Source organism: Falco punctatus (genome assembly GCF_963210335.1).
Source record: "Falco punctatus genome assembly, chromosome: 7".
NCBI lineage: Eukaryota > Metazoa > Chordata > Aves > Falconiformes > Falconidae > Falco > Falco punctatus.
The window spans coordinates 41,972,836-42,044,432 of record NC_137587.1 but is presented as its reverse complement, the minus strand read 5'-3'; the positions used below and the strand labels follow the sequence as shown (position 1 = coordinate 42,044,432).

The window sequence follows — 71,597 nt, the reverse complement described above, 5'->3', positions numbered from 1 at the left end:
GGGCACCTGAATCATGGCCTGAGGCAAGAGACCCCGATCACCATGGCTTATTGTCAGAACTCCTCCAGGCTCCTTCATCCCTAAGCAACTCAGGACCACACATCACAGGAGACAAGAACGTGCTGTGCTATGATGCCCTGAAAAAACACAGTAGCGAGATATCGTCCTTGCCACAAAAATGGAGTTTTACCTGCACCTGAGATGCTGAGCTACAATAGGTACCTATCTTCCCTGACTGCGTGTCAGGCATGCTAACTCCTAACACCATCAAAAATTCAAGACCCAAATCTTCACACCATCCAGAAAGACATGGGAAGCTGATCAACAAGACATTGGATTGTCATTGGCAGTTTATTCACTTATTCCTTTAAAGAAGTCTCTACCAGTCTTGCCTGTACTCTCATATTAACAAGGATCTTAAGAGCCAAGAGAACAAGATTATCCTCCTCTGGATTGCTATACAGACCTGCATCCCCTTCCTAGCATCTTCTTTAAGAGGAATAATTTACTCAGGATTCACCTACTGTGCTTGGGGTCTTACTACTGCACTAATAACTATTAGTGAGACATTACAACACTGTGATACCCATGTACATGAAGTGATACAAATACATAGGTATAGATTGTTTAATTAAGAGCTTGTTCAAATAACCAACAGACTTTTAGCAGAGAAAAATTCCCTCTAGGTGCAATACATCCAGCATGCTCATCCACGCAACGAACAGTGTTGCTGATGTGAAATGCGGTTAAGCCCTGATGCCACAGACCTGCAGCAGAGAACTTGGGCATCCCCATAATGCTGTCGGTTTCTCTACACATCCTAAGCCAGGAAAACCAAAACCCAGATACAATGACATGAACTTTCAAATGAAAGCAGATATATTTCCAGTTATTTAAAAGCTACTCTGAACAGTCACATCTAAATCCCCTGTTTTAAATACAGTCTCTTGTGAGATCATGAGGATTCCACAGAATCATTTAGGTTGGAAATGACCTTTGAAATTGTTGAATCCAACTGTTAACTAGCACTGCCAAGCCCACCACTAAACCATGTCCCCAAGCACCACATCTACACGTCTTTTAAATACCTCCAGGGATGGTGTGTCCACCACCTCCCTGGGCAGCCTGTGCCAGTGCTTGACCACCCTTTTGGTGAAGAAATTCTTCCTGATACCCAACCTAAACCTCCCCTGGCACAGCCCGAGGCCATTGCCTCTTGTCCCATCACTCCTTATCTGGGAGAAGACACTGACCCCACCTGCCTACAGCCCCTGCCAGGCAGCTGCAGAGCCATAGGGTCCCCCCCCAGCCTCCTCTTCTCCAGGCTCAACCCCCCCAGCTCCCCCAGCCGCCCCCCATCAGCCTGGTGCCCCAGCCCCTTCCCCAGCCCCTGCCCGGCTCCGCACACGCTCCAGCCCCTCCATGTCTCTCCCGCAGTGAGGGGCCCAACGCTGAACCCGCCATTCCAGGTGCAGCCCCACCGGTGCCCGGCGCAGGGGGACGGGCATTGCCCCGGCCCTGCCGGCCACGCCGCTTCAGACACAAGCCACGATGCTGCTGGCCCCCTCGGCCACCCGGGCACGCTGGGGGCTCATGCCCAGCCGGCCACTGACCAGCCCCCCCAGGCCCTTTCCCCCCAGGCAGCTCCCAGCCCCCTGCCCCAGCTGCCGGGGGCTGCTGTGACCCAGGGGCAGGGCCCGGCACGGGGCCGGGGTGACCCTCGCACCACCGGCCCGGGCCCCTCGCACGGCCTGCCCAGCCCCCCCTGCAGAGCCCCCTGCCCCCCCGCAGGTCAGCGCTGCCCCCAGCCCGGTGCCCCCCGCACACTGACCGCGGGAGCCTCGACCCCTCGCCCAGACCGGGACAAAGCCCCGGAACAGGCCTGGCCCCAGCGCTGAGCCCTGGGGACACCCCCTGTGCCCGGCCGCCAGCGGGAGGTGACCCCATTCCCCACCACGCTCTGGGCTCGGCCCTCAGCCGGCTTTTCACCCAGCGAGCAGCACCCCCGGCCCGGCCACCCCCTGCCCCTTTCTCCAGCAGAACGCTGCGGGGAACGGCGTCAAAGGCTGTACTGAGGTCCGGGGGGGACAACACCCACCGCCCTTCCACCATCCACTGGGGTCACCTTGTCACAGAAGGAGATCGGGTCCATCAAGCCAGACCTGCCTCTCATAACCCCGCGCTGGCTGGGCCTGATCCCCGGCTGTCCTGCACGTGCCGTGTGATGGCACCCAGGGTGATCTGCTCCATAACCTTCCCCGGCACCGAGGCCGGCCTGACAGGGCTGTAGTTGCCCGAACCCTCCTTCCACAGCCCTTCTTTAGACGGGTGTCACATCTGATGACTTCCAGTCAACCAGGACCTCCCCAGTTAGCCAGGAGTGCTGATAAATGGTGGAGAGTGGCTCTGTGAGCACTTGTGCCAGCTCCCTCCGTACCCTCAGGTGGATCCCACCAGCCCCAGAGACCTGTGTGTGTCTAACTGGTGTAAAAAGTTCCTGACCATTTCCCCTTGGATTATGGGGGCTTCATTCTGCTCCCCATCCCTATCCTCAGCTCAGGGGGCTAGGGATCCTGAGAACAACTGGTCTTACTATTAAAGACTGAGGCAAAGGGGGCATTAAGTACCTTACCCTTTTCCTCATCCTTTGTCACTGTATTTCCCCCCACATCCAATAAAGGTTGGAGATTCTCCTTAACCCTCCTTTTGTTGCTAGTGTATTTATAGAAAAATTTCTTATTGTCTTTTACAGCAGTTGCCAGATTAAGTTCTAGCTGGGCATTGGCCCTTCTGATTTTCTCTCTGTGTAACCTGACATCTCTGTAGTCCTCCTGAGATTCGCGCCCCTTCTTCCAAAGGTCATAAATTCTCTTTGTTTTCCTGATTTCCAGCCAAAGCTCTCTGTTCAGCCAGGCTGGTCTTCTTCCCTTCCCACTCATCTTTCAGCACATGGGGATGGCCTGCTCATGCACCTTTAATACCATTACCAATGTGTTTGAACGATCCACAGTTCTCTTTAGCACTGACCTGAACTGTGTTCAAGCTGTACTCATTTCAGACTGGGCTGAAGCCAAAGTTACTGGAGGCCAAGCTTCCCTCAGTTCTGATCCTTCAGCCAGCAGGAACAATTAATTATTTAACAATATAAATCAGAGCAGACTGCTGTAAGATATATCTCTGACCACCTCAAGTCATCACCACCACCTCTTCTTGCAGCCCAGAATCACAGAGGGAAAGAAACCCTCTGGCTATTATTCCCTTCTCTGAGGAACAGCTCCGATACAAGGACAGAAGTCAACACTACCTGAGCTATCAGGATGCCCCTGCTCCTCCCAAAACTCCCCGCTTAAGCAGAACCCACAGTTCTGCCAACAACGTGACTGCTCCATGCAAGTACAGGCAGGGTTGGCATCTGCAGAGGTGTCTGTTGGATACAAAGCTAAAAAGAACAATCCAGATTTGCCCACTTCAATAAAAAGCATAGTTTATATCTAAGTGGATTTTAATACAAGTACACCAACTCCAAGGAATGCCAGTTTATTCATTTTAATATTAGGCTTCCCTGCAGTCTTTTTTACTTCAGGTTATTATTTCTCAATCAAAACATTTAGTAATTTTCAAACAGATGAGGAACTATGAGATGTGCTTACCAGGATTAGATATTGCAAGCCACCAAGTAACTTAATAAATGCAAAGCACACAGGTAGCCTTGAAAGCAGGATATCCCACAGCAAGTATCCCAGTTCTACAAGACGACTAAGGCTGAGATACAGAGCAGGGCAGAAAAAAATAAGTTTGCCTGATCTGGACTGGCACACAAAACAATGGGCAGTGCAAGATACTGCAGTGGCTCTGGACCAAGTCAGATGAGCTTAGCAGGGTTTATTAGCTTGGGTGTCAATGCAGTGCCAGTGAGAGGCGGTGGCAACCCAAGGACAGCAACATGCGGAAGGAACCACGAGGTACAGCAACCAAGCACAAACATTTCCAGGTTCCAAGCAAAGCTCAACTAAAAGCAGTTTGAGAAATGATGATCCACACCAAAGTTTCAGCAGCTGAACCGTAAGACGATGCATATGTCTCCAGGCTACTTTCTTACATTCAAAGTCACTGTGTCAATGCTTCACCATTGCAGTGATCAGGGTGTTCCCTGATCATACTTCATGGTGAATCACATCCCTCATATTTGTTAGGCTTATGAGGACTTCACTTACAGCATCACACATAACTGCTTAACATTCTGTTTGCTGCTGTCTTAGTTCAATCTCCTCACACTTACAATAAGAGAAAAAAAGAACATAAAGTGACTAAGTTAAATTTCTAGAAAAAAAAATCCTCCAATTCCCCTTCACTAGAAAGAACACTGGGGTCCAATACCAGAGCTACAACCTACAAAATGAAATCTCACTTGGTGCTTTTCTCACCCCTGCTACAATCCCAGGCTGGGAGAGCCTGTCAGCCAACTGATCCAAGCGCCCTGTACACCCAAACCCAACAGCACAGGGTTGGGGTAGCAGGAGCCCAGCTGTCCTCGCACTTTAACCAGTCACCCGCCAGCTACCTCCGCCCAAAGACTAAGCCTACCGCCAGAAGACGAGGTACGTTAAACAAATTATACCTCTTGTAAGTGTTTGGAGAAGACAGAGTTGTTCTTTAAGGAACAAAGCAATAGCTCTGCCAACTTTTGGGGCAGAAAGAAATCCAATTATTTAAATATTGTACAATTATCCATTTCATATTTGTGGAGCAGCAGCAGAGGTGAGAAACCAACCCACAATATTTTTAATAATTTGTAAAATGAGATAAAATATAAGCTAATGGTAATTTGTTTATGTACTAGCACTATCAGTGCCTTTGAATCCCTGCTTTGAGAATTTAACTAACAAAAGGACAGATTCTGCCAGGTAAAAGTGGACTGTTACTCTGAGCAAACCAGGTCAGTTCCTGATTCTCCGAAGGCCACCCTGCAGCACTGAACAACTCCACGTCACGTCAGCCTGGGCCTTGCCAGAGACGGCCCTTCCTTAGGGATACAGCCTCAAAGGAAAACATGGAACAGCAACCACAAGTGAACATCACCGAACGACAGAAGAGAGAAATTAAGATTCCCCATTAAGTCAAATCTTTCTGCAAAGCTCAAGCTTAGGATTTTCTTCCTCTGAGCTTATGAACTGCTCTGTGCCACCCCGACATGTCATAAAGGCTCACGTGATTATTTTCCCCCAACCTGGCAAAAGACATAGCAAAATCAACCTAGCAACCTTCAGTAAGCGTTGATGTTGGCCTTTCCACAGTGAATCAGGAGAAGAGTGCCAGGACCGTCGGTAACAGTAGAAATTGAGGTTTTTACTTGCCCGTGCTGTGATCTGAAATAGGAAGATAACTACCTGCCCCCCGCGCAGCAGCAGTGCTGCCCCAGCCCAGACCTGAGCCAGGGCCGTAGGTGTTGCTGGCCAACGACCCGATCGATCAAAAATCGGAAGGCGATCACCCCCAGAATCACCTGTGTTACAGCGCGGTCAGAGACCCCAACACCTCCGAGCCTCTCAGCTGCAGCCAAGTCTCTCTTCGTTACAAGAACGAACACCTGTTCTTCAGCAGCAGCTCAAAGGCTGCCGTTCCTATTCCTCGGTTCCCCCCAAAATTCGCGTCCGTGTGCGCCCCCCCTTCCCCCGTGGAGGCACAGCCCGCACCCCCACCCCGTGAGACCCCGGCGGCGGGAGGGGGGCAGCGCCGCCGGGCCCCCTGACAGCGCTCGGGCACCCCGCGGCCCCCGCCGCCCGCGGCCCCGGCCCCGCCGCGGGGGGTCCCCGCCAGTGCCCGGGGCAGGGCCCGGCCTCACCCCGCCGTGCCCGCCCCCCTCAGCGCGGGCCGGCAGCGGGGCAGCCCCTGGCCCCCAGCGCCCGCCGGGGAGGGGCGCGGCCGGCGGCAGGTGCCCGAGCCCCCTCCCCGGGGAGGCCGCCCCCGCCCCGGGCGCCGCCCGCACTCACCCTCCGTCGCCATGGCCGCGGCCCGGCCTCCCGCGCTCGCAGCCCGATGGCGGCGGAGCCCCGCGGCCGCGGCGAGGCGAGGAGGCGGCCCGGGCCGCCGCCGCCGCCAGCGGGGAGGAGGGGGCGCGTTGACCCGCGCGGCGCCTCCCCGCCCGGGCGCGGGGGGAGCGGGGCGCGGCGACGGGGGTCCCAGGGGGCTGCGGGAAGGAGCGGCGCTGCCTTCCCCCCGCGGCGGTGCCGCTCCCGGGGGCAGCCGGGCGCCAGGGAGCTGCGGCCCGGCCCGGGGGGCTGCGGCCCGCGGGTTGGGGGGGGGTGGCAGCGAGAGGGGCGGCACGCGGCGGCCGCCCCCACCCCCGGGCGCAGCAGCGCCCCGCACCCAGAGCCCCGGCGGGGCGGGGGTGGGGGTGGGGTGGGACCGGTGCCCCCGGCTCCCGCGCGTCGTGCCGGGCTCCAGAGGCCGGTGCCCGTCGGCAGCATCGGTGAGGTACCGCGGCCACCGCCACCCGCACCCCGAGCGGCGTGGCCAGCGCGCAGCACCGCGTCAGAACCGCTCTGGGCACCGCTGTGCTCGTCCGCTCGACTCAAACGTGACCTCGGCTTCCATAACACATACAAAACTCTCTTCTAAAGAAACAAGTCCATCCCCGTCGCCGATAACCTTTAACAGCAGGTGTCTGGCCCTTCCATCCTCCATTGTCTCCCATACCCACGTTCACAACTCAAGTGGAAGCAGCTAGCTGGCTGTTACAGAAAGCTCAAGCTGTTGCAAGATCATTTTGCTTCGCACGTTTCCATTGTAGCCAAACTCCGGCGCCGCATAGAGAAGGCTAACCCAAGTCCTGAAGTTCTGGGAGCAAGACAGCTTTTTAGCGCATTTCTCAACCCCTTGTAGCTCACGAAGTTCTTGCGGTGCCATTTCCAAGCATCAGGCTGCACGCAGACAGACAAGGCAAGTATTCCATTAACAGGTTTAACTACATCCCCAGATTTGAGGACAAAGATGAAAACGGGGTGAGGAAGCCAAGCCCGCACACCAAGCTTTGTAAAATGTGAATGGGCAACTCCAGCAGTAGAATGAACTTCAAAATGAAATATTGCAGAAAAGGAGGAATAAAATATCTCTGTCATTTGAAGAACTAGCTATCTATGTCTGATGAGAGAATATAAACTCTCTGCACAGGGTCCTGCCATGCAAAACGTTTAAGTATAATACTAGAATAAACCTCAAGGTATCCTCTAGTCCATCTCCTGTCTCCAAAGCAGGATAAGGTCCACCTCAGACATAGCCATGTCTGATTTTTTCCAGCATTGTTCTGAACTCCTACAGTAAAAGTCATTCTGCTGTTTATAACAAGGCCCAACTGTTCACTTAACTGCAGAAATCTATTAAGTAAAGTCACATTGCTGCAGATTATGTAGCTCTACCTCTGTGAACATGGAAAACAATCAATCACCATTTGCATAAACCCATGTTACAAAGCTGTAAAGACCATTACCTGGAAGACTGTTACATTCACTCTCAAACCCTTTATTTTCCAGGCTAAATTCTCTTGCAGTCCATTTTCTTTTTGTTGCCCCTTTTTTTTATTTTTTAGGATTCTCCAATTATTCTAGAGGCAATGTCTACATCCTCCCCAAACTATACACAACATGGATCACCGCTGCTATCCATGGCATTTGGAGTTTTTCACATCACCCCATACTGCTGATCCACTTTCGGCTTCAGGTCTGCAAAAACACTCGAGACTGAGAACAGCTGCTTACACAAGCATCCCCGCACTGGTACTTGCATTTAATCTGTCATTTCAAGCTCAGCCTTTTGCACTTACCTTTACTGAATTAGACCGTGTTGATTTCTCACATTATAAGAGTAAAGTTTATATTGGAAAATGTCTTCCACTCAAAGTTTCTAAACTGATGTCACCTGTAAGGGTTTTAAGTTTATTCTGCTTTTCATTACCCACATTATACTTGTAAACATTGCATAGCACTAGGTCAAACCTCTGCTTAAGAGGATCTTTTAGCTTTGCCAAAGAAATGCTGATTACTATTGTATGAACGTAGTTCTTCAGTCAGTTGTACATTCATCTTTAAGAGAAGTTTCAGCCAAACCATACTTCTCTAGTTTATTTACAAAAATTATGACAACATCCAGACACATAATGTCACGTTGCCTCACTCCTACCCACCAGGTCAGGTGGAAGTTAGACCAGTGTTAGAGATGAAGTTTCCTGGCAGCCGTTAACTACTGTATTAGCTGAGGCTACAACCAGCAGGGAAGTTACATACTAGAAAACAATATTCTTGGAAGTCTAGATTTACTGTTGTTGGCAGGGGGAAGGGTAGGTTGTTTGGTGGTGTTTTTTTTAATGACAGCTATTTGCTTCAATGAAGCATTTTAGGAAGTCCCTCTCCTGTTTTTAAAAGCCTGTAATTGCCCATAAGACTGCAGCAAGGGGTTTTTTGTTGTTTTTTTTTAAACCATTACACCAGCATTATGAAACTTTGCTTACAGATGCCTTTAAATTCTCAGGATTACTCTTGTGAAATATTACCCCTGCATACAGTCAGCAGTTCTAAGTCTACCCTTAAGCATAACCTCCATTTTACATCTACATAATTTTATAAACAAATTACAGAAAACTTGGTTTTGTAATTACAATATTAAAATAACTGCTAGTTGAATGCACCCATCTCTGTGCCTAGTCAAGCCTTTCCATACTGCCAATGTGGATTTGCAATAATTTTCAGATATGTGTGGAGGGAAGACTCATGTCACCATATATTGAAAATTCTGAAAAATTCTCCTACTCAGCTCTTTAGATGGTCCAAAGATACAAGGAGATGCAAACAAGATTGTCACATTATGAAAAAGTGCCACTGCACAGGATAGTATTAAACATATTCCTTAAATATGTTAAAATAAATTTATGCTATATATATGCATAGAGGGATTTTTAAAAGTCCGTGGACATATGTTACCATTGTCCAGGTTGGACAACGCAGGCCTGTTAGCTGAAGCTGCAGAGCAGTTTTAAATTGTCCTGGGAACAAGCAGGGTGAGAAAGAAAACAAGCTATACACAAACAAGAAGCCAGGTGCAGAGCAAGTCCTGGGAACCGCGGAATCAACACAATCTCACCTGCACACTCCGATCTGGCGTCTGCAGCATGCCCACCGATCAGCGACACGGACGCCCACGAGGCCAGAGACTCTTATCCAATCACCTGTGTGTAAAGTCGGGTGAGCGGTCGGTTTAAGTTATAAATATGACCTGCTTGTTTAATAAAGGGAGCATGGCATGTAGCCATATTGGTGTGATTGTCGTGACTTGGCCGACTCTCCACGGGGAACACTCTTTGTATATGGAAGAGTAATTTATCTGAAAGTAGCCTGTCAAAGTGAAAAGCATTTGTAGCTGCGTTTAATCTTCAGTTTCCTTGAGAAAGATACCTGCAAGCTGGAGGGAAACAGAAAATGAGAATTCATTTTCAATTCCCTTCCAGGGACGAATCCTGGAAGACCTAGCTTAACCCTGGTGTCCAGAAACAGCAGAAGAGTACTGGTGCTGTGAAGTTCATCCTTAAGCAACTTCCTAAGTGAAGAAACTCATAAGAAATCATGAATTTGAAGCTATAGCCCCAATACCTGCTAGAAAGAACTCTCCTTCTTCATCCGTGTCTTTCCTAGCCAAGAAGACATTCAAGTACTCCACTGCACCTCATCTTCAAATTGCTCCCCTATTACACCCGTACTTCTATCCATCCCCTGCAACATCAGGATACCAGAAAGCTTCTCCATCAGCCTGTACACCCACACCCATGGCAGCAGCTGCAACTGACAAACGCAGTATTACCAACAGGATCCTAACTACATTAAGATGAGCAGAAAATACTGAGCAAAAGAAGTTTGGTTAAGTTTCTCATAAGCAGTCTCTTTGTATCTCTTGTATCTGCTCACCAAAAATTAGGAACAGAAATGCTTAGAGACAGAATGAGTTTGTGCTGGTAACAGAAAAGCACAAGCATCGTTATTGTCAGAAAACCCAATTAAAGCCAAACGATTCACAACTTATGGAAATGATACCTCCAAAACCTTTATAACTACAGATGAGGTTTTTTTTAAACAGACTGCATCTATGGCATGTTCCAGCCACAAACTGAGCCCAGCACCTTAGGAGCAGAAGCACAGTGGAAGAGTGAACATTAAACCAGGAAAAAGGGATAGAAACTAAGTGCATGTCTGATAAATTCAACTGTATTATTACCACTGCAACAATTTCCACCCCCCCACCCCGAAGTAATTAGATCTGGACTAATGACTTTTGGATTCAGCTGTAAAGATTTTGGTCATTCAACTGAATCAAGTTACTATGCACTAAGGTTTTGCCTTTATTATAAGGTGTTTCCTTTCTTCCCGTTAACAAGGTTGAGTGCAACACTGGTGCTTAATTATTAGTTTTTCCAGTGTCCAACCTGTTTGTTATTTAGGCCCATTCCTCCTTACCAACTAATGCATTTAATACAGCCCCCTTTTTATACTCAAAGCATTTGTATTTCCACTTCATGTTTTTTCTTCTATGTCAGAGCACTTCAAAGGAATTCCAAGGCCTTTGAGAGTCATACTACTAAACTAGTTCACTCAGTTCATGTCCCTTTAATATTAGAAATCTTTCAAATTTCTATTTTGTATTCCTTCTTCTAGGAGAGGACAACTCAACTTCTTTGGCCTTTCTTGATACTACAGCTATGATCAACTGGAGAAAACAGCAAGGAGAATACCTATCCACGTTCTTCTTGCTGTGGTCAGTCAGGGCTATTTAAGGCTATATCAGGGCCAAATAACACTAATTCTGCTGCTTGTTATTGCTTACAAAAAATACTCCAGCTTACGATTCTCAGTCTGTTTGCTTTTTCTGCAGTACTGTTGCCTAGCAATCATTTCCCATCCTGTACCTGTTCTCAGTACTGAGCTCCATGCTTATTTCCACACCCACTTCTTCCCTCCCCTCCAATTTATAAAGATTGTTTTGAATTCCAGTCCTGCCCTTGTAAAGCTTAGGGTCATCTGCATGTTACATTTCTTCTTTCAAATATACAGCCGGATCTGCTGGAGGCAGAGTACAATAAAAGGTCTGTCACCAAGTTCATTTCCCACACCTGGGGGATCAAACCACGATAAACACTGCTGAAGTTACACACTATAAAATGAAGCAAGTAAATTGTGAAAAATCATTTATTGTCCTAATTTCAACAGTCAATAACCTTATGTTCAGAGATAAAAGATTACAAAAGTGTCTCATATGGTTAAGTATTTTGTGAGGTGTTGTTTTAACAGTCTCAGCTAAAAGCATCATTGCAGATCAACACGCGTTCCAAGTCATAACTCACATTGTACAAGCTGAATACAACAAGCAATCATCTTCTTTTTCCATCTCAAACAGGGCATAGCAACTTTGCCTCCTACAAGAAACATTTACCAGGTCAATAAAGGCAGCTACTGCTGTACCATGAGATAGCTAAGGTCACTACCAATATTCCAGCATCACCTGTAGTTCTTGTCCCAGACACTTCTTGTTGTAAAATCAACGGCATCCAAAATAAGCACTTGTTACCTCTGACATTCACATTTTGTCATTAAAATTAACATTAGTGCTTCTCCAACTGGACCCTCTAACATCTTTTCCTCTTGGGGAGAGATACTTCTGAAAGGAAATAAAAAGATTTTTGTGACATGCTTGTCAAACTGTCTTCCCTCATGCAAATGATTAAAGTAGAATTAATTCTGCCCAGCAAAGGAAACTGATCAGGTGAGCTCTTGAGATTCCCTCCCAATCCCTTCCCCATGGTTTTAAATAGGAAAAAACATCTTTTTAGATTCTACAGCACTCTATCATTCAAAATATCAATTAAAATTCCATTGATGAACAAAATACTGTACTTCAAAACTTATTCAATCTTGAGAGCTTTCTGCTCCTCGTGAACACCTTTAAGATTTCATTGTGAAATTGGCAAATGGAATGCTCACAAAATTAAGCACAAAATACCTCAAGTGATTGCTTATGGGTATTTTTAATGCTTCACAATTTGATGGCAAATTCTGAGAAATGAAGAATGTTCCCAATTCAGAAACTTTTTGTCCACAACAACTTGAAGGAAAAGTAAATAAAGTACGTACTAAACACACCATTATGTCTTCAATCTGACCATTTAAAATTGAGTGAATTCACATTGTCTACAAGCAAGATGATCAGAGAATGTAATCTCATTTCAGTACTACAAGATGCTGTTCCGCTTTTGGCTCTTTGCTACAGCACAGTAGAGAGCTATTAAAAAACAAGTCACCGGTTTGTTACAATTTCAATCATTGTACCTTCGTCATCCGAATTCTCTTCTTCTGCAATTATCGGCATCCCAATATACTGAGTTTCACTTTCCTTTGCCACTTGCATTTCACCTGCAGACAGATATTTTTTTTTGATGAAAAACTGTCAGCTTTTTTTTTTTTGCTTCTGCATCTCAGGTCCAGCAGTTATAAGACTGTTCACTTGCCACTCTCTTGAATTTCTAAGTCAAAGGCTGTAGAGAAAAACCTGTTTCACAGTACCTGCATATGGCTCACCAAACAAACCTTCAACAACAAGTAATTAACACTACAATTTTAAAGCATATTAATCACAAAACGTCCAGAGACAATTCAAAATGCCCTTATGCTTCTTCAACACTTCACCTACCGTTTTAAAGTGAAGCAAAAGCAACATTGCCTAATGCCCATATCTGAAGAAGGATTAATTTTCTCAGTAACTTTTCTTCTAGCAGAAGGTAAGCAAGTCAGAAAACAGAGATTGGAACTCTGAAATGAAATCCCTGTCTTCAAAATAAAGTTCATTCAAAACTATTTTGCTGTTTGATTTCATGTACTCTTTAATAAATAATAAATCAATCTTAAATGGCAGAGCAACTTCTATCGGTTTAAAAATTGGATATCAGAAAGAAAATTTCCTTAAGAGAAGTAAATTCCCATGTTTTCAGAACTAGGAGACAAAGAAATCCAAAGAGTCTCAGACACGACACGCACCACCACCACCCACCCCCCCCAAAAAAAAAAGGGATGCATAAGCAGGGATATGCAAATACCTAGAAAGTAAAAGTGTGCCAATCTAGATAACATAAATGATATGACAGTAAAATAAATCAATGAATCACCGGTCAGTTCAGATATGCCAAGGAACAGCAACACCAGACAGGATCTCTTCAACAGAGACCTAAGTTGATGGCTGATCTTCTTCCTCACCTCCTCTTCTGATCTAGCAAAAGTCCTCTCACACCAGGTCTTATCTCATGTCAAAATGAGTCAGTCCTCAAGTTCTGAGACTTGATTTCTTTCAGAATATATTTACATAAATGATAATACCATACAACAAGAATCCATACAAATGGCTAATCCTTTAAGTTGTTGATCTCAGCCTCATAATTTCAACAAACTTCACAAATAAATGAAATTAAAATATTAATTTGGCAGTTTTGGAACAGGTGAATCAATTTTTTGTAAAAACTTCTGTTCTGAGGTAGAAAGGAGTTTAAGTCTGATTTTTTTACTTTTAAAAATATTCACCATATCCTCGCTCACCCCACTACATTCTGTTTGTACTTTCTCTATAGGCATTTTCACTCTATAGGCAGCCATTCTTGTCAACCACAAAATTCTATCTTCTCCACAGCATTCAAGAGGAAATTACAGGTATTTGCATTTAGTATTCCACAATATTACTTGTTAAAAGTTTGAAGTCTTTTTCTGACTACATTAAGCAAGGCCCTTTACAGAGCACATACAGAGACATCCCTTGCTGCTTATATTAGTATAGATAAACCAGAATGATATCAAGTACAAGCAGTTAAAAGTATTTCCTTCCAGGGCGCATTTCAAAGCAAGAAAAAAGTCTCAAAGACTAGACGTAAGTACCCTGTACCGGTTTTAAAAAAAAATTGCTCCCTAAAAGTGTTTTTATTCCTAGCTAAAATTATTATGCTCAGAAGAAATCAAACAATTACAGAACAGAATCATAAAAAACAAGTCACAGGTGTATAAACCCAACCTATCGCCCCACTCCACCCCCATCAGGAAGGGAAACCTTAAGTCTAGTTATAAACTAAAAAAAACCTAGAACTGTTATAATGTAATAACTGCAACACTGAGATCAAGGAACCTATCTGAAATCAGTTTTGATACTACATCAGTTGATGACAAAAGATTTGTATTCACATGGAAGCACTAAAAATTTCAGTAACAAAAGAACAAGGTAAGTAATGAGTATCAGGTGGAAGGAGAATGACTGATGTGACAATGCAGGTACTAGTCTTACAAAGCAATCATCATCATTAAGACATCAGTATCATTTTCTCTTCAGAAATATTAAAGGATATTCCTTCCAGAGCTCAGGAACAGAACAGGGCAAGGTTTAAGTTGGACTTCGTGAAGATAGTATGAACTATCAAAATTATCAGATAGGCTGATTTTCATCAAAAAAAGATAGCTTCGTAAGTAGAAGCTATCTGTCATAACAGCTAGACACATCTTAAGCTACAGTATGTGTGTTATACAGCAATAGGAAAAATTTAAGACACTGCCACACAGCACACGCTTTTCCAAGGTCATGCCTTTGCAGGGAAAAATTGGCACGACTTCACTACAAGACTTCAGATTAACAACAAACTGCACGTACTCTGGTTGTCTTTCTACCTAACCAGACTGTGGAAAACAATAAAAAATAGTTACAATACTGGTAGTGCAAAACATTTCTTAAATCTTCTGCCTCCAATGATCAACAGTAAAATTTAACCCGGCTGCCTCAGCTAGCAAAGCAATGGATATATTTTTGCAGTCTCTCCAGGTTCACATGCGTAATGGAGAAATACCTTTGATTTCCAAAGAATCTCTTCTCCTTGCTGGCTGTGGTCTCTTACTGGGTTTTTTACTTCGGCTTGGAGATCTGCCATAATTTGATCCTGATTCAGAAGATTCTAATCTTACTTGACGATGTCTTCTGGATTTGGAAGCCTAGAACCCAAACATACATACGAATGATACAAAAAAGCTAAACTTCTCCAGGCAGATATTACTATACATCACCCAGTACCTTACAAATCAGCTAGGATCAAAGCATCAACTTCCACGTCAAGGTGGAAGAGGGATGGAAGGGGAGGGAAGATTCCCACTAGCTCCTGTTCTTCAATTTTAACAGTACAACACCCTTCTGTGATTTGATGGGTGTTATCACTTAAAATTCAGGAAACAAAACATTAATTTATTTTCAAACTATTCCCTGTTGGTATCAACCTACACCATGTGGCACACTGCTGCATGCAAGCAAAAGGAACACTTCTGAAAACTGCTGCACCATAAAGGCTCCTTACTGTCGTATTTTGCTTAGGTGCCTAGAAAACATTACTACTGCACATTCACAAGTCTGGACTGTTACACATTCCAGAGCTCTGTTTCATTTAATAATGCATTTTTCAATAAGATTTTAATAAACACGGCAAGTTGTAATGTTTCTCATATGCCTGCTATAAAAAAAGACAAATCAAGAATATTTTTAAAGTAGCAGTTATGGAAACAATGTTTCCAAGAACTTCCAACTGATTTTAAAACTCCTGAGTTCCATTTTCACAAGCATCTTCTGAGATTCCAAGATAATAAGCTTCAAGGAATTTGAGCAATTAAAAGTACTTGACAGTTTATTCAATCTACTTCAACAGAGCGTAGACATTAGAAGATACCTTGTAAACGAAAATCCCCCAAGCACAGACCGTATCTGCACTGTTTCCATAAATCTAACAAGAACAGTATGAGCTTTGGGTTTCCTCAATGTATTAGGAAAACCAGAACATTTAAAGGTTGAATTACAGAGTACAATTTTAATCCATTCCTTTCTGACCCAGCATTTACACTAAGCTGGTACTTACAACTGTTCTTTAAAAATAAATACATCCCTATCATCAAGTTTTATACCTACCTCAGCAACTGCAGAGTAAGACTTGTATTTGATTCTAGCCAACGCATTTGCCCTTTCAGAACCCTGCAAAGAAACAAGTGATCAGTCACAAAGTTCTCTTATTATAGCACTACTGAAATGAAATATCACATCAGACAATCACTTGAGCAGTATCTCACTACAGCTGTAATTCTATAATTAGCTCTATATCAGAATGCTGCCAAACTGTTACCTAAAGAAAAGAAAAAGTTCAAATTTCATTAAAAAGGAGAACATGTTTTCTGTTGCCTTCACTGTTACAAAGCCCAGGGGGAGAAAATCAGATTTGAAACTTCATACCTGTCCTGGTTTCAGCTGGGATAGTCAATTTTCTTCTTAGTAGGTAGTGCAGTGCTGTGTTTTGAATTAGGTGAGAGAACAATGCTGATAGCACACAGATGTTTTAAGTTGCTAGGTAATGTTTATACTAAGTCAAGGACTTTACAGATTCTCAGGACTTGCCAGGAGGAGGGTTGGAGTGGCACAAGAAATTGGGAGGGGACACAGCCAGGACAGCTGACCCAAACTAGCCAGAGGGATATTCCATACCACAGAACATCGTGCTCAGTCTGTAAACTGGGGGAAGTTGGCTGGACCTGCTGATCACTGCTCGGGGACTGGCTGGGCACCCGTCAGCAGGTGCTGAGCAACTGCACTGTGCATCACTTGCTTTCTTTTCTCCCTTCCCTTTGGAATTTGTTCCTCTCCCCTTCTCCCTCCTTTTCATTATATATTTTTTTTCAATTAAAAATTATTCCTACCTCAACCCTCAAGTTCTACATTCCTTCCCAATTCTCCTCCCCATCCTTCTAATGGTGGGGTAGGAAATGAGCGGCTGTGTGGTATTTAGTTACCAGCCAGGGTTCATTCAAATTCAAAGTTGAAATAAGCAGACATGAACAACGTGACATAATTTTGTAGCATAAAAAATGGATACTGCACTCAGCTGAAACAGTAGGAACCATAAAGGAGTTTGCCCAAGAAAATACAGCTCCTTCCCCTCCTTACCTGAAAGAGAGGTTTTATGACAAGCATCTAAGAGCTATCACAGCAGTGAATGCTCACAGCTTAACAGAAAACAATGTGTTTCAAAAACAAAACCAAACAAACAAACAGGAAAAACCAGCCAGCCCCACCAGCTATTCCTGGAACTTACTCTGACACTACTAAGGCTTGACAATGCTTAGCTTGTGATCTGAAGACAAAAAGCTAACAGATTTGGCCTGTGCAATGTAACAAATGAATTCACTTTTCCTACCTCTGATTCTAGAGGTCCTTCTTCCTTTTTGTCTTGTATTTCATCGGTTTCTTTAGCACTTAGGAATAATTTCTGGGGAAAAAAACCCAATGTATTTTTTTAAAAATGTCTGTCATATATAAAACATCTAAAATCCAAGAACTGTGAAAAACCAAGGAAATATTTACACACATGCCTATTTTCTCCATCAATCTTACACTATGGCCTTTCCTCGATCCAAGAATAAGTGTTACAGAGGTGTTTCATATGGTCATTCTAATGCTGCCCTAAGTTGTTTCTTCCAGGACTGACCTCCCAGCAATCATTTATGTTATCACAGAGGCAGTACCACATACAAGCCCATGTCTCTCCCCCCATACCATAACTGCCTAGGGTTTTACTCATTCCACGTCTCCAGTGTTACAGTTCCTTCTACTTAAGTCTGAGATTTATCAAGTATGCTCAGAGGTAATTACACTAAGAAAGACATTTCTTACATGTTCACACCATCTGTTAAGTTGCCACAGTGTAACGGTTGATATTACCTACCATTCTGTTCTGCTGCCATTCCTGATGTTCCAAGGTGATGTCTTTAAGATTGACTACAAATTCATCTTTTATCAAGCTCAGGGCATTGTCTGGCTGGGATCTGTCAGCTGAAATGATGCACTTCATTTTCTGATAGTGATCATGAATATTCATCAGTTCCTAAGATTAAAAAAAAGAGGCTCTTTTCAGGGGGAAAAAACACAAATTCCAGCAGTAAAGCAATATTCACCCTCTACGAAGAAAACCAGAGTTACACAAACCATTCCAAGGAGACCACTGAACCAGCAGGAGCGTTAGAAACGTATTCTGCTTAGATCAGTTCAGTTTTAGGGAGCCTACCAATACTGCTACCTAGCACTGTCAGACCAGTCCACCAAGCAAACTAATGACGAAACAGATTCTTGCGTCTTTTAAATAAGGAAGTCTCTGATACTGAAGATCAGCGCTCATACAGGTCTCATTCTGATATGGTGGTCTATTTTAATCTCTTTGGAGGAAGCATTTTACTCCCTCCTTTTGAGGAAGCAGGTCTTCTCACCCTGCCATTTCACAGATTACTGATTTTTGTACCACTGTAGTCGACCTTACTGATGGTAATGATGAACTTACAAATACATGTTTGCTAGCAGCAACTGGAAAAACCTGTTAACAAACGTCTATTACTGAGTCATAACGAGCAACATAAGAACCGATACCTGGTTTGAATTACTCCATTTTTAATAAAATCTATTATATATTAAACAAAACCAAGTTTTGAAAGAAGGAATAAAAGGTTCAAGAAGGCTATAAACTTGCAGATAAGTAAATTCATAATACCACAAGTATCAAGTCTCCAACTGCAACCTGCAGACTTATCAAAACAAACATGCTTCCCCTACCTGCCTGCAGTCTTCCCTTTTTCTCCGCCTAAAAGACAACGAACCATTTACACCCTTCCCTTCCCCTTTTACATCTTATAGAGGCAAATGCACAAAACATTAGAGCCTATTTCAGTATTGATAAAGGTACCATGTTCTTCCAAAATAAATAAATGCTGTGTTTCTGAGTGTTCGGTAAAACTACAGGCTATTACCCTCGTCTGCATTCTGTGAGAAGCCTTACAAAGGACAAGACTGTGCTAATAGGAGAAGTTACAGCTCTTGGACAACAAAAGAAGAAAAACAGAACAAAACAAACCCCACTCACTGATTAATCTGTACTTTAAAAGCTACCGTACCTCCAATACATCATTAGTGATGAGGCTGTTTACTCTGTTACTTGGGTCCTTAAATTCTTCTTTAAATGCACTTTCCTGAATCTTCTTCTTAGTTCTGTAGTTCAGCTAAAGCAAGAGACAATGTTTTGTAACCTAATAGCAAACTTAAAATGACATAAAGGTCTTGAGAATCCTTACTGCATATCCATCGAGAGATGCTAAAGACATAGAACCATCTCATCAACAATAGCATGCAGCTTTACTGTCAAGTGCTCAGTCAGGACTTTTCAGAAATTATTCTCTAATGAAGAATTTAATTCAGCACCCAGACTCATTTCCACAAATGGTAAGACGCCTCAAATCTGATAAGAAGATTAGATACTGAAAAAAATATTTTCAGGTGAGAAGCATGCTACATTCAAACATCCTCTAAGCCAGGGGTCCTCAAAATACAGCCCGCACGCCAGATACAGCCACCCAGGGTCCTCAATCCGGCCCTCGTATTTACAGAACCCCCCTGCCCCATCCCCACTGGGGGTTGGGGGGAAACCCAAGCAGCCACAGATGACCTCCTGCCACTTCATCCGCGCGCCAGCCCCCTGTTTAAAAAGTTTGATGACTCCTGCTCTAAGCTTTACATCACATACCTATACATAAAGCAAGACATACTACATTTCAACACAGCCTCAAAGCTAAACTAAATACATGGGTGCTGTTGAAAGCTGAAGGTATTTAATTAAAAACAGTAAGTCATTAACGTAGTAACTCACTAGCTTTGGCATTGCTGTGAAATGGAATGCTCTGGCAAATCGCAGCGTCCTAAAGATGTATGCTGCGTCATAATGCTGGGAGTCTATCAGATCCTGTTGAAATTTCTGGATTTCAGGCCAATCCTTGAGCGCGATTCTGATCTGCAACAAAACAGTTTACATTTTGTTATACAAGCCTGCACATTTCAACAAATAAAAATTAATTCAGCTGACTACAGTGATCATGTTATACTACACACAGTTCTTGGATATCTAAGGTGTAGCATGTCACACTATTGCAGAACTACAGAAAGGATCCTACTCTAAATTTCATGCAGAGAAGCTTATTACACTGTTGCATTAAATACCCTCACTGAAGCTTTCTCTGCCAGCAACACAGAACACAAGTAACTTTTGGCATTTGAAAAAGTTTATTCTTCACATTCTGAAGTGTCTCTAAACCAGTACTCACCTAGGAGACTCCCATTCACAAAATCATTAGGAAACAATACTTGTACCATGATGCTGCTGCCAGTGAGATGCTCATAAAAGTATCTCTCCCTTATTTGCTTGCTTTTGCTCCTCTCATCTCCCCTGCCCACTTCATTTTCTCTTTACCTAAGTTAGCTTCTTTGGTAACTCCCGTACTCTCTAACAGTTGCTGTTGTTAAAGGAGAAATTCACACACACGTGGGTACCGCTGGGCTTGCTTTAATCACAACTCAATTGGGCCACCACCTCAGTGAGTGGCAGAAAACAAAGGGATACAGCACAGCTTATGGACATTTATCAAATCATTAGTCAATGTCCAAAGTTTTTAGAAGTTTCCTTTAGTTTTGTCAGTTCTACAAATCCATCAACTGATCCCTGTCCCAGTTGATTCATCTATTTGGTTCCTGCCTCTGCCTCGGTTTCAAGGTCCTCCTCAGATTATGATCTTCTTTCTGCCTGCTTTTAACTCACACAATCCTTCAAGCACACTTAGTCTTTGAACAAGCAATTCCTATTTACATATACTAATTTTTCTGAAAACACCTGCATTTCTGAGAGCACCTGTGTACACAAATTGATCATCTATTATTTTTCTATTCTTCTACTGATTAACTTGACAAAGTTTTAAGCCAGCCTTGGATTAGTACACAAGGGACGAGGCCTGGTTCTGCCATTTAGCAGCTTCAGCACTTTAAATTTCTTAATTCAAAATACATTTTCTTTAACAGCTATATAGCAGTGGGTTTAAAATTGCCTAAATTCATCTCCATAAGAGGTCTTGACTTGTTTGAAGTCAAGATATGAGATATAACGGCATCGTTGCAGACTACTCAGAAACTCTGGCTTCTTATTTAAAGATTTTTGATTCAATTGTGCATATGCACATAACATACATCACACAGCTTCCAAGTAAACCACTTCCTACAGTTACATACCAGTCAGTCTCCTGTCCCAAAAGCAACAAGGAGGTGTCACGCCATTCAGGCATTCACCTTTTCAATCTATTTACTAATTCCACTTCTGGTTAACAGGAACTGGAAGTAATTCAACCAGTCTTCATTCTTTTTAAATTCTAAGGAATAACTGGGGCTGTAACCGAGTTCACCCACAGCTGACAAGCACATTCTCTGTTACCATGTTGAAAGCTAGTCTTCTGCATTTTTGAACAAAGAGCTACAATTTAGGAGGCATATGCAATATTTTAGTGACTACCACCGAAGTTCTCAAACCCAAAGGTATTTGAAAGGCTATCTTTATCAAAGGGACCATCTTGTTCTAAATATTGTTATTTTAAGAAAGTGAGAGGAAATGGCCTGCCCATCTCGGATGACAAAGTAGACAGAAGTATACTGTATATCTTAATGTCTAGTATCTCCCGAGAATAATAAAACCTCAAGGACAACTACCTTTTGTTTTGGCTGACAAAGCTGCGTGTTATAGAGCCCATATAAAAGGTACAGAGCACCAACTCGAATCTGGAAAGCGTACGGGGGCAAGAAGTACTGCTGTGCCAGCTCCAAAGTCTTCTTTGTGAGCTTATTCCTCTCCAGAGCTCTAATTCTACCACTAAAGTAAACAAAAAGGAAGCATGTTAAAGCAAGTAAATATAAAAGCACAGGTTTTACAAAAATCCACAATGCAGAAACAAGCTTTATGTATTTTAAAATGTATTATCATAGGGCCCAAGTTCTGGGAAGTCTTCAAAGACAGCCAGACCTTAAGCTCTCACACAGTACCGCATGAAATTCTCTGTATTAAATTAGATCTAAAGTGAAAAATTCCATGTGCCACAACCGCGTTTTTGATCTCGTGAGGCCCGTACCCAGCTCCCCGAGGTGTCAGTGTCCCAGCTTATCAAACAACCCGACCAACATTACCAACGCACCAAACAAACCCAACTCACACCTGTTCCTCAGCATCGCACAGGGGTCGGTGCCCACTGCCTGCCACCCACCCACCCACTAGCCAGGCAGGCAGCCCCCCGCCAGGCCCTGCCCCGAGGGAAGCAGCGCTCGCCAGCACCCCTTCGCGGGGCAGGCTGGGCAGCGGGGAGCTGCAGGCCCTGAGAGGGGAAGGCTCAATGAACTGGGGGGGGGGGGGGGGGGGGGGGCGCCCTGAGGGATGGGGGCGCGCTCCGAGGAGGAGGGGGAACGCGCCCTGAGGCGGTGGGGGCGCCCTGAGGCGGGGCGCGGGGCCGGCCGGGGCCGGTACCACCCGAGCAGACGCCGCGGCAGGGCGGCCGGCAGCGGACAGGCCGCGGCGGGGCGGCCCGGACCCCTCGCTCACTAGAAGATGGTGTGGAAGCGGCGCTCCCGCCACAGCTCAGCGAAGCGCTCGAAGCGGACGGTGTCGGCCTCCCGGAAGGCGCCGAGCAGCTCCTCGCAGTCCTCCTGCAGCCCCGGCACCGCGCTCATCCCGCCGCCGTTCCGCGCCCCGCGGCGCCTGCGCGGCTTCTCCGCGCAGCCGCGCTGCCCCTCCAGGGGGCGGGGCTTGGGCCCTGGGGGCGACCCTGGGGGAAGCCCTCGGCGTGGGGGGAGCCGCTGCCCTTGCCCCGGGGGTGCTGTGCCTCTGTCCCCGCGCCGTGGGGGCTGGGCCGCGGTCGGGGAGAGGAGGGGGTGCGGGTACGGGCGGGAAGGAGCGGCCGCCGCTGTACGACAGCCCCAGGGAGCCCGGGGGTGCCGGTGGGGCCCCGGCGCCCCCCTCCGCTGACCCCGCAGCACCCCCGCAGTCCCGGGAGCAGCGGGGCCTTCCGGGGGAAGGGGGGCCCCGCGCTTCGCGGCCGCGCAGCCGTGACGCGCCGCCCCGCCGCCCCCAGCTGTGCCCCGCCGGGGCTGCCGCGGCCCCAGCTGCCGGGGCCCCCCCGCTGCCGAGGGCCCCGTTGCCGCTGGAGCGGGGAGCGGGCGGCCGGCGGGGCGCGGCGGCTGCGTGAAGCCCCGTTCCCGCCCGAGCGAGCGCGGCGGGGGGGGGGGGGGTTGTGTGAGGCGGCGGCCCCCCCCGGCCCAAGCGCGGCGTGCCGCCCGCTCCCCGCATGCACGGCCACACGTAGGCGGCCGGGGCGAGCGGGGGCCGCGGCTGCCGAGCCGCACGTAGGGTGGGTGGGTGCGGCCTCGCCGGCGGCGCGGAGCCGGGCGGCGGGGGCTCTTCTGCCCCGCGCTCCGCCGCGCACAGAGGGGCGAGCGGCCGCGGCGGCGGCCGGGGAGAGCAGCGCCGGCGTCGGAGAGCCCCGGTGCCCCGGGTGAGTACGGACCCGCGGGCCGGCGGCGGGCGAGCAGCCGGCAGCGGCTCGGGGCGCCGCGAGGCGTGTTCCGGGGGAGCCGCTTTCGGTGCCGCCGTACCCGGGGGGCCCCGCAGCCCTCCCGCAGCGCCCGGGAGGTTTTAGGGACAGGGGCTGGGGGCTCCAGGCGACGTCGCCCGAGGGCGGAATCGCCCCTGTAGCCGGGGCTGGGCCGGGGGGGCCGCCTGCGGTGCCGCGGGAGCGGGGCTGGGCGGCGGCGGTGGGGTCTCCCCCACCGGGGAGGGGTCTCCGGGCCGCAGAGCGGATCCCGGGCGCTGCCGCGGGGAGCGGGGCCGGTGTTGGGAGCCCGACCCCGCGCTGGGGCAGCTTTAACGGGGGAAACCGGCACGCAGAAGTAGCGGGCGCTGCGTGCTGCCTCCTGGGGGATGTAAACCTGCAGGAGTCTGGCACCGGGACCAGTTTAACAGTTCACGTTCCACTTTTTCCAATAAGCTTGCGCTGCAAAATGGGTCTTTAAATTCTGCCGGCTCTGGTACCGTGATGTTCTCCCATTCGCCATTAGTATCTACTAATTGATCCAAAGGTTGCTCCTTAAAGCCGGGTGCTTATAGGTGTCAGCTCCTACAATGAGAGTAGCTTCCACAATGCTTCAGGCACGAAAGCATCTTCCCATATTTATTCTATTTCCCAAAAGGTTGCTGGAATCCAACCTTTAGCAGCCGTTATAGATGAGTGGGAAATGAATGAGAATCAGCTACCCAGCTACTGAAGCACCGCTGATGGCCACTGTCATTGATGATGGGAACAGAAGCATTAGCAGAGCTGTAATGTACGCACTGGACAGGTTTTAGCAGTTGCAGGGCGGAGCGGCACCTGCTGGGCTTTGGTTTGGCATCCCCCTAGAAGGTGACACTTTCATCTATCATTTTGATTCCCGTTTCAAGACACCAGGCAGTGACCCCATTCATCCAGTACGGGACCCTGCCTTCAACAGATTGTACTGGTTTTGAAACAGAATGTCAGCGCTGTTGTGAAAGCAGTTAGAATGTACACATACCTCCAACCCTCCTGCACCCCACTGGCCTTACAGATTCAAAGTACGAGCAAGTTAATAATTGATACATGGAGTGAGTTCATCCTTACTTACGGGTCAAGCCAAGCCCTAGTTAGTTACTGGAGTTATCCCTGAATTTAAAAGGAGCAGAGGATCTTGGCTCTGGAGTGATGCCAAATTTGTAAAGCTCGAGTGTGTTTTCTGATCGTTGTATTTTAAGTGTGCAGTGAGCGTTGTGATGTGCCAGAGATGCTGTCTGTGGAGGTGGAAATGTCTTCCCCCCCCCCCAAGGCAGATGGAGCTGCATGCCATGACGCTTCCATGGTGTAAGGTGTACTAAGGATGAGCTGTTGTGCCCATATGTTAACATGTGCCAAGTTTTTCCTTGCAGAAAGTTTGGCTACAGTTTAAAGACTGAAAATGCAGAGGAACAGAAAAAAGCAACAGGGTCTCTTGGTAGAATTCCCCGTCTGTGGTATATACAACAAAATATGGTGTCAACTTTTAGGCTAATTAGTACTCTGCTTTTCTCGATGAATTCTGTTTTCACCTACTGCTCCTTCAAATTTTTCATTAGTACATTTAAATTCTTAATAGACTGCCTACCAAACTAAAAAAAAATAATTGAAATTAGATTATCTAAGGAAGAGTATGCTGATTACTGTATCTTCTTCATATTCTTACTTAACTTTAGAACAAAAGGATAAAGTCCTGTTTGCCCTATTAATTCCAAGCTTATAAGTTGCAAGTTAAAAAGCCATTTATCCTGCATAGATATAAATAACAGGGGGTTCTCTAGTTGCACATGGCACAAGACAACTCCTTTTTTAAAAAAAATACCTTAAATGTTTGTATTGGATCACATTTTCAAATTGAGAACATGAAAATAAATAATTTTTAATGGATTTTCATGAGAATAAATAGTGGATATATTTTATTACATAGTGTATTAAAACTTCTGTACGTACAAACCTATTACTAATACTAATTAACAGGATCACACTCCTGTGACAGCACTTGCATATACCTTCTGCTTTCAGACTTCCCAACCAAGCAAAAATGCTGCAAAAGATTTGTAATCAGTCCAGTATTGATTTAACAAGACAGCAAGAGTCACACGTTCTTGTCAAGTTATTTGCAAAAATCACCTGGAGACATCACTTGGATTCAAACTAGTCTGTTTTGTTACTTATTTTGATGTGATTACTCAAAGGAGTTTCATAAACATTCTCTGTCCCTCTGGCTCCATATCTGTTGCTCTCTTCTCTCTTTAGCTTCCCCCAGGAAAACCTACATCATGACTGCTGTCCAACTTGTTAAATCGTATGCTTTACCTCTTTTGTTCATGCATGTAGTCTGCACAGTTCAGGTGGGATAACGATTGTGTCTAAGGTGAACAGGATTCTGCTGTAAGAGCAAGACAGAATTTATAAATGGTTTTGGAAAACAGACCACATCCATGCTTAATGTCAGTGTTTGTGTTCATGGCCTTAAACATGCAAGTTTTAGTTACGCTGCATAGTGGTTTAGTTCACTTTAAATAGTGGTTTTTCCATCTCCATCTTTTAGAAGAGGGATAAAAGATGAACAGAAAGATCACAGCTGTCACCAATTAGAAACAAACCCTCTCTTTTATTGAATTTGATACTGTTACACAATCAAAAAGAAATACAGTCACAAGTATGTCAAAATGTTTCAAGAGAAATATCAATTGCAATACGTTGTACTTGGTTCCAAAAAAGAATTCCATTAAAATATACCACTTCTTCATGAGAGAATACTGCTATTATTCACAAAATCTACCATACTGTATAAATCCAGTAGCAAACTCTTTTAACTTTTTGGTAACTTGCTCAAGGTAAACAGGGAAGCAGAAGGAAAATGACAGCTCATTTATAGAATTAGAATCAAAAAAATCAGTTCTCCAGAATGGAGCTTTCCAGGGAGTCAAGTGCCTAATTGCTAATGGTATTTTTAATGAAGGCTGGTTACCCAGCTCACATGAATTCCTATGAAAATGATCTTCCTACAGAGTACTCCTGGCCCATGAAGTGTTTATTTTTGTGCCGGACCTTCACAGTTTGACTAACATGCATTAAGTGCAGTGACATTTGAGTGAGGTGTGCGTTTTGTTCGGCAGCAGCTAATCAGCAGGGAGGGGGGGCAGATGGCTGACTTCGGGCACGGCCAGCTTGGCTGACAGCTCCAACCTTCCACAGCACTGCTCAGCAAAGGGAACAGCTCAGTCAGCACTGTAACAGGGGACAAAGCTTGCCAACAGGTACAGATGCAACAGCCCACGTTTCTACCTTTAGCTACCATTGTTTAGCTGTTTAATTGAACAACTTTTTAAATAATGAAAAGTTAGTAGTAAATATGTAATAGTTTAACCAGTAATCATCAGACATTTTTGATTTTACAGTTGTATTTCATTGGAAACAGGTCTGATCAATTCATCCAAGATAAGCTTTGACATCCTTAAATTGTCACTAGTGCTATGTGTAAGGTTTTAGTTGTTCTTTCTGGCCTTAATCCATGATTCTTTAATTCAGTAATTACCTAGGGAGAGTTTAATGTGTGTACACAGACACACAGGGAAGGAAATTTGAATAGTAAATTGTTTCCATTTCACCCAGAGGTTTCCAAAGATCAATATAGCCCAAGCCTATCTCCCCACATGGGAGGAAGGTATGTTAGAAAGCCGTACTTTGGATGCCAGGCTACCTTAATTTACTCAGTATGTTACACCTCGGATCAAGTTACTGGACAGCAGACTTCTTAAGTGACTTCTTGGGAGCAACAGCTGTAGTTAATTATAACTACTTTCAGGTAAAGGAATGAATGATGTCATCATAAGTACGAGTTAAAAATTCCTTTACCTTTTAACAAAAGGTAATCAACAACAGTCATCACTTAAAGACATCAGTTGGAATCCATATGTAGGGACAGTAATTGTGCTATGCCACAAAGAAGGCGTAAGCTTCACTACTGCTGTGGTCACAATAACCTTCTGGAACCTAACTTTGTTACATTCTCCTCAGTTCATCATTTTCACATGATGTAGCACATTTCATATGCAGAAGGAAACACTGTATCTACCTCCAGTTGTTTCTTTACTACTGGGGAAGAATAAATGCTCTAATATAGTGCCTCAACATTTAAAAAAAAAAAGTATCAAGTCAGCAAAGCAATTATTCCAAATCACCGAGAAAACATTTAGAAAGCAATGTATTCCAAAAGTTTGTCATCCTAAGCAGATTTAGAATCAGGCTGTGTATTCCTAGTCTACACAAAAAAAAACAAACAACACAAACAAACAACACAAAAAACCAACCAACCAAACAGAACAAAAACAAAAACCCCAAACCAACAAAACCCACCAGGACCACAAAGCAACTAGATGTTCTAGATTTTGTGATCTTGCATCTGCATTTAGCAAAGCTCTTACAAGGCTAAAGCAATTACTGTTACTTTTCTCTGGGAGGTTTGGTGGTGGGGTTTTTTGTTTGGTTTGGGGTTGTTTGTTTTTGGTGTTTGTTTGGTTTTTTTTCTAAAGTAACCAAACACAGCTACTGCAATTCATTCCATCCCTTGTTTCAGTCACTTTTACTAGGACAGTAATCAAGTGCTATGCCTTGCTGTTACATATAATAAAACAAATGTGAGAGCTGGGAAGATTCTTACATGAAGCATAGCTCATTTAAATCCACAGCTGCTGTCATTAAGACCAGAGATGACTAAAGCAGCCTCATAATGTAAATCACATGGGTGACTAAGTTTTCCTCCTCTTTTTAACATGGATTTTTCTCCATGAATATTTACTGCCCTCTTAAAGTACACTGAAGAGGAACTAACAGATCCGAACAGGTCAGGCTCCTCCAAGAGAGCAGAACAGCATGAAGCAGGACGGTACGATGTTTCTCTCGGGAGATGAATAGGGATAACCCGCCAGGCCAGACCCACCTGGACCTTTCCAAGACTCTCCCCACTATCCCACTGAAGCACCATGTCAGTCCACGCAAAGCTAAGCGTAAGGGATGCCCCTCACTGCTGATGCTTTACCCAAGCCTTTAGCAACTTCACTATCAAACCTTTCAACTGCTGACAGAGGAAGGGATGCCACAGAAAGAAAGCTATCCAAGAGCCCTCACACAGCAGGTAGGCAGTAGTTCTGCTGCTTTTATCCAGATAACTTTTTAAGCTTTGAACACTTAAAGGCTGCATTAAAAATGTTTAATATTCAGTAGCAGGTGTATATATATATTCAAAGTGTTCTCTGCACAAGGCTTCAGCTGTAGCTTAGTGCACCTACGTGCTCTCTCCTCTGTGCAACTTCTACTCAAAACTTTAAGAACTATGCAGCTGTCTTCTGCTAACAGTGCCTTATCTTTTTTTTTTTTCAGTTGGTAGCTAATAGTCTGCATTCAATTTAATGAAATTGTGTCAGTTTGAAAAGTGCTCGTTTTGGTGAAACTAATTTTAGAGAACAGTTTAAAAATTATGTACCATTATATTGATTTCAAAAGACTCAGAAGAGTCCCAAGAAACCAAAGCTTCCAAAATAAAACCAAAATAATTCTTTTGACACTCCATATTTGATTTCTTATATTAAGTTTTTCTAAACAAGTTTGAAGAATGCACAGAATAACTTGACCATATTTACACATCACAAGGTTGTAAATAGCATTGTGTTTTATGACACACAATGAGAAGTCACCTAGTCAAAGTTACTGAGTCAACAGCACAAGAACATAGAACAAGCTTTATAATCAAGTACCAGCTTAATTTTCTAATCATGCAGTTTTGTGATAAAAATCCACCTTTAATTGATCACTCCTGTGAGTTTTATTTTCCTGCTTTCCAGTGTTACCTTGACAAAGCTTCCAGAGACAAGCCTTTAAGCTGGTCACAAAGAAGAATCTTTCCACTCTACAGTAACACAAATATGCTGTCTCCTCACTTTCAAGTTTGCTAACTGGCGCGGTAACAGATTTAGAAGTTTAACATCTTTGGCGAGCAGTAGTACAACACTGTCTAGGAGACTTCGGTACTGAACAGGCTCAAATAATTAACGCAGAGATGTTACAATCAAAATAAGGAAGCAGTGATTTCCAACCAACTCTAAGTTAAAAAGGGAACACGGATGAACAATAACCACTAACAAAAATATAAATTATCTCATTTCTCTCAGATAACACACTCCCCAAGGGGGCCTGGTCCACATATAGTTTATTGATGTAAGAAAACAATACAGTTAGTGTTAGATCCAACCACAAAGAGCAAAAGAATGAGTGGATGAAGGTTTTGTACAGTACATATAGGAAAATAAGATGTTTGTGACAACTATATATTTCTAAATAAAAAGGCTTCTAAATATATTCAAGTTACTGAAATCTACATGAAAACATATGGATGTTAATAGCAACAAGGTGCATAAAACCAAAACATCAAAATATTGAGCAACTCAATGATGTACTAGATAAAACTTCGCTAACAATGCAAGATGTTTTACAATCTGCTTGAAATATCACCTATACCACACAGGGTAAGCTGAACATTTAGATTTAAGATCATACACAATATTAGCATTAACTTCAACAACTACAGGCAGGGATTTTTTTTTTTTTAAGCTGGCAAAGTTACTACTTTAAGAACATCAAACTTTCTCTAAATTGAGAATGTATCCAAATAAAATGCTGCTAGCCCTTTCCAGATAAAGCCTTTCCTTTGACTAACCACACTCATTTAAGTCAAAAGCATAAGACAGCATTTAAGAACAATTTATATTACAACATGACTAAAATAATGACATAATCCATGTTTAAACATGATTTCATAGGCAAACAAAAGAAGATTCTTCTTAAAAACTAGTTTTTATAAATGCAGAATATATTGCATGAGGAACTGCTGGTATTTTTTAAGAAAATATATTGTGCGATTGTGGCTACAATGCACTGCTGCAAAGCATTGTTGTTTCTTATAAAAACTATTAAAATAAAAAACTTATTTGAACATAAAGAGTGAGAGAGCACAAGTCTTCCAACTACCTATTAAGAGCAGGATGGAAGTATTGCCAGTTTTTCCTGTGTTGACATTTTACTAATGGTAAGTTTTTGTGACCAACTCCCCAGCCAAAAAATAAATATTTTTTTAAAATCAGGTGCATATTTCAAAGCTGCTATTGCAAGTGTGTTTTAAATGTAATGGACTTAAAAGTGTACCAAAGAATTATAAAAATGCACTACAGTTTGAGTTATTGTTACGTAAAGAACATATTAAAAAGACTGTCAAAATAAGTAGAAAGGGGATCAAAACTGAACTAACTGAATTAGTGCTGTAGCCAGGCTTCTAAAATCAGATATAGAAAATATAAATAGACTGCTTTAGGTGATGATTCACCAGTGTCCAAAAAAGGAACAAATATTGTGAAAGCTCAGTTAACTTGATCCAGAGCTCTGAGCAGTTCTTCACCCTGTAGCAGGTTTCTGTTGCCTTGTATGGGAGCGTTTACTTCGCAATCGTAACTCGTGAGTTGGGGTAGTCCACTTTCATCCATTGACTGCCCTAGAAGTTTACTTGCTATGTCTGAAGAGGGAGGGGAAGGAGAAAAAGTGCACTTTATTCACCATGCCTAACCTTCCCTCCAAGACTGTTCATAAAGGAGGCAAGTCTGGGTATGTTTTTGTCACTCTGTTCTCTTTCACGCAGCCCCCTCCACCCCTCTCTATGTATTAAAAGAGGATACTAACCAGTTGATAGTAGAATGATTGTCTTTTGCTCCACTCCGTTATGACCATTTGTTTTGCATCCCTTTACACGTTTCCAAGCCAGTGATGCATTTCCCCCACGGTCACCTGTCTGCTGGAATAAAGACCCCTAGAAAGAAATGAAATCTCCTTTAATGAATACTGCATCTTTCTAGCCCTCCACATCCCTCTTCCAAATTAGTTTCTGTCACTAATGTAGGCACTACTACAATTTAAAGTGGACTTTGTTCAGAACTTGGGGAGAAATACATTTCCAAGTACACTGGCCAAAGAAAACTGAATCAGATTTCAAGACCTTACTTCCCTTACAGAAAATAATCCTGGTTATCATTAGTTACCATACTCAAGATTAGCATGTACAGGTACAACATACACACCCATTTAATTACCACTGCTCTTAGGTGACTAAGCATCAGGTTTTCACTGAAATCTCTCACAGTTTTCTGCACTGGAATTAATAACGTAGACAGGAGATTCAGGAACCTCGGTAGGTCGATTCTATCTAAGTTTAAGATGTAAATTCTGCTGGCACTCCAGTTACTGCCACCAAGCCACCTGACCCAAGTCTTGTGGGGAATGCAGTCCTAAGCCATTCCACTGCAGGTACGGCTCCTTAGCATATCGTTTTGACAGCAGCACAGAAGATACAGAGATGGGAAAGCTTTCAAGGGCTCCGTATAATTAGGATAAGTAAGAAGAAGCTGCTACTGGAACAGATAGGGTAGAAGGAAAAAACGCCATCTTAATATCAAGTCTGCTAGCAGAAGTAGTTGAATCTGCAAAGTTTTGTCTTGTTAGTAGTACTGACTGCTGCAAAAAGAGGAAAAAGTATTTCAGAATGCTGCCATTACCCTGAACACTTAAAACAGAAAAGAACATATGTTTTCAGGTTATAAAACATCTATGCAAGTCCAAGGACAGCTGTGTAATAAAAGTTTAGTTAAACAACTGGGACCTAGAAGCTGCATTTCATAGGGAGGTTAGTCACCTACATCATTGCTGGTGTTTTGGGTTTGGTTTTTTTCACTGTGAATGCAATACAGCCCTTCATATTAAGAAAGGTGTAGCTTGTATCTTTTTCAATGTAATGATCTGGATCGTTATTTCATAATATTACTATAACACATCTTGCCCTTCTCTAATTCTCCTGTTTTCTTGAAGCCTGAAGTAGTATTTTACTTTAGTCCTCACTTATTTTCACTCTTTGCAAAATAAATCCCACTTCCTTACAGTGAAGTTGTGGCAAGTTTTTGCACAATCCCAGAATACCACGTACTGTAAGCCTGGACTTAATTCCATTTTTCTTCTGTGTGTGTGCAAGGCCTAATTCATCCTCTCAGAAATCCATTGTGGAAAAAGCAGCCAAACAACAAAAGCGCTTGCTTGAAATAATGTCAGTAAGAAGCGGGTACATGGAAAATCCAGCTTCTGACTGTGAAGGAACCATCAAAATATTTGCAACGTCTTTGTCAGATACAGAAGAAAAAAGAAAAAGGTTTAACAAAAGGATGAATTTTGAACCTTTAAGCATTAAAAAGCCAGTAAGCATAGAAGCCTGAAGGCTACGACAGCAGTCAATACAGACCTGCTTGCATTCTGTGTATTTGATGTCATCCCATGCCATTTTGAGCATTATCAGCAACACTGTATGACAGCTGTAACACCAAGGCATGAGAAAAAGGCAAGGGGAGGCAATAAAATGTCTCACGGAGCTGTGAATTCTTACAGAGCTACCAGAAGCAAGAGAACAACATGCATGAAGGTGCAAAGAAAGCATTTAGCAAATGAAAACAATGGCATAAGTACAATTATTTGTGGTTGGTTTTTTTTTTTAAATATAGCCTGCTTGCCTCAGAAAAAGTGGACGTATAAAAGCTCTCTCAGCTCTTCCAGAGAGCACTAATAAAAACAGCATATAGTGATTTCTCTCATGCTCAAACCAGAATGCTAATACAGGAATAATTCACAGCTTGGAAGAAAAGTAATCCTGCACTTTAAGACATGATGGGTGACTACACCTAGGAGGTGGACCACTAAAGAAACAAAGAATCTCAAAGGCTACTTTGCAGTAAAGCAACTAAGAATTAACTGTGCAAAACTTAAGATAAGTAGAAATTTACAATGAAGGCAAGAAGAGAGGTAACAGTAGGTAATAGCAAAGCTCAAGGTTTCAAAATACTAAGAACTCTCAGTAAGAAACAAAGACTATGGAGACAAAATACCCTTCTAGAAAGTAACAAGCTGGATAGCCCCAATTAAGTGACACAAATCTAACAATACTTAAGAATTTTCTTTTGAATGCCTAGGACAGGTGATGAGCTACTCAGTCACACACACTAATACTATAAAAGCGTGCGTGAAATTGAAGCGGTAGTAATACATTTGCTAGGTTATATGAATTCTATTCCCTTATGGTTCAGAGATAGTCTTGTTATCCGATCAGATAAAGGAAACTCAGATTTGATGGAAAAATGAAAGCGTAGAAAGAAGCAATAAGAACAATCTCCAGTATCTACAAATAGGAACATTGAGTTTGAGTTCAAAAGTTAAATAAATATGGCAATTACAAACTTAAATGTGATGTCTACACTTGTACACATTCTACTGAAAAACGTGTATGTTCACAGAAGAGTATCTTCTATCTAATCAAGAAATGTGCTTGGGTATACAGGACACTTTTGAAACAGCTGACAGTAAGAGAGAACTAGAGTCAGTATCTGCATATATGTGGGAATTTCACTGTCCAACAATTATCTCTGATCCCAAGATTGCACTGCATACCAACAGCTAAACTCAGGAGTCTGCACTGATGCCTCATTTCAGAAATTGCAAGGTTAAAAGTGAATATTTTAAAATGGTAAAACAAAACTCACAATTCCAACTGCCTGAAAAAGTGAACCATCATGTTCCATTTTTCGTTTTCTCTGAGCATTATGCAAAGCTAGCATCTTTGGATTTAGTTCTTCATCCACTGCAGTAGATCTAAGAAAAATTGATTCAGGCTGTTAAGACGTTTCTACTATCCTCAACCCATTTTTCTTTTGTGGACACTTATATACAATATCACAGAACTGAATTTATGAACTATACTACTTTTCTTTCATAATGTACTCATTTCAACAATCATTGTCTATGAGCATAGCAAATGACAGCTTTTAATCTTGCTATGAAGCTCAGAATGAGTTACAACAAAAATTTTAAAGTCTTTGCAGGAAAAAAAAAAAGCATAAAAGTTCAGCAATTCACTTTCAACAGGAAGGAGGGAAGGGTGATAAAAAGTCTATTCTGAGGATTTCTGTGTACCGATAAATCTTCTATGTACCAAAAGTCTGATGTTTGACTTTGTGGAATTTTCTATAATGATACATATGTACTACACATCCCACAGTCCAGTCCATCGTGAAATAGGGCTCATTTTAAAAGCAATAAGTGTAGCACACAGACTGTAGTCACCTCTTACGTCAAAGCAAAGTGGACAAGAAAAGCATCAGAAATACTGTATGGGTATAACTACTTGTAAATTGCCTGCTGCATTCTTTTTAAAAGGCTGCATGTCAGATACAAGAGCAGAACAAAATGACGAACAATGCTTGCATACAGTAGCTGTCTATTACATAAGATGTTTTTGTAAAAGCTACTGTGCAATTAATTTTAGGGAAGCTTACTAGAACCAAAAAAAACCCCAAACCCCACCCTTGTTTCAAGTGTCCAAATTTAAATGTATCAATTTCTACTTTGAAGTAGAATGCCAAAGACAACATAGAACAGCTGTCAGTATTTAAAAGTGTATTATATCTTATTTCTTGATCAGATACTAGGGCTTAAAATTTGCTTTTAAAATACCTTTTATTTAGAGTGACTGTTAGCAAACTGGGTGCTCCTGGAGAAGATTTTTCCGTCTGATCCAATGTTCCCTTTCCTGCTCTGATTGGAGATGCAGTTCGACTCCTGTTCCCACTGTACGGTGACGCTGGGGCACTACTCGTTTCATTGACTACGTGGGCAGGAGATGAAGGAACAATTAGTGTCTTCACATCTTCCACATGCTCCGTCACTGGTTTTATTTCATCAGCAGTACTTGATGGTGTCTGAGTCTGCTGAAATATGGTAATGGTGGCTGCATTTTGAGAGCCAGAAGAACTGCTTTCCAGTGGAGATAGCTGATCAAAGGATCGCAACTGGAAGTCATCATCCATTGGGATGTAAGGAGCCAACATCTCCAAATCTAAATCAGTTTCCTGGAAAAGACAAGAGGTAAAAAAACATCAATATGTAAGAATATCGCAGCTATGACTTCATTAAGGCTCTTCCTTTTACCAGATCCTTACAATATCTTTTTGCAATTTATTTTAATAAAAACATTATATAAAATAGGAAGGAAGTTCCTGAAGACATTCTAAGAGAAAGAGAACCATGCTGAGAATAAGTATTTGAGATACAGAATGTTAATGTACATTACCTGAGTAGAGAATGGATTTTTTGCTTCTGTATCTATTGCAAAGAGTTTCTCCACTAATTCCAGTTTGAATTCATTAGCCATATCATTATCCACATCAAAGCAGTAGTCGTTGGGACTACTGGGCTGTGAAAACATTTTGAGTGCAGTTTTAAGTTTCTGTTATTACATCATTTTGCATTGTATCTACAGATTCTTTGAAAAATGTTCTAATATAAAAACTAATTCCAAGCTATAGTTGCACAAAATTAAAATGGGAAAGGAACACACAATTATCAGTATACATTCAAATTTACCCCATTTGGGAAGCACACAATTAGTTGGAACCTGGAAGTAGTCTTTACAGTAATTTATTGCAACTAATTTGCTATTTAGAGGAGTTATCTCTGAACCATTCTTTCTAGAAAGACCAATCCCAAGCTCTTCTTATTTCTATCAGGTGGCATTGTATGTGTATGCAAGATTCACTTTAATGAAAAGATAATTCTCAGTATGAAAATCTATCTTTCTTTCCTCAGATCATGACACGAGCTTAAGTCACAGCATAGAAATAATTTTCAATTCTTGTCTTGGCTGCATCCTTAACCAGGTTTGCTCCACAAGACCTAACAGCACATAGGTTTTTAATGACAGCATATCCAAATTACGAAACTAACCTCAGGTGAACTTTGGCTGGTACTTGCATCAGAAGGGCTGGTTGGTTGTTCTTGCACCTGAGGCATGGTAAAAGAAAGTTCGAGTGGCTCCGTGTTTGGCTCCAGCTTTGATACAACTTCTCTATTGAGTGCAGGATCAGCATTGCTACGAAGTGGCTTTGTAGTTTCAGAGGCAGGTAGTGGGGACATTGCCATATTTATATTCTGCAATTTCTCACTGGATGAGGGGAGCATTACATCGTTATACAAAGGAACTTCATCACATTGTTGTTCATCAGACTCTATAAAAATTAAAAGAAACCATCAACCTAAGTAACAATAGTGTGCGTGTCTATGGACCTCATTAAATTTAAACAGCAGCTGAAATACCACTAGGCAAGTCATACCGGGAGGTTATTTTTCAAAATTTGCTGTGAAATACTAACTTTACTAATTAGCATGCTCTCCAATTTAAACGCACACCCACCATTACTGCCGAAATCTAGAGAGATAATTGTGTCTCCAGCAGCTGGAGCCAGCACAGTTAAAGCATCTGGTTCCTGTTTAAGTTTTTCAAATAGGCTGTTAGTATCATCCAGGTCATCTTTGCTGAATATTTTGGTCATTTTCATATCAGGAGACTCCACTGGTTTCAGCATACACTCAGTTTGTCCAAGGGAAAAAATCAAGTCCTTCTGAACAATTCCACTGTCAGACAGAAAGGAAGATGACTGTCAAAGAACAACTAAAAGGAATAAATTCAGGCTTGAACATTTTGTTAAGTTGAAAAAAACCAAAACAAAACAAAGAAACCCCCCAAAACCACCACACACACCACAAAATAGGAGCTTTCAAGATTACTTTTTTTTTACTCATTCTTCCCTCAAATGTAATAGACAAAGTGGGCCATCAGAAAAAGTAATAAAAATAAACATGCTTTTATGAAAGCACTGAGAAATTAAGGAGAAAAAAAGATATTTCCTAAAACACTTTCTTGGTTTTAAACGAACATGCAATATGTTGGTAAGACTGATACTGGTACATTCACCAAAGTTTTGAAAAACTAGTTTAGGACTATTATACAATTGCAAAAAATCAGTCAACAAGTCTGCCTTCATTTGAAGCTTTCAATTAAAACAGGAATTCTAAGGAAGAAAAAGATAAATGGGACTAAGAAAGACATCATTACTGCTGCTCTCACTCCATGACTAAAAGTTATTAGTGAAATTAACTGCTCCAGACTGTGGACAAAATTAGGGAGTTGTCTAGAATGCACGCAAATTCTCAAATGGTTGCATTGCAACAGTACAAAAGAGACTGTCCCTACGCTCATTTGCCTGCAGAGATCTTCCTACTGACATCACTAGATCAAAAAAGTGTTTTGTTTTCAAATACAATTCCTAATCCCAGGACTGGCAGTATTCTAAGCAAAATTTCATCGGTAGGAAATAGTAACATCGTAACATATTCAACAGGGGATCACATTCTCAGCAAGTTGAAAAAAGATGCAGTGCTATCAGAACCTGACTTTGTTTTCAATAAAGATGATGACAAAGAATAGCGATGTCCACTCAACTTACCTCAACACATAGTTTACACACACTATGCACTGTGGCTGAGAATTCTTAGTGTTGTATATGACAGTTGCTTGAGTTTCAACCCAGACATAGCCACCTTGTTTAGCAAGCATTCTGTACTGTCCTGTTGTCACCTGCCCTTTTGTGAACACTGAAAGCAGAAAGGATACCAGCTTTAATTACAGGCAGAAAAATCATAAACCATTTCAGGTGAGCATTCACTGCAGATTCATGTCTGCAATTAGAAGGCGGCCCTCATTCTTCTGCTGCTTTCCCCTGGTGCTGTATTTCATCTCGTGTAGTTGGAGGGCTTTAAATACATCTTTTTACTTACTATCATGATGTGTTTTGGTCAGATGATCAGAATCCAGCGCATGATAGTACTCATAGATTGAGCGACCCAGGAGTTCTTCTGGCTCATACCCCATCAACTCTGTAATTCTTTAAAACAAGTAAAAAAAAATTGCTAAGTAAAAGCCAGACATGGGCTAGCACAAATGACAGAGCAGTTGGATGCTTGCATATCTAGAAAAAATCCTAACTTCCATACACATTAGCAGCAATTTTGGTTTACTGGGAGTTTTCATTTTGAAATAAATTGCCATTTTTAATGATTTTTTTTTTAAGAGAAATTTCAGCAGGCATAGGATTTTATTTCTCACTGAATACTTGATAAATCATGTCCTGTGCTAGACAGGATTAAGTAAATACTTGCCTTCTAGACTTTTTTTCTGAAAGGTAGACCAGCGACTTATGGACTTGTGTATCCAGCTTACACAAATATGAGAGTTTAATAAAATAAAAAGACATGCTTCAACAGTTTTAAATCTGCAACTAAGAGAAATTAGGCGTTGGGATTTATTCTTCCCACTCAACCACGGCCAGCTTTTAAAGAAGACTCTTTCCTTCAGCCCCTAGAGGGCATTGCTAACCAGGGGAACACATTCATTTTGCCCTATTCTACATGCAGAATGTGACCAAATAAGTACCTTTTCTGTGACACCATCAGTCCCAGAAAGGTAGTTACAGCAGAGGACAGGAAATAAACTGCACAAATATCTCGTTGCATTTAACTGCAGCAACTAGTTAGGAGTTTGGTTTTGTTATAAAAGGAAACAGGCAGTAACAAATAATACCAGATTACAAACATGAAAAACCCAAACAAACAAAAACCCCTGAAACCACGGAAAAAAACCCTCAGGCCAATGATTCCCTTCACTTCTGTTGTTCAAATTTGTCAAGTAAAGTTTCCAGAGGATAGTAAGAACAGTCTTATGTGTTTGACTACGATCCATGATTTGTACCAAAACATCATTTTCAACAGCAGATGGATCATAGTAAAAGTACAGCTGAAATTTTTGGGTTTTGGGTTTTTTTGTTTGGTTTTTTGTTGGTTTTTTTTTCCCCTGAACTGGAGAAAGCAGGCACTGACCTCCTGAGGAAGGGAAAGGGGGGAAGCGGTAGCAATGAAACGCATCTGACAAGCGTTACACAAACACTCTTTTCAGTCACCAAAATGCATCACCATCTTTGACAATCCTAAAATCCTTCCTGTTTTTTCAGTGTCCAGAAGAATCTTCTCATTTCGATTTAATCACTGCCACTACACTAAAGACCAGTTTGCACAGGCAGTTAACTGCAGGCAAAGGATTTATTCCAAAGCAATAACGCTGCACTCTCCTTCAGATTTAAAAATCTGGCTTTCAAATAAGACATCCTTATCAGTTAGTAAAAGCCAAAGCATCCCACTGACGGTTCCATTGCGCAGATGAATCAAGTTAACAAGTTAGACTACATAAACGTGCAAGGCCAACATCAGCCAACATGCACCAACCCTGCAATTCCTTCAAATTTTTCAAGTACAAAATATGTATTACCTTTCATCACAATAGGAAAATTTCATGTCAAGGCTGTGACGACTGAGGAACGTTTTACTGTCCAAGGGGACCTCAATGTTTGATGGATGAGGAATAGGTTCACAGATCAACACCAGACACGTCATGGGAGGCTTTTTGTAGCCACAGTGAGTTTGATTACCACATGTGTCATATACACGAATGTGTCCAGTGCAGTGGAGTACCTATGGGAAAGTTATACTTTAGAAAGAGATTAAGTTCTTGCCTGTCAGACAACACACAGTTGTGCTTCCGTTAGCGCACCCAGCGCGAAGTCCTTCCCCTCCCCTCCCCTCGACATGCCAGCAACACCAGAACGCAGCAGCGCTTTCAGGTGCTGGCTAAAGGAGAGCAGCAGTTCTCCTCCCCATGCTACACAGACTGCGACAAGTACACGGGCTGCCAACTCTTTCCTCTTGGGTGCTGGCTGAAGCAACGCTAGACATTTCTGCAATTCTGTGAACTGTTCTTCTTTGGAAAAGTTACCTTAATGATGACACTGAGAAGCAATTGCCTCAGCAAAAGGCATCTTACTATTTAAATGTTATGGTAATAGTAGCAACCTCCATTTTGGCTCTTCTGCAGACGTGGTGTTAGAGATCAAATATATTCTTCAAGAGACAATGAAATTTTATATTTTGTGTTTTGTTTTTTAACAATTCTGAAGTAGAAATTGTTCACAGACAGCAGCAAAGAAGTTGTTTGATCCAGAATAACTAAATTTAAGTTATAAAAGAGAATTGTGAACCACAATGCCACTCGATACAGTAAAAGGTTACTTTTTGTCCAGAGGAGAAAATGCATTCACTGCAGAAAGTTATTAGGCTGGGCTCTTTTTGTTCCAACTGTTACAAAAGGGATAGCCAGCAGCTTCAGAAAGAATGGTATTGAAGTCCTTCAGAGAGACCTCAACTGTCACATTCACAGTGTCAAATCAAAAGAAATTAGGTATCAGCATAAGTGGGGTCAAATATTTTTTTCTCAGAGAAGGCTTTATGCAAATATATTTAGTAATTATAATTTCTAGTAAGTAAATTACCTCTAATTTAAAAAGGAGAATTCATTCAAAGAGTTTTGAAAAACTAATTTTACAACATTGTTTCAGTTACCTCTGTGACATATTCAGCATTAAAATTCAGCACATTGAAACACAATCATTAAATTAGTTAAGCACTTTGTGTAATGAGCTTGAGTTTCACTAAGTAAAAATGTTGAAATAGAGTGTTAGGACATCTGAAGAGGAAGCTGCCAAACTACGTAAACATTCCTTTGCATTAGTTACCTTCCACGTAGCAGACTTTATATTCACTGTTCTTCCCCTGCTAGTCAGTGTACACTTCATTCTGAGAAAAAAGCTGCGCTCTGTGTTTTGCTCTTTGCCCTTTTTCACGGGACCTAACAAAAAAGCAAATAGTAAACAATTCTTAAGCTCTTGGATCATCTTCCAAAGGTATAAAAAACCCCCAACAAACCAACCAACAAGTTATGGAACTCTAAGACTAGGGAAAGATCCTAAAAAATTAAAAAGATTGATCAACCTAACACCACTTCCGATAACACTTCTCAGGACTAATTCTACTGTGAGGTAAACAAAAACCTGAAGTTTCAATGGTTTTGAGATCTGTATCATAAGAATGTGCAGAATGAAAGTACTGTTGAGTTGGTCTGCATTGAAAGGCATCGGTAACTCTCTGTAGGGAGGTTCAAATCAAGTAAGTTTTGGCCTGTAGGTCTTTAGGACTACAGTATTTTAAGTTTTTCAGTTCAAAATTAACAACTCTGCTGGTTACATGCATCCAAATATCTCCAGTGATTTATACTCAGTGTAAACAGGGACCAAGTTTTTAAACACATTATTAGCATTCTCGATTCTTGGCAGGGGGGCAGTCAAGAAATCCTAATGCAAATTAATATTAGTAGCACTCATTTTTTGGCCCTACTTGCTAACAGCAGGCCTTAAGTTCAGTTTTTGCCTTTACAGGGCAGAACCTTTCAGAGTCAATTACTAGCTAGGCTATTCTGGGCAAAGAAAATGCAAACTGATCCTATCAAGAAAGCTGCAAGCAGCTCGCTGTGCGTGGAAGAAGGAAATAAAACACTTCGGATAAAGAGCAGCAGAAGAGTGAGTTTGCCAAGACATGCCAAAGAGCGAGGACCAAATCATGGTGGGGGGTGGAAGTTTACAACATGAAAGCTTACTTCTGATACAAGTTTATATAATAATTTGCTCTCCTTCTCCACAGACAATAGTAGCTATGAAATTCTGCATCGTGGCTTGTACTGTAGCTACTAGCTTGACAAAATTAATTCGAAAAAATGTTAAAAGCCCCATGCTACATCGTGTATAGCTTCTAGTAGAGGCAAAGACTAATGGGGACAAGCCTACTTTATGCCACATCAAAATATCCTCAGTAAAGGAGGGGGAAAAAAACTAATAAAAATACAGCAGAGTTCAGAGAAGTGGCCAAAACTTATTTAATTCAGTATGCTTTTGAAAGAGTTAAACCAATCTAGAAATTTATAGTTGGAGATCACACAGCATTATTATTATCAAGTCCCGATGCTTAAGGCTCTACTTTGAGAAGCAACTGTAAAAGATGAAGCAACTTTCTCAAGTCTTGATTGAGCACTGGACTATTTTTTAAATCACCAGCTTTGAAAGATTAAAAAGCAACTTCATAAAATCAGAATGCAGTTCAGTTTTTCTGCCAATCACAGTTATATTCATTTGCACCCATACAGTCCCAAAGGGGAGTATTTAAAACTCAATCCAAAACCAAAATAATTCCACTTAAGCAAGAGCTGCAGTAGAATGCAACCTGGGAATACTAATAAATATAAAAATGTACCATTATTACTGTAATTTAGACTTTTGTCTGCCAACTTCATTTGCAAAACAGATTTTGTAATAATGCTTTCCAGACATCTTACTCCAGTCTAGTCAATCTCGACAAGCTAGAGGTGGTCTGCAGGAAACTTAGAAATAGGCCATTTTTAAGAATAAGTTTTTGCAACAAGACCAGTTGTTTTACACTGCTTTTGTGAAGTTGTTTCCCCAAGCCCAGCCCAACCCTCAGATGCATTACTATATTCCAAAGGTGGAGGGAGGCGGGAAGTCTAATCTAGCCTTATTAGACTTACTTCAATACTATGGGCAGACAAGTTTAGAAAATGCTTACAAAATCAAAGTTGGGGCCCCTTAATGCTATGCTATCTTATCAGGTGTCTTCCACTGAATTAAATAGAAAGCCAACAGAAAAGATGTCTGATTTACAGTGCTACATGAAAGCAGAGGTCGGGCTTGGTAATTCATCACTATCTAGATTCAGAGTCCATATAACCCTTGTTTGATGAAACAGGAATTAGAAAGGTCGGATTTTAGACTTTAACAACCGAGAAAAGCAGATTTATTTGGAGGCATGCAGGCTGCCAAGTCTTTTAGTCATTACCAAACCTTTAGAAGACATAAAAGCAGTAATTCATGGGCATTTGTTAAATTGAAAAGCATACAGAACATGTGAACACAGTGTTCCACTCCCTCAGATGGAGAAGAGTCAGAAATCTGTGAAAAGATACCAATTTCACGCACCAATTAAAAGGTGCAGAGAAGCATCAATCCCAAAGCCCTTTTGGGGGCTGTCCAAGTACTCCCTGATCAGGTTTTTTGTGTCCCAAGTATAGTATCCACAGATTTCCGGAAGAAAGCATTTTCTTTTAAGTTGTCCTGTGAAGGCAAGCTCAGACCAAGACTAATGCACCAATTTTAACTTCTCCATACCCTTCTACAGCAATTGCTTAAGATAATTCTCATTCAACCTACCTCTAATTTTATCCCTGTAGGCACATTAATTCTTTCAATCCTCAATAACTCCGTTTTAGTCATTAATTTTGTTTTAGATTAAAGAGTACTGGTGAAGCCTCATCTCTCCTACAGTTAGGATATTGCCAAAACATTTTGGTTTTTCTGTTACTATCTCTGAACAAGGTTTATTTTGAGATTTAAGCAGCAAAACACACTATTTGTTCCCTCCACACCTTTCTCTGGCAGATATCCAACTGTACTAATGCTACCAGGAACTATCTTTAAGTAAATGAAATAGATTTTTTCTTTCTTACCATTTCTGTGTGTAAGCATTTCTCTCAGCTCTTCATGGTCACATGGATGAGTGAAATCAAATACACTGTGCCCTGTCAACTCAAACTGTAAAAAAAAAGGTACACAGGTGTCTAACTTTACATATACAAAAATGTAACAAATTTACAGGTTGGAAACAGTCTTAGGAAATGTCAGTATTTCACCTGAGTGAGTCCCATACACTTGTTCACGTTTTCAGACATGTAAATCATGTCCCCATCTTCAGACAGAACCATGACAAATCCATCAAGAGCTTTCAAATAGAAACAGTTCAGTTCCTTCTCCATTTTGGCTTCTGTCTCCAGCTCACCTAGAAGCAGCCACACATTTTTGTTTAAGTAAAAAGTGCTATTCTTCACTTCCCATCAGGAATGACTGCTGGCACCAGTCTGCAAGGAGTCAATCTTGCAGGACTGTCAAAACCAGTATAATTCACTTATCTAAGTGATCAATTAAATCCTTCAAGCTCTAGTAATGGTATCACAAATCACAGAAAGTTAAGAGTGAGGTTAACTCTCTGTGCTTTTATGCATAAACCAATACACCTTCCACCTTAAAGAAAAAGGCAAAAATATTACCATTTATCTCAAAAAGACATTGCAAACTTTTCTCAGGGGCTTTCTATGAGGCATTTCAGAGTACAGTTACCAAAGTTACCCCTCCATACGGTACAGGCAGGCATGCATGAGTACAAATAACCAGTACAGCAGCTGTGGCATGCTACACAGATACTGGTTCATAAGCTAACTCAGATAATCCTGTAGTTTCTGGGTAGATTTAACTGCAGAGATAGATACAGTCTCAGCTAACTTCACCTTCAGCAGAATAAAAATTACAAAAAATTTCCTTGCAGCTTATATTAAGGAGAAACCGCTACAGTTAGCTAAGCCAGCCTTGCATCAACCACGTAAGGTTTAGTAAAGCACAGTTGGAACAAACAACTCTACGGGGAAAAGAAGGTTAAACAGAAGAAATTAACTTTGGGAAAAGGGTTAAATAGACTGAAAATGGCACTAGAGCTGTGATGACCCAACTAGGATTGCCAGAATAGAAAGGGAAAAACAAAGTCTGTTGAACAGTGGCCATTTTTTCCCGTGCCATCACCAAAAGCCTATTTCTACTGTAAAGTCTTCCACCTTTCCATAGAAAGGATGCAGCTATTAATGTATTTATTTATACTGATAGGTTTTACAAATAGCTTCTTTCTTAATATACCTCCAGCCCCTTTCCCAGATCCTGCTACATTACTCACTTACCAGCATCGAGCAGCTTCCTCATGCGCAAGTAGCTGATGGTCAGCCTCATGATGGATGCCTTGTCCAGGTGTGCGCTTACAGTGTGTGGCAAGGGCAGCTGATGAGCAAGCTCGTAGAATACTTCCGACTCCTTGCTCCTTCGGCACCGGGCTGCATCTCTTGACTTCTCTTTTCTGCGTTCTGAGCTAATCCTATATAAACAAAGCTTGGGGTTAATACAGGAAACAGAGTTCTCTGTGCAAGTTAAATTTGCGACTAAGCTGCCCAGTAGCTGATAAACCAGATATCAAAGTTTAATAATTTAAAATCTTGGTTTAGAAGTGTAACTGTAATTCTGCGTTTAGAGTCCTGCTGCAGTTGTGCTCTGCCAGAACTAAGTTCAAACCCACAAAGTCTTTCAACAAGACCAGTTCTCCAAGCAGTCAGCTATGTACTCAGAACCATTCCTGAAGTGCTTATCTCATACCTTGACGGCTCCCTCTCTAGCCTCCAAATCCTGTTTCCTTCTTCTTTCCTAACCCCTTAAGTCCACTCAAAATACTACAGTCTAAGTTATTTCCAGCTCAATGCTCCAGTAGCACTGTCTACACTCTCCAAGTTCTTCTCTTTTTATCATCCTTACAAAGCCCACCTAACGGGTCAGTAAGCAAGGATACTGATTTACCATGAGGTGTCCTGCTTTTCAAGTGATCCAAGAAGTCCTTTTCCCAGCTCTCTTTCTCCAGTATAGCCTTTTCCATAGTCTCCCCTATTCTGGAAAGCTCCAGCTGTTAAGCAGTTGCCTCATTCTCCTTCCACTGTGCCTCTGTTAGACTCGCCTCCCCCAGGACACATGAAGTAAAGGACAGCCCAACAAGAGCAAGCACAGAAACAACCGAGACTCTCCCCGTCAGTTGGTAACACTGATCAATTCTCCCTTTTCCCAGTACCCATACCAGTTCACATTTTTCTCACGCATCTGTCACGTGAGTTTTGAACTAAGCATTTTGAGATGGGAACTCCAAATTTTTCTTACATTTGAACAAGAACTCAATGCTGCTGTGGTCCCTGAGGAAATTATGCCACCGTAGTTAGATGTGCTTTTATTTTTGAATGGATGGTACAAAAGCATATAGCATTACGGTCCATTTTTCTTGACACATTTACATCTTCTGAAGGCACACTATCTTCATTTTGCATATACCCAAGATACAAGTCAGTTGCACTAATCTGTAGGATACCCTTTTTTCACCAACTTTCATGTAAGTTGCAAGATTAACATACGCCTGTAAACACTGCTCTTATAATTGAAAGTTGCATGCCTTTTAGTGTTATCAGAAAGAAACATCACTAGTTGAAAGAAGACAGAAAATAAACCACCTATTTACGACCAACAGTGATGGAATTACTTTTTTCAAATTTCACTAGACTTGAGTCACATACTACCACTGCCAAATTCACGTTGCTAAGGCTGCAGATCTGTGCAAAAGCACTTTTTAATTAGCACACATCTTGTGAGAGGTACCACAAATGATAGAGGAAAGCAATCCACGAGCTGATACTGCCTGGGAAATAATGAACCAGATTTTAATGTAAGCAGAAGAATACATATCCAAAAGAACACATTTTCAGTCCTTTACCTGATGTGCCACCCACAACAGCCAAAAACCTGCTTAGTTTGTGCAGAAACATGCAAGCAACTATACCATTAAGACTGACGACGTTGGAAGCACGACTGATTGCCTTGAAACATGAAAGCAGTTTAATAAGCTATGATGAAGACAAAGGAAGCCATCAGAACCTCTTCTGCGATTACCTTCATTTTTTCCCATCGTAAAACTGTATGCCTCCATCCCCGACCTCCTCTCCTCCTACCCCCTGCTGCTGCCAGCAGAAGGAAGCGCCAGAAACTTGATTTTCAGAATCGTAAGTTTTATAAGAGCTAAGAATAGGATTGTGTTTTCTCCTTTGGTGGCAAAATCAGGCTACTAGATCACAGTAATACTATTCCTGTGTAATGAGAAGCATCACTAGATCAAGATAATAGTCAGAGATCTTTGGAGGACTATGGGTATTACAACTGTAAAAAACTCCAGACATACAATGGTTCTATCAGTTTCCATGAATATAACCCGAGGTTCCTCAGAAGGGTAGTCTATGATATCTGATAATATTTCCCCATCTTGCAGATTTCTTCACATTCAGTTTCCCTGTGATAACAGATGTTCCTGCTCTAGTCGTGGATATCTTGGTCTGAGAAGCTTGAGCCTCCTGACATACAGGTATATCCTGAAACAGCCATTACAAGAAGTCTGACCTTTAACAATACTGAAAAAATATTTCAGCTACGTAACCTGATTGATTAAACATTTCTTACTGAAGACAGGCCTAATGTACCTTTTATCTTGGTGGAAAACTAAGGGTGGAAATAAACTTCTGGATTCTCTTTGCCCTCTTGCTTGGACCGCAGATTTCACTGACAAAGGTAACAGAAGTCATTATGCTGCCTTAGACAGATTCACCTTTATACCTCCGATTTTTCTTTATTAGCTACTTATTCACGATCCCTTCCTCTGCAGAAAGTTTGTGCTACAATAGACACTCAGAAGAGAATTTCTGGAGGGAGTTGGTTTCCATCTGCTTAGATGCCTGCAGTTTTGTCACGGCTTCCTTTTCAACTGCAGGCACTTTTAAGTTAAAACCCCCATGCTTTGGCAATAATGCCATGCACCTCAAGTCTACAGGTTTGTCAAGCTTGTGTGAATCACAAAGGGCATGTACACAAGGACAATGCCAGCTAACCTCACCAAGTTGTGATTTTGGCCTTTTCCCCTTGTATTTTCTTGCTGAAAGCCTGATGTTCTTGAAAATATTTGGCTAGTTTCTAGCTTTTTGCCTGGTTTTAGCACACTTAGCAGCAGACTTCAACATGAACAGTGAAAAGTTCTAACAATCACTGAATTACTAATTACCAGCTGAAACACTGCTCAAATTGAGCTCATAGTGTTTCTGTCGAAAATTAATCCCAGGTAAGGAAATCAAGTGGTGCCTGACTATGCAATAGGCAAAACTCAAGGAAAAGGGCGATGCTGGTACCAACCAGTGCTGTCCAAACAGCAGTCTCCTCTCGCTCTTACTAGGTGTTCCCTTTCTAGAAAGGCTACTACTATAGATAGATATTTAAACTGTATAACACAACAGTTCGCTATTTTTAGCTGCTGTTTAAAACTAAGCTGTAACCAATCTGAGTAAAACCCAGCAATTTAAATAGGAAGATTAACTACCAGCTTCAAAGAGCATTTCTTTAATGCATCAAATTAATAGGAGAAAGGTCTTTCACAAATGAGGTTTAATTACCAAGTGAAGTCAGAGTTGCCTCAACATGAGATGCCACCAAAGAAAAAAAAAGCCCCCGAAAAAGAAATCCTTTACTGTTGCAACTACTCCAAGCTTTGTTACTTACAGTTGCATAAAGTAAATGAAAAAAACACACCATCAGCATGTGTAGCTACCCACAGATTTCTCTGTAGTCAATTAAAGGATGTTGAATTCCTGTAGAGAAAATGTATTTCCTAAGTGAGCTCTCTCTCAACTTAAAAAAAAAAAAAAAAAGGGGGGGGGGGGGGGAGGAAGGGGGGGTAGCTCAAGGAAGAGTACTTTAAACAGCAAGATGTGAACTACACAACATCAGCTTAAAAAACTTCATATAATTTAAGAGATTTTCAGAACTGCTCCATGTAAAACTCATGGTCTTCACAACAGAAATACAATTCTGTATTGACAAGAGGAAACCAAGCTCGATTTAAAACAAATCACAAACTTAAGAGCTGTATTGCAACCTTCTGCCATCAGTCTTGCAGGAAAGAAAAACACCTCAAGACTCAGAAGAAAATCTCAGCTGAAGAGTGGATTATACATGCAATGAAAATATCAGAAATGCCGATGCTAGACAGGAAATTGCATGCATTTTCAGGTATGATGTTTCCTGCACAATTTCAGTACCAGACATTCATTTCCATTTTGTATTTCTGCCATAAGAATACAGAAGGAGAGAGCAATCCAAAGCAGGTTATGCATCATAGCTCACAGAAAGCAGTGTTTCACTGACAGTTTAAAACCTGATACTAGGCACTTTTTGTGTGTAAGAGATGTTTATATGCAATAGCTGAATAAACATCTGAATTCCAAAAGATACTTGAGTTAAGACATTCAAAGCAAAAAGGTATTTCACCACCAGGATTCACTGCAGCTGAACCAAGAGCTCAGCTTAAGGATGTTAACCAGGCTTCCACCCACTGCCTTAAATAAAAAAGGCTTTAAAATACAGCAGGGTAAACAGAAACAAAGTTTTAAAGCAAGCAAGAATTGGCCCGACAGCCTTCAGAACAAAGCACGCCATCAGCAATCCCTTGTGCATCAGTTACAGATGTTAATGCAGCCTCTCTATTCAGACATGCAACTCCTGTCATTATGGTCATATGAACTATTCAGGACCGAGCATCTCTCAAACAATACGTTCTACCCTATGTCATCCCAAAGACCCTGTCCACCACTGCATATTTTCACAAGCAATTCCCCCATTGTCTAAATGCAGCCCACAGTTTTCATCTCCTCGAGTGTAAAACTAATCAACGGGCACATTTAAAGCTGACATGTTCCTGCTTATTTACCACCGACAAATAAAACCAAGAAGAACCCTGGAAAATACTATTGGTAACTGATACATTTCTGTTAAAAATAACTAGAATAAAAATGGCCAACAGACAGATCTTAAAACATGCAACATGTCAACTTAGTCTCCTTCTAGCTTTTTAAATCACCAACCAGCGTTAAGGAAAATTTTATATTGTGTACACAATATTACATTAACACAAGAAATCAGGGTTTTTCCCGTTTGTTGCTTTACTGCCGTTACCTATTTTCTAGCCTTTCTCCCATTCTAACTTACTGTTCCTCTAATCAGGTAGATTTTGCCCTATAGGTGTTTTCAATTCCTATGTAAAATAGCTATTGTGCATGTATTAATTAATGCAGGCTCATCTTTCTTGATCCAGGTTTTGAGAACATTAAAAATATTTATAACCATCTTCTCATAGTAATTCACATTTTTCCCTTTAGAATTGTTTTCCACAATTGAGTAGCCCTGTATTTACCATGGTATCTGTTCTTAAACAGTTTTATAGAAGTATACCATGTGGAAACAACATAATCCAAATGAATAATGTGCCTCAAAAACTGGTAACATCTCATTATCGATCTTTACCTAGTTTTCAGTTCTGCCATTAATTCCCATCATTTGCCAGAGTACAAGACTCACACCCAGTATTTCAGTGTTAGATACAACCTCTTCTCAGACTGTAAAACTAGTATGGGAAATACCGGGCTTAGAAATGGAGTCATAGAAACCAGATCCACTGTAACATCGGTTCAGTTTTTCTTCATTACACAAAAAAATAGATGTAACTATTACAATACAATAATACATTAGTAATATGTCATCATGATGGTATTGGAACTTAGGAAGCAGACCTGTGAGTGGCCTTATATTTAGCTTTTAAGGTTGAACTCATTCCCAAGGTTGGTACAAAACCTGGTCATCTTTTCATGCCTAGCCTAAACCAGATATTTCTGCCAGCACAGCTGCATGGGACACAGGCGCAACTCCCAGTGTGCAGCCATACCCCAGCAGAACACCCAGACGCTAGTATCGTTACATGACTGTAGCTAGCTGTCTTCATGTGGAGCATCTGAAGAGCTCAACCATAGACACATCCATGCCAGCCACTGTCACCTACAGCACAACAGCCCACCAAGAACACACCAGCCAGATATAAGCTCACTTAAAGGGTGCAGACTGCCCAAGAGCAGATTACGACAGAGCTCTACTCTTTCAACTGCACTGAATATGCAGCCATTCGTTTTTCTTCACTGTTTGTTAGATCTTTATTTTGTCCGGAGCTGCCAGGCACAATGCTTACTAAATTATTCTTCCACGGAAAGAAGTCCCAGGCAAAGCCAGCACTTGGCACAGAGAAACTACAATGGTGTAACTCAACACCCCTGAAGACAACTTTGTATGAAAAATGGGTTTATAATGTAAGCGAACACTGCTCAAATACAGTTATTTAAATATACGGTGAGCCAACAATGCATGTATTCTTCCGAAGAAAAACAAAACCAAATCAACCCACCCCAAACCCCTTCATTTTCCACCTGGCACAGAGGGAGAACATGCCACTTAGCCCCCTTATATCCTTACAAATACTTTTTAATTCAAGTTGATCAACTTAAACCAGGGTAAATGGAGCTGCAGTGTTACAATACCAAGCCCTGAGGCAGACCCACACAGCCACTGCCCAAAGCGGCAGCACCCCCCAAAGCGCCATGCCCTCGCACCTCCCAGCCCAGCAGTTAACACTTGTCCAGCCTGACTGGCTGCAGCCCAGACCACTCGCCACTTGGCAGGCAAGAAATAGAACAGGTTACACGTAGGGGCAACTGGGTCCACTACAGTCAGTCTTGTGAAGGAGCCCCAGGCTTTGCTGTTTACAGAAGAGAAAACCCAGGCAGTGGGGCAGAAAGGGGCGAGAGGACCAGCTTTGTCTCGTGTGCCAGCTTACGGGGCTCCTTGCTCCTGGTACCCAAGCACTGCTCCCAGTGGTGGGGGAAAGGACATTTCAGACTGTGCTCTCAAACACTTAGTGCAAAGTCTGAATTTTCAGTTGAAAACACAGGCTTTCTGGGAACTGTAATATATTCGCATATTATCCATACATTTTGCTTTTTTCCAGATTGGTTAGGAGAGGTGCTCCCTCCTCCTATAGTTGCATTACAGAGTTAGTGCAATCTCTCAGCTACTAGTTCACAATGAACTCAGGGTTACAGCTTTGCCTCTTCTTGTTTTAACATGATTTCCTTTCTAAGCATTATTACTTTCACCGTTATGGCCAATTTTATTTACCAATTCTCCTTATTTAATAGGCTGTGTAGAGAGTTCTTGTGGGGAAAATACTAAAGAAACAGAAAACCCCCACACCCAAATCTCATGTGTAATCACAAGCATGTGATTTTCTAGAAGAAAGTCTTGCTCATTATGAATTAACGAACATTACAATCCAGTAATCTAACTCAGGTACAGAAATCAGAAATTCTTTACATACAGCAAGAAAGATTTAAAAGAGATTAACTGCAGAAACCAGCATAATATCCAAGCAGGGATAGCACCACTGTATGCAGACTATTAAAATTAATTCCTTTGTATATTACCTTTAACACTGCAATTTAAACCATTTTCTTTACATGAAAATAACAGGCATTTACCATAACTTGACTACTACCAAAAAAACCCCGTAACTATAAAAACCCCTAACAAATTACAACAGCAAGCAGGCAGTTCAGACTGAATTAGCTACAGCAGCACAAACATTGTGAGTGAACACTGAAACCCACTGCTGTCTGCAAAATGATGGTAGGGAAAGGCAGCAAGAAGAGAGTCCACTGAGCTACGCGTTAACTTACAAAGTAAAGTCTTCCTATCAAGACCACGAAGTCTACGTAAACAGCATTTTACAGACAGGTAAATTATGGCACTTAAAAGCCAGCAGCAGAGCCTGAAACTCCTGAAGCCAGCACAGGACCACACTGCCAAGATTATCCACCACGTGGATGTGGCCTTGAACTGACTTGAAACCCCCACTATGTCCCTGCTTAGAAAGTGGGAGTATGAAGGTAAAAGCTTCCAAAATTAGTATTTATCATGCAGAACAAGGTGAAGTGATTCTGCTGTGTCTTACTACACAATGTAACCCACTGACTGATATTTTACCTTTGCGTAGTAATTTACAGTTTTAAAATAACCACATGGAATACAGTGGTTGCTTGTAAGAAAATGCTGATATTTTCTTTTTTTTTTGGCTAGGTTATCTGGCTTTTTCCTAGAATACAGCATTTTTTTTCCTTTTAATTAGCCGTGCTCTGCCCTTCAGGATGAAAGATACATGGTAGTTAAATTGCATTCATCATTACAGGAAAACCCACAGCTATTCAAAAGAGAGATATGGACACGGGCCTGATACAAGGAGCCATTAAATGCTCTCCCTCCCCTTCAGCCCTCCTGCTTTTGCTTCTCCAAAGCTCACAAAAAATATGCAAAATATATCCCCAAGATACCCATCAGACTCTCCGTTAACAATGTTTTAACTAAGAACTGGTCTAACTTCAGGCAGATACAGACTCCTGATAAAGTAACTACTGCTAGTCTAAATCATGACTTTAAGATATATAATTTATTTTATGTCATTGTGTTCAGGTTCTCCAGATTGGAGGTTGGATATTTTCCCTCACTGCTTCCATCCAAGTTCTTGTCCCTTCACCTCATGTTCCTCAACTGCTTCCAGTTAACAGTGTATTTTCTGATCAAAGGCTTTAAGAACTAAAAAAACCAGGACAAAAGCAAGAGATACAAAATTGTATTTTCCCCGTATGAATAAAGAACAAACACATCTGCTAAGCAGTCAAGAAAAATGCTTACAACAATAGCTAGGACAGAAATCCTGCAGCAACGTCAGCTCAACATCCAGTAGATTCAAGAGGGTGCAAGGAGAAAAAAAAAAAAAAAAAAAAAAAAAGTCCTTTCTGAAGGACTGAGCACCAAATAATCCTGTCCCCAGCTAAACCATATAGAGCTTCTCGTTTCTTTAACTTAGTAGTAGAGGCTGCAGCCTTCATATTTGATGTGAACTACTTCCAAGTCTTCTGTTCCTTTGAACATATTCCCATCTCTTCCAATGGATGCGAGCAGGGAACAAATATGAGGAGGAAAGCCTCTAGTAACTCCCCTTCTAGCATAACAGTCCATTTACTATTCTCACTTGCCAGCAGCAGGAACTAACTTCATAAAAACTGGCCTCAAGTTCTTTTGCTTCTTAAAATGCAAGCATTTTCATGAAGTAACACCAATCTGGTTTTGGTTTAGAACTGACAGTGAAACGACTCATTCTGGTAAACAAAATGGATCATCTTTTTCAAGTAACGCTTCCAGGATTAATATAAATCGAGTTGAAAAGGTTATTTAGTAACTTAATTGGGAAAACTTCTGCTCTTGTAAATATAATAGCACAGTTCACTGCTGCCTATTCAGTTTCCTCAACTCTTCACTTGAACTTCAGGCTCTATTTTCACGTAGCAAGTCACAAGACCTGTTTTAACGTTTTTCCTCAAAATGCTTAACAAGCATTCATTCACACTACACCAAATTAAAACAGAAGCTGCACAGTGTCTCTCAACACACACAAAGTTTATTGTGTATTAGATAACTTTAAGGAACAACTAATGGATCATCTGGAAGCTCCAGTTCTTCAGTGCCAGCAGAGTCATTTCGAATGTCTTGGTACTAAAATATCTCAGCGTTTTAAAAGGCTACTATTTTGCACAAGTCCCAGTATTACCAGGATTCAATAGAAAGAAAGGACAGATTATGCATACACTGTAACTCCTCTTTATCAACACACACTGAGATCTTGGACCAAACCCCCAGGCTGGTATGAACAGACTTCAACTGAGGCTACAGCTCCACATCAAAGAACCCCAAAGTGTTTGTCACCTACATAAACTGTCTTTAATATATATATATATATATATATATATATATATATATATATATATATATATATATATGCTGGTATGTATTCACTTGATTTCATGTTCATGTTCCTAAATAATATGAGAACTTAAATTTCATAGACACTTTATTCTAAGCTAAATAGCAGAGATCTCAGTAGAGGAAAACCTGAATAGCCTTCATATCCAATGGTAGTTAGGAAACTTGTATCTTTCCCGATTTTTCAGTCATTAGTTAAAAGGCTCACCTTCTCTCCTGGGCCATTTTTTTAGTTCTCCATGTCATAAAACCCCCAACCATCTCCCATTTCAGACCAGGACCCCATGGAAAAGTTGGCTTCTCCTGCATGCTCTTCTGCTTGCTCTAATATAAAGAATGTTTCTCAAGAGACGCTCAAAATGCCCAAACTTTCTCGAATTCAAAAGAGAAAGGGCTGTTATAACATGAAAAGATGATTAAGGTCCAAGTTCTTTCCATGCATTACCTAGGTGGTTTTTCCGAGGCATGTAAACACCTGTCTGTATAACTGTGTATGTGAAGATAAAAGGAGCGTTTGAGCTGATGACTTGTAATCTGCAACATTCTTTCCTTTTGGACATCAGCTTGCTAGAAACTGGTTACTGCGCCTTCTTGCTAAGGTTCTTGCAAGATCTAGTTTTGTTTTGAAGCTGTCTGTTTTTTAAAGAACACATCTTGTAATCAGATCAGTATTTGCATCTCCTTGAAAGAGCAGTATCATCAGGAAAATCTAGATGCTCTTGTATACCACCACTGAACCATGCGGTACTTCCCTCTTGGGCTTACTTAACAATGCACACTCTACAATCATGTAAGAATTATTTTGTTGGCATATCATAAGACACCAAGCTCTTCAAGAATATATTGAGAGAACACTGAAAAATTTTCTTCTGTACTACACAAAGAAAAAAGAATACTCAAAAATCAACAGTTTCTGTCATTCAGCGTCCCCTTTAATACCAAAAGTCTCAGCAAGCCTACTTGAAACGCAGCCTTCTAACATAAATTGGTGCAATATTGCTATTAAACAACATGAACACACTCAAGAATTCAATCCAGTGTTACACAGGCTCAGCAATAGTCTTCAAGCCTTTCAGGTCAGAAGCACACTGAAGTGAACATGCACACTCTTAAGATCCTCAGAAGGGTTTGGGCTTATACCACAACACTGCTGACATTTCCTAGCATTATTAATATTTATTGACTCCCCACCTCACCATCAGCAGAGTTCTGGAAACAGCTTTGTACACGCCACACATTATAGTTCAAGGATAGGGAGGAACAAAGGTCTACGGGTGCTTTCACCAGGTGCAGAGGAGGTAAGTGCATGCTGTTATACTGCTGACTGAAGTCCTACACATGATAGCAGGATTTCTCTGACCTCTCTTCTGGTGGCAGTAAGAACAGAGCATGCAACTATGTTTCTCAAGGCTTACAAAGGACATACTCGAGCATAATCTTAACCTAACCCAAGTAAACCTGTAATGGAGAAGTCGGAGAAGAGAGAAACCAACCAGAAAGTGGGGATAGCAATTAAATGAGCATATAAAATGGATTATCAACTTCACACCTCCACCTGTAAACCAATAGTTGACTTAATTGCCAGACTTTCAGTTGCTGGTAATAGTATACAGCTACATATGTTTCCTCCCTCCCAAAAATGGTCCAGGATGCGTCTCCAGAGTCACCACAAAGGAAGAACATTTCTACAGAAGGGGGAGTTGCTAAAAAAAACCTTTAAAGCACTTGAAATAAAAACCTCTTACCATCACCCCATCACCCTGTTACAGACCACCTGACAACTTGGATGACCTGATCCCATCTATACTAGACCTCTTCACTAAGTTGGACCAGTTGTTGGTATTCAGACATGCCAACCAAGAGACTCAGACTACAGACTGGAGACACTAGGTCTTATAAGCGCAAAGCAAGCACAACTGTAAACAAAAAGCAGAAAACCCTCCCGCTACTTCCATCAACATACTGCCAAATACTCTGATTTTCACTGATAAAAGGAAACCAAAGCACCAACAGAGCAAAATTATGGAAAATACCTGCAGCAGGCAAATCCTCCACAGCTATTCTTCCCTAATTTTCAGTGCCTTGATAACAAGGAGGAAGGGTGGTAGCTCTACGCTGCTGCCTTCATCTTTAGCAGGCACTGAAAATTTCTGATCACTTTTACTGAAGGAATTCAAAACTCTCATGTTTGAGGAAATAGCAAAGAACAGACAACACAGACACTACCACCAGGTAAGCCCTATGGCAAGGCAAACAGTGCAGAAAAGTCCAGAAAGCAGTAAAAACCCTGTTCTGTAAGTCAGAAACCATTCTGCCCTCCCCTACCTGCAGGGAGACTCTACAGGAGATTTACTGAAAGGTAGCTCCTCTCTTTACAACATGCAGAGAGGTACAGTTAAGAGTATATACAATAGGGTTTTGTATTCACTTTCAGCTCTAGCAATGGTGGCTCAGTTCCACCAGCACTGAAAGAAATTAACAAGACAAAAAGCAATGGCACATACAGTCCTGAAGACCTCACACATGTTTCAGGAAAAAAAACCCAGCAGTAGCCACTGCCCCTCAGAGCCCGTGGCACAGGACCCGGGCTTCTCAAACAGATTTTGGAGCTGGACCTCAGTGACAGAGATCCAGCAGCAAAACCCTGATCCTTCAAATCATCTCATTAGACACTAGATGTTAAGTTTCAAGTCCCAACTCTGAAAAACTGAAAGCTGAAGTTTTTCTGCAAGGCACTCGATCAGGATGTGACATTCCACTGCTTTATACCAGCTCAAGACTCAGAATGAACACTCAAGAAATCACTTTTTATAATCCTCCTGCTTCTTTTTTTTTTTTTTTATTTAGCACCCGCACCATTAAAAGTATGTATTTTATGCTACAAGTAAGGACTTAAACCAATCCAAGATTCATTTTTCTAATGTATCTACCAGTTGCAAGCCACTAGCCAAAGTAACCAGTAACCCTAAATGGCTCATTTACTTAAAAATGGTGCAAGAATCACTCTGCTAATAGTGAAGTGTCACACCACAGACCTGGAGAAAAACTTTCCATAGCATCAGCCATCCCCGCACTAGAATGTGTTAAAAGAACATTGAGAGAAATCAGCACTTCTCAACAAGCTCCTTAAATCTGAATCAAATGAGAATTGATAAGCAAACAAAGCTTCCAACAACGCTGTTTTACCCACTCCATGCAGAGAGATAAACTTTCTCCTTGTAGCAGATGGGGGAAATCCCAGAAGCACATGAAAGTGATTCAACTACTGAAGAACAGCTAAAACCTGAATAACTCAATACCTAATCATGTTGCTGATGCTTAGTTTCTTACGGAATCTTGACCCCTGTGTACATGAGAAGCTTGTGATTACATCAAAGATTGGATTCAAAGAACCTGTATGTGAATCCACACTTCCAGTTACTATTATGACTAAATTTCACTTATACAAGACTGAGACACACACCTGGGTCAAATTCCACCATTTCTGCATCTCATGGCACATAAGTTAAGCAAACTACCAGCTTCACTTCAACTGTCAAGAGCTAAACACTATCCAAATACAAGCACTGCGAGAGACAAGGAATAAAAGGATCTTAACACGTATCAAAATTGAGGTGTGCTATCTATACAATCAGCAAAAGCTTCATCACCAAAGAACAGGACTGGAAGGTCTTCTCCTCTAAAGATATACTGAACGTGGACACCGTCAAACCTAAACCTGTCTAAAACAACACAGGTTTTTGAGAAATGCTTGAGATCTTCAGTAAGTTCTCTAGTGAGCTCATATCCTTCCTTTTTTGCTTAGCCATCTTTGCTCAACTGCACATTCACAGCCCCCAGGATGAGCATACCACAAATACAACTTTATGTTTTCGATTAAAACCCTCAACAAAAGTAATCTGAATATTCCTTACTGTTTTATAAGAAACATTCCCAACTTTGAACTTCGTCTACAGGAAACAGAAAACAAATTCTCTTTCTTAAGCCCTGCCTTTAGGAAGGAAGGATAAGCTTTGCATACTGATTTTCACATTCTGAAGAAAGCAGATTACATCCAGGATAAGGAAATTGCAAAAAATGTACCCAAGTGGGACAGAATGGTAAGTAAAAAATAAATGCCCAAGGGCAAAAGAAACCCAAAAACCAAAACCAACAAAACCAAAAGCCAGCAACAGAGAACAACTTGGGTCTCAAACCCCCTTTCTAGACCTGCCACTAAATTACAGCAGCAGAGCAAAGCACAGAATAATCATTTCTGTTGCAACATTTTCTCCCAGGGTTCTCAACAGCCATTAACTTTGAGTAAAAAAACCCAAAGGTTACTGAATTGGTGCCACCCCCAGGTGCCTCACTGTATGGGCTTCCTTAGACTAAAAAGCTCCTTCTCCCTCACCCCCTGCACCGCCGCAATAACTCCAACTGATCGCTGAGATGACCCTGCCCAAGAGGTGAAGCTCTCCCTGGTCAGAGCCCAGCACCCTGCGCTCCCAGCTCAGCACAAAGCTCACCATCCATTTTAAAAGCCAGCCAGTCTCCTTCCCAGCACAGCTTCCACGCTTTCGTACTTACTGCATTTAACCTACTCAGATGACCCTTTGATACAAGGGCAGGAAAAACTCATCTCAAAAAGACACAAACAAACAACCCCCCCCAAAAAAAAAAAAAAAAAAAAAGAGATATCGATATCACTATAAACAAACGGCGTCTTCTGCAGATGGCGATTACGGCAATTAATCCCTCCACAAAGCGCGCCGGCCGCGCACCAACGCGCAAATCTGGTCACCCAAATAGCCCAACTCCCTAACTTCACCGTGTAACAAAGGCTTTTAAGGCTTTTATTTCCCCTCCTAATTTGAGCTAACAACCCCCGGTGAATTATTCATACTCCTCAACTCACATTGTCCGGCCGCCATCCTCACACACACACACACACGCCCGCCCCGCGCCATACGTTTTGGTTTTGTTTTGGTTTTCTTAGTATTTCCCGATGCCGAAGCGGCCCTTTTCTGCACAAAACCTGGCCACCCCGGCTTCGGCGGCCGGCCGCCCGGAATAACGCGCAATCGATTCCCACCCACCCGTTCCCAGGAGCAAGGGCAGCCCCCGGGTCGCTCCCCGCCAGCGCGCCCCCGCCGCCCCCCGGCTCCCCCCGCCACCGCGGGGCCGCGCCGCCAGCCCCTGGCCCGGGCCGCTGCCCCGGCTGGGACGCGCAGGCCGCCCGCCCGCCACGGCGGAGAGCGCGGGGCCCACGCCCGCCCGCGGCCGCGCGGGGGGAAACACGCGGCGCGCTGCCGCCCGCGGAGCCAGCGGCGCACCGGGCCAGGCCCGGCGGGAGGGACAGCTCCTGCCGCGCCGCAGGGAGCCCCCCCGCCCGCGGGGCCCCGGGCCGCTCCCCCCGCCGACAAAATGGCGACGTGGACGGCGGGGAGGAGGAGGAGGAGGAATGAAAGAGCGAAGCGCTCCGCGGGCCGGGGGAGCGCGGGGAGGGAAGAGGGGGGACGAAGGACGGGGAGGGGGCAGCCGTAACAAAGCGGGGGGCGGCGGGGAGCCCGGGGGACGGCGCCGGCAGCACCGGGGTGCGGGCGGGGTGGGGGGGAAGGCGGCCCCCGGGCCGGGCAGCGAGCGGGGGGCGGGCGGCGCGCTGCTGGCTCCCGGAGCCGCGGGAGGCCGCGGCGGCGGCCGGCGGTACCTCTTCTCCTCGGTGACGCCGCCGGGGCTGTCCATGGCGGCGCGCTGGCTGCTCCTCCCGCTGGCTCCCTGGATGCGAGGCGGGCGGCTCCAATGGCCGCCACGGGGCGCGGGGAGATGGCGGCGCGGCCGGGAAGGGGCCGGGTCTGGGGCCGCGCGGGCTCAGAGCATCGGGGCAGGCTGCGGGGAGGTGCGGGCGGCGAAGGGCGCAGCGGCGGCGGTGGGCGGTGCGGGCCTGGGCGCGGGGGCGGGGGCGGGGGCGGGCGCGGCCGGCCCGGGCCCCGCGCTGCGCCAGTGAGGAGCGGCGGCGCGGCCCAGCCCCTCGGCCGGCGGGGTCAGCTGAGCGCTCAGCTGGGAGGGGGCCGGCGCCTCACGTGCGGCGCTGTGTGCGGGGCGGGACCGCTTCGCCCTGCCCCGGCGGGCCCCCGGCCCCGCAGCCCCGCAGCCCCGGCCCGGCCAGCGGCAGCGGGGGGCTCGCCCCAGCCAGGGTCGCTTGGTTTCACGCCCAACACCGCCGCTGAGGATCGCTGAAAAATGGCCAAAATTGAGACCGCCGCCCCCGAGCGCCCGCCGGCACGGCTGCACGTTTGCGGGCCCGTCGCCTTTATATTTTTGGGGGGTTGACACGGAACTTTTGTCAATGCTTGAGTCCTCTCCCTTTCCCAAAGGTTTCGTAGTCCTAAAACCAGGACGTTTCCAGTTAGAGTTCAAAACCTCGTATTAATTGAAGGGAATAGACAGCTGCATCGCCGGGCGGGCCAGCCGGATAACACACAGATAATTAAGCACATTTCGAGCAAGTTTTACAACTTCACAAACCTCAGCACCCAAAGGCAGAGCCGGGAGGCTGGACTGGGGCTGCGCACAGGCACCGCGCCCCCGCTGCCTTCCCTCCCGCCCAGGCGGGCCCGAACCCCGCCGGCCAAGCACTGGTCCAGGCTCGGGGGACGCGGGCTCTCCACCTGCAGCATCGCGGTCTCCGTCGAGGCGCGGTGGGGGGGAGCGTCCCGGTCCCTTGCCGTGTCCGGGGGACGGCGGGCGGGCGGGCGGCCCTAGGACCGGCGCAACCCCGCGGCGGCGTTGCCCCGTGCTGCCCCCGCTCTATCCGCGGCCGCTGGGGCGGCGCCAGAGAGGAGCTGCCCGGCGAGGACGGGTGGGCCGCAGGGACGCTCCCCTCACGGCGGGCAGGCCCCCCATCGTGGGGGCTGGCTCCCCTTAGCGGGGACAGGCGCCCTTCAGCGGGGACAGGCTCCCCTCAGCGGGGACAGGCTCCCTGCACACCGGCCGGGTGCAGCTCGGCAGCCCCAAACACCCCCCTGCAAGCGAGGCCTTGGGCGCTGCTCACCTCGGTGCCCGGGGTCTCCTGCAAACCTCGGCTGGCCCTGGCGGCTCGGCAGGAGCGGCTGTACGAGGGACAGGGCCTGCGCCGGCCCAGGCCTTGCGGGAGGCCTGGCATTGGCACAGCCACGCAGACACTCAGGAGTGGCCCCTTGATGGGGAGCCTGGCCACAGCTGTGGGGGTGCAGAGGGAGGAACACCGGAGGACAGAGCCCATGCATTTAAAATTAAAGGCTCCACAGTGGCCTTAGCTAGGTACCCTTATGTGTTGTGTGCAAGTGCTGTGGAGAGGCTGGAAAGGTGTCGTTCCAGGTGGAGGGACTCCACAGAGCTCAGATTTCCTTTACATCATGTAGGCTTCCTCCACCAAGGACTTTAAATGATCATATGGACCTAAACCTTATGAGACTACTCGGTTTACAGCTCAGAGGTAATGATACCTTTAAAAAAAGCAGCTTTGACAGGCATAAGTAACATCCTTACGATGCTGTGTGCACAAGTGCTGTTGTAAGAAACACCTGCAAAAGGCAAAGTGATGTCATTTCAGTACTGCACCTTCCTAACACTTCTGCAGTGGGTTCCAAACTTCCAGGTAACGAGCATTCGTTTTTGCATACAACTGTAGGTGTTTTGTGTTGGGTTTTTGTTTTTTTTAATTTCTTTTGAAGAAAAAGCAGTGACCGTGACATTTAATAGAGATCACAAGGAGTTTCTGTACGAAATGAATTGCTTCTGCCTGCAGCAGTCAGATATACAGAAGAGGAACAGGTGCTATAATAGACTCCTTTTATTCCTTTAAAGGTTTTTCATCCAAACGCTGAAAAAGCCTAGCTTTACTTAGCTTATGAGCTGTGACAACATGCTAGCCCATGGCAGTGTGGCTGTGGACTACTGATATTTCTGTTGTTCTGAGCCTCAAGAAGAGAAATAATCAAAGCAAGACTCAAACTCAGATCTCTTGCGTGAGTACCAAGAAGCCCTGCACAAGAGCTCACAGACAACTTAATCTTTCAAAATGAGGTATAGGTGGTTTAAACATAGGAAGAAATTCATTCATGCATGACAGCCATGCACTGTTTTAGTACAGTCACAGAGTCACCATAACTAACAGCCCCTAAGGAATTTCCATGGTGAAATGGGAGGATGAGGGGGGGCAGGGAGCGGGGAGGATCTTCTGGCAGGTGCAGAAATGACATACCCAGCTCAGTGCCACCTTCCCCACCAGAGCCTCCACCATGGGGAATGCACCGGGGGAGTTTCGGCAGTGAAGTGGTGTCACCAGAGGTACTTCCTGTGCCTTAGAGGATGGTGGTGCAACTCAGAGCAGCCGTTGCAGCTTCTCTCTGAGTGTGAGGCTGAAGTGGTTCCTGGTAAGCCCGTCACACTCAGAAGTGAAAGCCTCTTTTGCACTTTGACTACAATCTTGGTGCTCGTGCTCCCCTCAAAGACCAAGCAGCACTGATGTGGTCCAGACCAGGGACTGCCTAGCTGTAATGCTACAGAACCCAGCCTACCCTACCCAGTAAGCTCTTGTCCCAGCCCTCAGCTCTCACTCCTCTGAATGACAATTTTGGTGTCCATAAGCATGAATGTCTTAGGATCCACTTGTGCACCTTTATTATCATTATCCAAATTCATACCATGCAATATGTCAAAAGGATTCCTCACTGAGCATTCTCACGCTAGATTCTGATCATTTTAAATCATTCAGGCACAAAGGCTCAAGACGTGTTAGTGATCCTTGAGTAAAAGACACCACACAAAAAAATCTCAGCATACAAATTACTAACACTGCTCAAGTTGATTGTTCAAAGATGTCAGACTTCCCAGCATAAACTGGCTGAGGAGCTGTGAGTAAGTGTTGTGGACTCCTTACTAGACACATTTCTTTCATGCCAAACATGCTTACCCCAAGCTCATAATAAAGAACACTACTTCAAAAACCAACTGTGTTTCAGGAGGATGTTAGTGGAAACTTGTTCTGCAATTAAGCATTTCATACTAGAGCAGCTCTAGAGAGATGTTAAGCAAACGCTCTCCCCCACACACACATCCTCCCCTTCATTAAACTTTTGCGTCACTCCACTAAAATTCTGAATATACATTTTCTTTCCTGCTTTGCCAGTGGCTGATAACAGCAACTTGTTACAGTATATGCCTTAGTCACTTTTCTTGACCTTTATTGCTGTGCTAAGTTCATGCTCCAACTTACGTTAAGAGAACTTCCTGAATAAAATAGTGATTGCATATGACTAATTAGGGCAAATGCACAAGCTGATGAGTCAGCAAATGGCTTGGTGAGGACACTGGCAGGGATTCAGCAGCAGAACAAATCAATGTGAAGATGTGAGATCTGCTCCTGCCTATGGCTTCAGATCTGTGTGCTGATGGGTCAAATCTCACCAGGATGGGCTCTGTATGCATTAACTTTTGGGACCCAAATGCATCCCCATCAATAACAACTGGCAAAACTTCTGACTTCAGTGGCAAGAAGATTGGGGCTTAGTTGTTTCAGAACAGTCACCATTTCTGAGCATGGACTTAGGTGGAGGGTGTTAAAGAGATGTAAAGACTCCCTCCACTGATCACGCTTGAGTTGGTAGCTCAGGAGATGTCACTACAACAACCCACCCATAGCTCTGGCTTTCCTAGGCTTTCACTTCGTAGTACAGCCTCTCACGTTTAGGGAATTAATATTTGTGGATTCAATAAATATGCATGGTGCTATAATGAAGGGTACATACTAGTCTATCGATATTTGACCACAAAACCTGCCTTACCCACAGCACCCCTGTGGCAGTGTTTACTTGAAGAGAAGTATCGCAAGGTCTCTAACACTGTGCAGACCTGTGGCTCTGCTACACAGGCTGCCAATGATCTAACTCCTGTTACTATGACTTGCTGTGCTAACAAGGCAACAACTTGAGATCTCTGGTGGTCAACTCATTTCACAATAGAAAAGGTAATTGCAGTTTGAATCAAATTCAAACCAAGCCATTGGTAGGGAAAGCCTGATGCTGCTGTTTCTCAAATACAAAATATTGTCTGAAACAAGAGTACGTGATGGGAGACACAATCTCTCTTTGGCAGCAGTTATTTCCTCTGGTCTTTTCTAACCTTAGTGCTTCTCCTCTCCTTCTTGTGCCAGGATCTTATTTATTTTTCTTTTCACATTTGCACAATCCACATTTTTTAAACTATGATCACTTTTTAAAGCCTGCTTGACTCAGTGCACATTTAAGGCATTTGGAAATAGTCTCTTGACTGTGATATCTGCACAGAGACGTACACCAATGTGGGTAACAAATTCTGCAGTACAATAAAAGCACTATGTCCAATTCAGTGTAATTAGATTTGGGGGAAGGATTTTCTACCCATGAAAGGAATTTACTAGATGAAAGCATAAGGCAAGCAGGTGCTCAGCAGGCTACGCTGTACAGTTTCACCAGTTGGCTGCATCCTGCCAACCCCAGGCCACTCCTGAGCAGATATTGCCAATTGTATGGTGGTTTTCTTGATGGCGACAAAAAGTGGGATGGAATGTTAAAATTGTCCTTACAGAAAAGATGGGTTTGTGGTCAAAGCCCTGAACGAAGACTCGGGGAGCAGAGGTTTGGTTCCAGGATTCCTGTTGGACTCTACACAAATCACTTACTTGGAGAAAGGCTTTTGGATTTCAGTGCTGCAAACCTTTGCCCCACTGCTAAGCGGAGGAGCTCACTGCGTGCTGGGCGTGGAGTCCTGCTCCCCATGCAGTGTACTGGGAGATCTGGGGACCTGAGCAGGATCCTCAGAAACCAGCTGTGGAAGAAGCAACTGAGCCACAACGTAAACACTGAAAAAAGGAGTCCTGCTGAGATCCATGGCCTTGCCAGAGCCAGGTCCAGGCTGTGTCCCGTGCCCTGTGCCGGTAACTCTGCCCGGAACAGCAACCGGGCTTGGAAAGAATAGCCAGACTCTGGGGGGTAAAGCGCTCTCTTGGAGGTCAGAGATGCTTCTTCAAGCTCTGTCCCATCCAGCTCAGACCAGGGTTTGGCACACACTCGGGCAAAGCATCATTTCTTCTCCCTTCCGGGAACTGTTTCACTTTAGCCCCTTAACTGCTGTTTACAAAGAGACACTTGGGGACACGGGGGAGCTGGTTTAAATCCTCTCTCCAAACAAAGCAAAAAGAGAGATTTGGGCACAGGTTTGCCCCACTTGGCATTTGAAGGGTGCAGGAGTGCCTAGAAGAGTGGTTTGGTGCTCCTTGGCTTGGTCCTGAGTACTCCTGAGCATACCAAGCGCTGTTTTCGTGGCCATTGGTCTTACTGTGCAAGATGGAGACACAAACACTTCCTTTTCCTCCTTGCCTCTGCTCACACACTCTGAGCACAACTTTTTCGTGAGGCCATGGTGACCAGCACAGCATGGTCTGTCGTCACACCAGTAAGCAGGGCACCAGCTGGTTTTGCCTGTGACCAACAAAGTGGTTTTAACCTACATCTCTGGAGCCAGCAAGACACTCCCAATATGCCAATCAGCCCATAACACCTCATACCTACCAGGCTAGTTTAACTTTCTTCTTTGCCCAGCTTCCCTTTTGAAGGTACTATAAACACAAGTGTAATGCTTTGAGGACACGTAAGGGAAACCAGACAAGCAGTCAGCAGATGCAGCATGAACTGAGCGACAGTCTTTGCGTAAGTTATAACCTAGAGCAGAGGGAAAATGTGTTTCTCAGAAGGAGACGCAGTTTCTATTTCATGCAGATTTCTGACTCCTACACCTAGTTATGATCCGCAAGAACGTTTGGAAAGAGGTTTCTTTTTCTTTCTTTTTTTTTTTTTTTGATCATTTTTGTCCCTCCTACCAAGCCCTTTGTTATTTTGTAGCCTGACCGCAAGTTTCTCAAGCAGAGCAAGAAATAGTTCAAAATAAATCAAAAGATGAAATTAAATGGACTTCACTTGTAATTAAAATGCAAAGGGGACCAAATTATTTTACCTGAGCCAAAATTGAGAACTGTTTCAAATTCTGTTTGGGGTTTTTTTTTCCCTGTTTTGATATTAAAACATACTTTCTTTCCAATTATACAGTTTCTCAAGTGTTTCTGCTTAACATTTTCCCAACTTGGATCTAGCTAAAACACAAAGGGCTTGAGGTTTTATTTGTTTACTTGTTTGTTTTCCTGCAACACATTAGAAAATGCAGTGCAAGCTTTAATGACTATGTCTGTTTTAACATGCCTTTTGGAGGACTGTAGGCATTTATGGGGGAATGAGGTAATTAATATATTACTTAGGCATGCAAAGACAAGTTGGAAGCAGCTGTCTTTCTTCTCTTGATATGGCAACACAATCATTAAAACAATGGCTTCTAATATCTTTTTTCCTCTCTGTGTTCAGAGACCCGTTCAAGTTGCTCAAGTCAGAGCTTTAAGAGCTCACCATATTTTCAGGACCAGTAATTTCTCTCTCAAACACACTGTTCTCTCTTACTTACTTAAAGTAGCAAAATGAAAATCAATACTGCGACCCCTTTAAGGAAATGTTCGTATTCAAGTAAACTTAAAAGCTCCTATGTTTTCATTTCAGCCTCCAAAAAATTATTTTTATAGTTCATCCATTTCTCTTCTAGGCTGTTTTTCCACCTATAAAGCTAGAAGCACAGCCTTTAGAGGTGCGGTGAGAAGATGTGAATTTAGCTGATCCAGCCAGTTATGAGAGGTGTCAGGTACCCCAGAGTCTGGGATCCACAAGCAGATGAAGAAAGGATCAGGTCACATTGCTTCCTGCCTTGCAAAAAGCCAGGTGAGTCGGTGAGGGGGATGCCTAAACCAGTGCTTCTAAATTGCAGGGTCAAGGAACCAATTGTTGCTCTAGGCAGAAATAAGCACTTTGCCAGCTTGATAACAACAGAGCTGAGACACAGATCACAGTTCCTTTAATTTTCTTCCAGTTAATTAAATGATCGATTGCAGTATTGGCTTTCAGCCACGGCAATGCCAGCTGAAATGAGCTCTCCAGTTTGAGAGGCATCATTTCAATCAATAGGCATAATTTACAGCAGTGATACAGGTTTTTGTTTTAAAGCCAAGTTATCAAAATGCAGAAGCAAAATACTGCTGTTATTCACAGCAAACAGATCTTCTTCTGCCTCCAAAAAATCCCAATGAAGGGAAGAATGGAATGGCACAAGTAGTTACAGCTTTAGCTTGGGCTGTGTTTTCACTTCTCTGCTTACCATTGACTTCCTGCATGACCACAGACAAAACACTTAGGTCCAGATATGCTAAGATATTCAGGCAACTGAGATAAAAATCAGTTGGACTTAGATACATAAATAGTTTGTGGATCTGGTCCTTTGGAAGGGAGAGCGAGTTCTCTACTTACGAATGGTATAATAGGTGCTTTCCAGCAGAACTGCAACAACTCCTGTCAGGGAGGACAAAGGCCAAGTAAAAGCCGAGGAAAAGCAGCGACTGAACAGCTCCAGGGTATTTGACCACAAAGCAGCATCTGAACACTCTGCCTGGTGTCTTCTCCTTAGTGCTATCCACCCTGGCCGGCAGTAACAGAGACCAACATCCCCTTTGATCACTTTCCAGCTGTTTCTTGGTTCTAACTTTTCATTCCCAAAAGCTTTAGCTGGAGACACTCTGCAGTGCAGGAAGGGTGGAGTGCAGGTCTATGAAACAAGGACCACCCGTGCTGGGTTGTCAGGGCATTTTGGCAGGTGGGAAAGTTAAAAAAAAAACAACAATAGTTGAGACCCAGAATGGGCTGGGGGCATTTCTATATTGTTAATTAAGAATTCAACAATCCTGTCAGGTTATGGTAGGAGCTAATACGCACAGCATTTCAGAGACCAGGAAAACCCTGGGTTTGTATGTCAAAAGATGTTAACACAGGATGGAAGGAGCTTGTCAAGGAACTGAGTAAGCAAAATTCAGAACCCTAATGACAAAGTTGGTGCATCAAACCTCTATTTGCTATCTGAGATCACATGTTAAGTAATGAACCTGTTTATCAATAAGAGGTAACTCATGAGCGTGGGAAACAAAGATCTTGTAGGAACTGGATCTAGATAAGAATGACCACAGACCTCTCCATTTTCAGAACCAACTGAAAATTTGTTTATGCTGCCAGCTTTTGCTCAGTGCAAGCCTTTAGTACATACAGGTATTCATGCACCCAGCAGAGAGATACACACAAGCTAAGCAAGTTTTCTTTTTCCTGTTGTCTTGGAAAGGAGAAAAAAAGTTAGTTCATGGATGTAATTTTCATTTTTAGATAGTTGAGAAGCCCTCAGTTCATCATGAACAAAATACCTCACCAAAACACTGGACAGCAAGGTCAGAAACCAGTTAAATTTCATCACTATTTCATGGCTGCTGCCTTCATTAAAAAAATATCACGCAAGAGGACTATAGCAATGGCATCTCTACTACTCATTCATATTACGAGTACTGTTACACAAAACTGAGAGAAGACAGTACTGCCCGCAGTCTCCCCCAGGTAAAAGCAAGTGTAGGCCTGAGTACAGCAGTTTGTGGATTATTGATAGGACTAGCAGCTGAACACTAAACCATCTTCTGCCAAAGCAGCAGCAAGAGAAATATAATTGGCAGAGCAGAGCATGGTTTCTAGAGAAGGAGAATCCATTCTGGTGTAACAGAAACATTTTGGCAGGGTTTTAAATTGATTTAAGCTTGAAAACAAACAAAAATCAACCCCTTCTGTACCAAGATCCATAGTGGACATAATCGAAGTGAACTCGGCCAGGAATTCACAAGCTAAAGAGAGGCTGTGAGAGGCATGTGTATCACTATAACCAATTTATTGGGCAGGAATGCACAGCCAGCTCACCTGGTACTCTCAGTCTGACATGTCTGGAGCACCGCACCCTCACGCATCTGCCAAGACTCCTTAAGACCCAGACAGACAGAACGAGGCATTCAAGTGGTAGAGTTAAGGGGAAAGAAGCACCTCAGTGACAACTCGGGCTCCTCTACAGCCAGCCTCGCTGACTGAGCAATGCCTTTTCCACCGCATCTTGGTGTGATCTGGCTTCCCTGCAGGCATGTGCCGGGGAAGGGGCAGAGGAGAGCCTGTGCGAGGGTGCCTCCAGTGCATCAGGCTGCAGGAAAGGCAGGGACAGGCAGGCTGCTCCAACTGTGTGGCTTCTCAGTGGAAAATCAGAAACATAGAAACATAGCCACAATAATAAAACCCAACAGAAAACACGCCCTTCTCCCTCAAAATACAGACTCACAAGCTTGGCTCAACCCAAAGGTCAGCTCATTGCCAGTCTATTGACTTCTTCAAGATCACGTAGGCAGCCAGTCAACTTCTCAGGGATACATCCCAAGTTTCCAAATTCACAGATCTGGGCGGTAATCACTAATCTTCCTGGCAGAGATTTTTTACAGACAAAAGGTCCCTCACATGTTTTTACTCCATCAAGAAAAGACAAGTAGTTTGCATCATGCACTTTTCATTATTTTTCCCTGCAAAGCAAACTCGTCATAAAAAATGGGCTGAAAATGACTTAAACGAGCTGAAAACTACCCAGGAGCGATGTTTATTTTGCAAAACATAGTTATCTCATGTCCAGGAGCCCTCATTAATTTGAAAAGTTTCCACATGACCTCAGAGTTTCTGTAACGTGTGAGTGTTCTGCAGCCTCTGCTGCATACGACTGTAAAGAAATTGCTACTGCAGCCCCACGGAAAGAGTAATGAAGTTCTGTCCATCATGTTTAAGACAGCACAGCCAGATTATTTTTTAAAATAACTTCTAAAACTGCATATCTCAGTGCAAGTCCTTAACTGGTTCATATGCATTCTCACTGAAAAAATGTTGCTAAGCAGAGGTAGCTGCTCGTCGCAGGGTTATGGCCTGTGCCAGACACAGGTATGCTTCCTGAGATTGGATGTGGCTGGCTTTGAAGTCCTGGGTGTCAGTGAAATCAGGCCAAGCTCTTGCACGCTCATAGAAGGGGTATGAGGAAAATATAATTTCCTGGAGTTAGCTAACACATCTGACCAGAGAAAGTCAATCGTCTCATTGATTAATATCTCTTCTTCTGTTGGCCCTCTCTAATCTCTCCTGCCTGAGCGACTCCTCCCAAACGCCCCATTGCTAAATAGCAATTAAAGCATAAATACATTAGCAACTCTGTATTATAAACTTGCTTGCAAGCCACACGGTGCTGCCAAGCCTGGCCATGACAGAGGGACTCTGCCTTGTCACTGGCCGCTTTCCCGTACCAGGAATATTGATCAGTCATTCTGAAACAACGTCAGAGTTCATGTCCCGTTATAACACAATTCCGACCTTTATGAAGTGACTGCAGCCTCTGTGGGACACGTGGTGTTAAACAGGGCTGGGTTCAGGTGACTGTCCCTGTTCCCTGCTCCCAGGCAGCTCCTGCCCCACCAACCGCTTTCTTCTCTGCTTGACTGCGCCAGAAGTTGTCCATTCTCCTTTCAGACTCAGGAAGCATTTGTAGTCCGTCGCACGTGTGATGGCGTATTGCAGCTCTCCAATAAGCACATGCTGAAGCACCCTGAAGATGCTCAATGTGCTGCCTGCAGAGCCCGGCGGAGCAGGGAAACCCAGGGCTTTTCCCTTCAATATTCAGCTGATCTCCAGGAATATAGGGACCAGCTGTGGAAACTGGTGGGTTGATTTAC

At 43.3% G+C, this 71,597-nt stretch overlaps 2 protein-coding genes across 7 annotated transcripts; both read right to left on the bottom strand.

Annotated features, from left to right (window-relative positions):
• Positions 1 to 11,207: 11,207 nt before the first annotated feature.
• SNAPC1 (small nuclear RNA activating complex polypeptide 1) lies at positions 11,208 to 23,174 on the bottom strand. 2 transcript variants are annotated; one of them, XR_013929369.1, is made up of 11 exons: positions 22,532 to 23,174; positions 21,652 to 21,811; positions 19,775 to 19,915; positions 19,026 to 19,130; positions 17,810 to 17,968; positions 17,282 to 17,353; positions 16,006 to 16,068; positions 14,906 to 15,047; positions 12,363 to 12,446; positions 11,539 to 11,694; positions 11,208 to 11,452 (listed from the first exon to the last, which is right to left on the bottom strand). XR_013929369.1 is itself a non-coding variant. In XM_080394895.1 (10 exons), exons 1-10 carry the CDS (start codon positions 22,657 to 22,659, stop codon positions 11,663 to 11,665), a joined length of 1,086 nt encoding a protein of 361 aa, XP_080251021.1. In that variant the 5' UTR covers positions 22,660 to 23,174; the 3' UTR covers positions 11,208 to 11,662. The 2 variants fall into 2 exon arrangements, 1 of the variants encoding a protein (XP_080251021.1); XM_080394895.1 differs by having other exon boundaries at positions 11,208 to 11,694.
• A 2,232-nt stretch (positions 23,175 to 25,406) lies between these two features.
• Positions 25,407 to 60,822, bottom strand: HIF1A (hypoxia inducible factor 1 subunit alpha). Of its 5 annotated transcripts, none has more exons than XM_080394892.1 (15): positions 60,582 to 60,822; positions 45,256 to 45,446; positions 44,164 to 44,309; positions 43,981 to 44,065; positions 41,147 to 41,259; positions 39,847 to 40,049; positions 38,304 to 38,410; positions 37,973 to 38,120; positions 36,880 to 37,100; positions 36,414 to 36,694; positions 35,761 to 35,883; positions 35,145 to 35,539; positions 34,175 to 34,283; positions 31,284 to 31,410; positions 25,407 to 25,941 (listed from the first exon to the last, which is right to left on the bottom strand). In XM_080394892.1, the coding sequence occupies exons 1-15, from the start codon at positions 60,614 to 60,616 to the stop codon at positions 25,922 to 25,924; spliced, it is 2,304 nt and encodes a 767-aa protein (XP_080251018.1). In that variant the 5' UTR covers positions 60,617 to 60,822; the 3' UTR covers positions 25,407 to 25,921. The 5 variants fall into 5 exon arrangements, with proteins under 5 accessions (XP_080251018.1, XP_080251015.1, XP_080251016.1 ...); XM_080394889.1 differs by lacking the exon at positions 25,407 to 25,941 and adding an exon at positions 26,147 to 31,119 and having other exon boundaries at positions 60,582 to 60,820; XM_080394890.1 differs by lacking the exons at positions 25,407 to 25,941; positions 60,582 to 60,822 and adding exons at positions 26,147 to 31,119; positions 59,790 to 59,922.
• Between the last annotated feature and the right edge of the window lie 10,775 nt (positions 60,823 to 71,597).

Bases quoted from the DNA above. Each gene is read 5' to 3' on its own strand.
- SNAPC1 (XM_080394895.1), bottom strand. From the start codon at position 22,659: ATGAGCGCGGTGCCGGGGCTGCAGGAGGACTGCGAGGAGCTGCTCGGC. The intron at 21,812-22,531 runs GTGAGCGAGGGG...TGTTTACTTTAG, and splicing joins CGCTTCCACACCATCTTCTA to TGGTAGAATTAGAGCTCTGG. The intron at 15,048-16,005 runs GTAGGTATAAAA...TTTGGGTTCTAG, and splicing joins CTTACTCTGCAGTTGCTGAG to GCTTCCAAATCCAGAAGACA.
- HIF1A (XM_080394889.1), bottom strand. From the start codon at position 60,616: ATGGACAGCCCCGGCGGCGTCACCGAGGAGAAGAG. The intron at 45,447-60,581 runs GTACCGCCGGCC...TTGTTTATATAG, and splicing joins GGCGTCACCGAGGAGAAGAG to GATTAGCTCAGAACGCAGAA. The intron at 31,411-34,174 runs GTGAGTTTTGTT...ATTTCTTTCTAG, and splicing joins TTTTTCAGGCAGTTGGAATT to GGGTCTTTATTCCAGCAGAC.